Source organism: Drosophila willistoni, assembly GCF_018902025.1.
Source record: "Drosophila willistoni isolate 14030-0811.24 chromosome 2L unlocalized genomic scaffold, UCI_dwil_1.1 Seg168, whole genome shotgun sequence".
NCBI lineage: Eukaryota > Metazoa > Arthropoda > Insecta > Diptera > Drosophilidae > Drosophila > Drosophila willistoni.
The window spans coordinates 18,876,537-18,940,527 of record NW_025814047.1 but is presented as its reverse complement, the minus strand read 5'-3'; the positions used below and the strand labels follow the sequence as shown (position 1 = coordinate 18,940,527).

At 37.4% G+C, this 63,991-nt stretch overlaps 1 protein-coding gene across 2 annotated transcripts; it reads left to right on the top strand.

The window, feature by feature from the left end:
• The first annotated feature begins 12,616 nt into the window (after positions 1 to 12,616).
• Positions 12,617 to 31,586, top strand: LOC111519660 (probable dolichyl pyrophosphate Man9GlcNAc2 alpha-1,3-glucosyltransferase). 2 transcript variants are annotated; one of them, XM_023181468.2, is made up of 4 exons: positions 12,617 to 13,418; positions 30,657 to 30,854; positions 30,911 to 31,070; positions 31,129 to 31,586. In XM_023181468.2, exons 1-4 carry the CDS (start codon positions 12,640 to 12,642, stop codon positions 31,537 to 31,539), a joined length of 1,548 nt encoding a protein of 515 aa, XP_023037236.2. In that variant the 5' UTR covers positions 12,617 to 12,639; the 3' UTR covers positions 31,540 to 31,586. The 2 variants fall into 2 exon arrangements, with proteins under 2 accessions (XP_023037236.2, XP_046865519.1); XM_047009563.1 differs by having other exon boundaries at positions 31,145 to 31,202.
• The last annotated feature ends 32,405 nt before the right edge of the window (positions 31,587 to 63,991 follow it).

The following is a 63,991-nucleotide window of genomic DNA, read 5'->3' as shown; positions in this document are numbered from 1 at the left end:
ATGGGAGCTATATGATAAAGTCACCCGATCTTTATCTAATTTAGCACAGTCATTAACAAATATATTAAACTAACAAATGTTTAATTTGAAAGCAATCGCGTCAAAAGTAACGAAGTTATTCAGAAAAGTCGCTGTTTTCGACCGATTCACTATGGTCTGGATGTCGATTTTTTTGGCATAAACTACAGTTTGAATGCTAAAGAGTTGAATTTTTGCAAGCATGCTGGACATACTAAAAGAAAATTTCATTTTTTTTTTTTTTTGGAATTGCACCATGGCTTTACCGCGATTTGTCGAAAACTATAAAATTTGACCCGATTGCATACTTTCAGGCTGCATTTTTAAATATTCGGAACTGTTTTGACCAATTAATAATTATAAACATGCACAAAATAGATAGTTTAAAATTTTTTTCGTATTCCAGATGGTTATTGTTGACTTTACTGTAGATCCATTCTGATACAGATTTTATTTCTCGATTGTTGCTGCACCAAATATCGATGAGTTTTTTATGACAAAATTCGAACTTGCCTGAATATTATCAAATCAATGGAAAAGGGGGAAAAACGGGGCGAAGGCATTAGTTTGCGATCAAAGACGACATATATAGGTACAAACTTGTGTCATTACTTTTTGTCAGCAGGTGTCAGCTCGTTAGTTCTATTCCACGAAACACAGAGAACGCAAAACAATTTTCTAAAAAAATACACATTTATTGGACATTACACAACACTTGAATCCTAAGACTACACATAAAATAAATATATACATTAAAAACTACATACCTTGATGTATATTTTCCATATTTTTAATTATTTTTATGTGCAAAATTCCACAAATGGTGGCACTTTAAACTTTATGTTTTTTTTTTTCACTTTCCAAATGTCGATTACGCACAAAGCACATGTCTGACTTTGAGACCCTGGTACAAACCCAGGGATGCCATTGAAATTTTTTTTTTTTATAGATATTTTGTGCTCAGGGTATCTACTTTCATAAGCAATTACCAAAACCACCGAATCTTTTCATGAAAGTTTGGACTTTATGCCAAAAAAAACGACATCCAGACCATAGTGCGATCGTTCAAATTCGGCACAGTCATTTATAGGTGTAATAAACTCACCAATATTACATTTTACCACAATAGTTTAGAAAATAACGAAGTTATTGAGAATAGTCACTGTTCGTGAATCTGCCGTTTTTATGGGAGCTATATGATATAGTGCCCGATCAGGCTAAATCCGAAATATACAACCTGTGCAGTACATACAAGCCTACATCCAAAAATTCAGCTCTGTAGCTTTTACGGTCTAGGAGGACGGACAGACGGGCAGACATGGCTATTTGAACACGTCTCGTCGTGTATCATGGAGCAGGAGTTCAATGAGTATGAGCATGGGATGTCTTCATTCGGAAGGTATACCTGTTATGGGGGGGTGAGTTCTGGAAGCGGAAATGATATAGCGGAGTTCCGGTTATTTTATTTTTATTTATTTATTTATTTATTTATTTATTTATTCGTCAACGTCGACAAACACAGAAGTCGACGAAATAGCTTAAGCTAAAGACAGATTGAATAGGGATTCCCGGAGAGAAGGAAAATAACCCAATCTTCATTCGTTGAATTCAAAATATGAACTGATTTTATTTACAAAAGTACGGAGTTTATATAGGAAATCTTAGGCTCTAGGAAATAACAATTGTTCTTAAGGAGATCTTATTTTAGTACGACTCACACCCACGTATTCGAGGGTTGAAAAATTATTATTATTTTGGGCACGGTGTCGGCCACTTGACATCCTGCCGTTGTGATCGTTTGGGTTAGTTTACAATTACAAGTGTTTTTCCCACAACGCGTGTGGCTGATTGTAATTCTAGTCATATGCTAGGTTAGTTGTTTGTGCCAAAGTACAGTTGTATTATATTTTCTTTAGTGCATCTGATTTGGTGAAGCCGCTTCAGATGGACACGGTGTTTATTCTTAAACATTCTGCGCGGGGCCACCAAATGGGGCGAGTGGGATTTATTTGTATAGTATGTAATTAGTTTTTTATTTAAGCGACCTTTAAATTGTTAGAAAACCATGCTTTGCCTCCGCTCGCCTCTCCTTAAACTCGTTCGAACTCCGCTCGCCTCTCCGATCTGCTCCTGCGGCCACCTGGCACCATCCTTTTCGTCTCTGAAACTATGTTGTTGCTCTTCTGCTAACGTGTTGCCTCTTTGCAAATATTTCATTGCTCTTCTGCTGTCCTTTGTTGGCTAATTGCAACTGTTTCATTGCTCTGCTGCTGATCTTTGTTGCCTACTTGCAACTACATACAGCGTTTGCAACGATATTAGTGTACATACACACTGCCGAAATTACTACAGTTGCTCCACTAGCCAAACTGCCTTTAAGATCGGTTAAAAACTCTCCCGCCGCTGAAGATACTACAGTTGCTCCACTAGCCAAACTGCCTTTAAATTCAGACGCACGCATTTTTTATTTATAAAGCAATAATATTTTGCTTTAATTTTATACTCTGTCTCTTACCACTGGTGGGGGAAAACAAGAGTTATTTATTTTGCTACCTTTAGCTGATCTTATCATAAGAATTCAGACTTTAAGGAGCTGATTGAACCTCTGAGTCTCTTACCACTGGTGGGGGAAAACTACAGAGTTCTTTTTTATCGAAGGACCAAACATGATCCATCCGGCTCGAAGGACCAAAATGAATAGGGATTCCCGGAGAGAAGGAAAATAACCCAATCTTCATTCGTTGAATTCAAAATATGAACTGATTTTATTTACAAAAGTACGGAGTTTATATAGGAAATCTTAGGCTCTAGGAAATAACAATTGTTCTTAAAGAGATCTTATTTTAGTACGACGCACACCCACGTATTCGGGGGTTGAAAAATTATTATTATTTTGGGCACGGTGTCGGCCACTTGACATCCTGCCGTTGTGATCGTTTGGGTTAGTTTACAAGTACAAGTGTTTTTCCCACAACGCGTGTGACTGATTGTAATTCTAGTCATAAGCTACGTTAGTTGTTTGTGCCAAAGTACAGTTGTATTATATTTTCTTTAGTGCATCTGATTTGGTCGCTTCAGATGGACACGGTGTTTATTCTTAAACACAGATAGTGATTAATTGAAGAAATTAGCTTAACTTTATACACAACTAAACATTCCCGACTCGGTGGATGTGTTTTATTCTCATTAAGTGCCAGCTATGCCCCGATTCACAGCCAATGTGGTCAGGGATGAGTTGCAGCCAATCCAAGTCCACAATATTTTCATTGGTTTCGCTGTAGATGATTAAAAATTATAGCGCGAAGAGAAGTGACAGAACGATGGGGAGAAATTAGGTGAGAAAGGTTGTTAAAAGATTGACAAAAGGTTCGTGAAGAGAGTAGTTAGTCAGACATCTACTAAGGTGAATAGGAAAAAAGTTTCTGGTCCGACGTGAGGGAACACAAAAATATAACGTATCTAGTAAATTAGTAGAAATGACTTCGCCGTTGACTAGTTTATGGAGAAAGAGAATGCCAAAAACGAGCCTACGGTTGTTAAGTGAAGGAAGATTAATAAGACAATTGAAGGAATATGAACATTAAATGAAAGTTTTGGGTCAAACATAACGCCTAAGTCTTTGAACGATGGTACACAATCTAACAGAACAGACTTAATAGAGTAATGATCTAGGAACGGAGACAAACGACTGAAAGTCATAAAAGAACACTTAGAGGCATTAAGATGTAATTTATTAATGTGGCACCAATCACAAAACGCATCGAGATCTAATTGCAAGTACTGTTGGAAAGAAGGATCATTACAGGAATAACAAATCTTGACGTCATCCGCAAACACGAGCACGCGTGAATGAGCCAAGGCCGAAGGCAAATCATTTATAAACAGTGTAAATAACAGTGGGCCCAGATGACTGCCTTGGGGTACACCTGACGTAACTCGAACAGTTTTAGATATCGAGGAACGAAAAGACACCTTTTGGGTTCTGCCAATAAGATATGACTTTAACCAATAGTTTCGGGGAAAAACCCATGATGTTAAGTTTCGCGAAAAGCATAGAATGATCAACCGTATCGAAAGCCTTACTAAAGTCAGTATAAATAACATCAGTTTGACACTTTTTACGGAAGCCATGGTGTACAAGGGTAGTCAATTCTAAAAGGTTAGTAAGCGACGAACGACCTTTCATGAAGTCATGCTGACAAGGAGAAATAGTGGATCTGGATAGGTGTTGAAGGGAAGACGTAATAATTTTCTCAAACAGCTTTGGTATTGCCGAAAGTTTGGCAATGCCACGGTAGTTAGAAACATCCGATTTGCTACCCTTTTTAAAAAGCGGAATAATAAAAGACTCCTTCCCAATATCGGGAAAGCTACAAGTCTCACTCGATATAAAGAATAACCGAGATGAAGGCTTAGATAAGGATATCGAACACATTTTAACTAGGTATATTATCAGGACCGGGAACGAAGGAAGACGTCATAGATAACAAGCTAGAGATAATACAGTCTTCAGTAATACTAGAAAAAAAATACAATTTAAATGTGGGATTGAAAAGGGATAGGATGTGGGATCCGAAACAGTAGTAGAATAAGTCGACTGAAAGAATTTAGCAAACAGATCTGCAATATCTAAATCATTATTAGCAGTTTGGTCATTAAGTCTGAAGGTGGAAGGTAGTACATTAGAGCGTCTTTTGGAATTAACAAAGTTGTAAAATCTTTTGGGGTTCTTATAAAATTCAACCTTACAGCGAACGATATAATTATTGTAGCATTGAGTGTTTAAAAGACAAAATTGAGATTTGGCTATACAGTAATTTGCATAGTCAAATCGCGAACCAGTTTTTTTAAATCTTTTAAAATATCTCGATTTAATGTTACGGAGATTAGAGAGCCTACGTGTGAACCAGACTGGCGCGCTGGAGGTGGTAGAGACATTCACATAAGAAACGCATTTATCAATTAGAGAATTAAGAGCAGAGTAGAAAAACTTCACTGCAGAATCCATATCGCAGCACTCAAATTGAAATGACCAATCAAAAGAGAAAATAAGGCTGTTAAGAAGATTGAAATTTGTTTTACGAAAACATCTACGACGAGAATTTGAGATGTTATTAAATGAATTAGTAACGGAATTGTAAGAAATAGTAACTTCAATGGTAGGGTGATAAGGATCTTCAGGTTTCACTAGGGGCTGTGTTCGGGATACAGCACTAACAGTGGGATCAGAGACATAAACAAGATCAAGGATTCTTTTAGAAGAGTTAAGGAAAGAATTCAACTGATATAGCGGACATGCAAGTAGGCTATCAAGAAAAACATGTTGAGATGAAGGAATTAAGAAGGATAGATTATCATCAACAAGCCAAGGAATATTAGGCAAATTAAAATCACTTAAAACTATAAGGAAATCGCGATTTTTAAGACGACTAAAAATAGTTTGCAAAGCATTAGCATGGTGCATATAGATCATGATATCAGAAGCTGGAGGAATATATGAACAAGAAATATATAAGCTAAAGTTGGAACATGTAACTTCGACGCAAATAAACTCAACACCTAAAGGCAGATCAATCGGCACAACACTTAAAGACAAACTCGAGTTAACAGCAATGAGTACTCCACCGCCACGACGACCAACACGATCAAGCCTATAAGAAATACAGTTATTAGAAAGAATTTCATTATCCAAAACAGAGGAGTTAAGCCAAGTTTCAGAGAAAGCTAATATGTCAGCCGAAAAGGTTTGGCTATCACAGAACAGTTTCGAGAGCTTGGTAAGAAGTCCTCTTACATTTTGATAATGAATGCAAAGACTAGACGTTATTAGTTTTTTGAAGCAGAAGACAAATTGGGAAGGTGGACAGGCAACCGACGGGAGCGCTTATTGGGCGCAATCTCGTGTACAACTAGGCCCTCTGGCCAGAAATTAGTGTCAACCATAGCTGAGAAATACTCATTGGGTACTGTAATTTTAAAAGAGGAGATTTCGCGAGGCCTAGAAAACTTAAACTTTTGAATTAAAACCTTAGCAGGGCATATATTTCCAATGTAAGCTGCCACAGACGACTCAGAAGTGTCTGCAGCTAGCCTGGAGATAAATAATTGTTTGCGATGAGGCACTACAGTTAGGGGAGGCGCAGGAGCATTGGGATCCGCAAGTGATTAAGAGCCAGCATGATCCTGTAATTGATCAGAGTTCCCGTGAGGGATAGATTGAGGTACACCAGGGCTTGTTATGGGTACTTTAATCTGAAAAGAAGAGCATAAAGAGGGACAAGAAGATGGTGTAGGCGAAAGTAAAATGGGAGACGATGTAATAGAGAGTGCTGGGGACTGCTTACGAGGCAACTCAAGGGTACATTTCTTGGGCAACTTCTCAGAAGGTGGAACGAACTTGAATTACGACAATAAATGTACGCTAGAGCACACTCGTTAGACAGCTGTTTGGCCAGTTTGTTTAAAGAAAGAAACTTTAAACGAATATCCCTATACATACGGCTAAAATCAAGCTGCTGGCTGGCACAAGATGGGCAAGTCCAGCGCATTAAGCCAAGCTCAGGCTTAGACACAGACAAACCAGAAAATTTGATGTAGTCGCGACTATTGAGGCCAGCACATTTTAAGTGAATAAGATTGTCGCAGAGCCAACAAGATATTGCTCTATACTGATCATCAAAACGTTCAGAATGCTTGCAAGTAAGTAGACAACAAGCCATTACACCACAAATTCACTACCATTGGGCATCGGAATCATTGGCCAAAGAGGAGGAACTAGATTGGTCCAAATCCAGAGCCGCCAATTCCTCATCTATGGGCAACAATTCCTCAAATGCGCTTGATTTGCACATTTGCCCAATTGTAGTAAATACATGGTGTAACATAGAACTCCGCTAAATACCCATCAAAGTGGTCGAGTTGGTATAGCCGACCGTGTGTCTCGCCACATTCTTTCGATGTTTTGGGTATGTGCTTTTGTGTCGGGATCAACAAATTTTGATGCACGATGCAGACCAACAATCCGACATAATGGTCGTGTTTGGCTTTATGTAGGAAGCATCGCTGTGTTCTGCTTTCAACCCCACCGAAATTCAATATTTTTTTAATATTGTATTATCACACGGGCAAACAGAAATTGAACTGAGACTATCCGTATCGCCAATAGAAATTGTTAAAAATGACAGATTTTTGCATGAATTAACTACTGAAATTCTGTGGTGTATTATTGAAAGGTCAAAGTGAAAAGTCCAAGCATATTTTTCCTTTAAAAATAGAATGAAACTCGTTTTTTATCAATCACAAACGGAATTTTTTATTGTTTTAAACGACTATGTAAAATTTTTTAATGTTTTAATTCGATTTTCTAACATAATTACCAAAAAGCAAATGTTTTGGAATTTTTTTTAGGTTAATTTTGAATATTTGCTATTAATGGTTGATTTTCATCAAAATAATTTTTAATATTTTCATCAATATCGAATAAACTCAACATTTTGGGACTATAGTTGCTATTTTCCAAATTCTTTTGTGGTCACACGTGTCTCAGCGATGCAATAAGTGGGTCCAAAGTGCCTGCCAGCATGTTAAAAAGGTCTTCATTTTGTCTAACACGAGAAGTTTTTAATGTATAAGTGTATCTGAACATTTTGTAGTCCTTGTTTTTATATTTCTGTGCTTCTTAGCTCTCCAATTCCTATGTACCGTTGGAGTAAGTCTTTTTTGCGGATATAATTCAGTCAAAAGTTGGGCTCTATATTAATCAAATTTTTCACCATTCACCTTCCTACTCTGTTTACACTTTATTCTGCAATGCAACGGAGAAATTCCATATTCGTGGCAGTTCTCCTCACTCGTTGAATCGTTGAATGTCGTGAAATCCTTTTTTTTTGCAAATTGGACACCTTAACGTTGAGGAGGTGTTTGTAATTTCGTTTAAGACTTTTCCATCATTGTCAGGAAAAATTCAAATTTAGCCGTTAAAATGCCTTAAAAATTTGTCCGCTCTTGGTTTTTATTAATTTGTATTAATTAGGTAAAAAATAAAACATCAGTTTTTCCAAAGCAGGTAATTTGCAATCTAACATTGCAGAAAAGCATATATGTATATATAATCAGGTAGTATTTAAAATTTATGAAACATTCTATTGCAATAAAGAACATACTTTTCAGATAAAACAAAAATCCAAGTTCGATTGTTGAAATCGCCCAATATGCAGTTTTAAAGTTGCGACTTTGTAAAGATTATCATTTATTCCCATTTACTAAAAATGTCTCAACTTTGGGCGCCTCTAGCACCCATGAATCTCAACCAAAAATTTTTTTGGATTCTTAATCTCTGAAGTATTCCCTATCGATTGCAAATACCATTTGTGTTAAACGCGATCATGAAAATTTGATTTTTGCAACGCTATCCGGCCAGAGACCCAACTGTGCGAAGTGCCAATTAGAAACTTAAAAGACGTCTTGTTCCTAGTGAAACACATATATTCTTACTCTTTTAATTAATCTTTAATATATTGATGAGCCACAAGGACAGTGATCTAGATACTTAACCGTATCTCACCCGAATCTACCTAATTCATTCCTTTGAGTTAAATCCCAACGACGTCTAACCCCTCGGGAATCAGTGGACGCACCCAATATCTTAATTGATGCCGGAACTAGATTTCCACCTATGAAGAAAAAATAGAGGCCAATCAGATAGTGAAACATAGGACCTAGTCCCAACGCAGTCGATCAAACCGAAATGGGGACTTAACGCTCTTAACGTACAAGAGCAACGCAGAAGAGGCGGGGATCACGCTGATTTTGAGCAATTAAGAAATCAAGTAAGCTCACATAGAATAGAAACTCAACAAGTGCAAGCGTACGAAAGTGTAAGAATTGACTCCAGAGTTTTATGTGTCGTTAACGGTGCCAAGTTTAATGGTGACCACAAAGAATATGTGTCTTAGAGACAATCCATAACTGTATAAGCAATTCAGGTTTACAAGAGATACTATGGAAGAGTAACACACTTTACCACGCAGTGGCTATAAAATAGTGTGTTACGCAGAACAAACAGAGCGTATTTCACATAACACTGTGCTTAATTTCGATGCAATCATCGCTACATTTGATTGCACATACGCCTACAATACGTCTCTGCGCGTTCGCAGGCGTCAGTTTAAAATGGACCGGCAAGGTGACCTAGACTTAATGCAGTACTATGAAGAGGTTGACAAAAAACTCACTCTCGTGACGAATAAAATTGGCATGACACATGAGGATCGTGCAGCAGTCATTCCGAATAAACAAATTAGAAGCGATGATCTGCCATTCTCATTCATGGCCGGCCTGAGGAGGCACCGGTTATACCAGCACACCGTCGTCTTTAACCTCACCTCCACACAACCCATAACAATGATATCCAGATTTTAAACGCTTCGACCTCACAACCAACACATCTGCCGACGATATTGGAGTAGTGCTGTCTCAAGGGGGGAGGCCAATGATATCCAGAATATTAAACGAAAGTGAGTCACTTTACGCCATTAATGAAAAGGAATTGTTGGTAATCGTGTGGTCTATTGCAAAATTACAGAATTACCTGTATGGGACCAGAGAGTTGCACATTTTCACAGACCACCAAACGCTCACCTTTTCAATATCACAGAAGAACACAAATACGAGAATTCAAAAGTGTATGGCATTTATCGAAGAGCGTAATGCTCAAATTCATAACAAGCCAGGTGTTGACGCCACCAAGTGAAGATCGAAGAGGGGTTTATGACCTGTCACAAAAGGTTGTGTTGGTCCAGTGTATTAATATTCCCAAATAAATTCACTTCCGAATTTACGCCCGTCCATGCACATATGTATGTATGTACATCCATGCATACGTATGTACATTTTTCTCCCACACATACATATGTAAGTTACGAGTCTTAAGTACGAGTCTGGTCCATGGATTCGAGTCTGGTCCCTGGTCTGGCCAGTTACGAGTTTATCATACGTGTCTTCAAGTCGAGCTGTGGCATTACCATACTCCTTCGGATACATATTGGAGATGACACACAAGACTCTTTCTCTAACCACTAGTTTACCATGAAACTTATTACACAGAAGTTTCGACTCAATCGCTATAATTCGTTTATTAATCACTTAAATGTACTTCTGGCTCCGCTCCATTTTTGAGTGTCAGGTAGACCAGACCAAATAAGCGTTCATCTACTAAGCAAAGATGGACTCTGCCAGTCATCGTCCCCCGGGCACACCATTCGTACTAGAAGGCGACAATGCATTACCATGGAAACCTAATTTTTTGTTCTTTATGCTACCGAAGGCTTTAAATTCAATCTATTTATTCTATTCTATATATTTGGATAGGTTTTGCTTCATGTTATGTAATTTTTAGCTGATTTTGTCATTGAACACTAACTAATAGAAGAATCAATTGAGTTCTATTATACCCGATTCCCACTAAGGTCCATTCACCATCGCTTTGGGGAATTACCGTGAAGTTAGGTCCGATTCCCACTGGCGCACATCTACCAGCCATAAAGTTTTGCCGTGCCGAAATTTTACCTTCCCTTTCACCATCTAAAAGAGACGTTCCTATCACTCGTTCTATATTTTCCGAATGCAACATTTCACTTTCGAAAACAAACAACTATCTTAATTGTTTATCTATTTAATATGTAAGTGTTTAATAATGCAAAGTTTTATAAATTACTAACTATTTATATAAAGTATTGATCTTTTTTTAGTTACAAAATTTGCAGAAATTATAAATTTGTATTATTCTTGCTACACTTTGTGACAAGTTTGCTTATAGCAGCTGTAAATTCAGCTTTTAGGGGTTGAATTCAGTAGGAATCACTATTTCACATCTATCGTTAATCCCAATCATTCCCCGAGGCTGAAACTTGTGGGAATTCTTTATTTACTAACTTTTATGTACGAAACAAACTTTTATTTCATTAAGCAAATCATAATCTATTGATTTAACTAGTTTTTTGGGGGTTTCAAAAGTTCCTTGTATTAAAAATGTTTACTGGAAAAATCAGCTCCCTACATTTTGAAGCATAGCTCTACTCAATGTCAGCATCAAGAAGTGCAATATGCTTGTTTTCGATAAAATCGCTTATCATTAAAATTTGAATTTTCTCCATACAAAAATCATAAAAAAATTGCATTCGTATTTGAGCCCGAATATCTCGGCTCAGAGCCAGCATCAACCAATGCGGGGTAGCTTATTCGAATGAAGTGTGATTCAAGAGTGTCTCATACGAGATTAATCAAAATCTTGTGAACAGTTTTTAAGTGTTAAATGAAGGAGCATGGTGGCTAATCTATTATCAAGTTTAGCTGACAATGATAGTAAGAGGTAAGAGAATAATCGGAAACTATTTTTCGAACCATTAAAACGGATTGTTGATGATCAACAATGAATCGGCAAAAAATGTAAAGGGAGTGATTGGCATACTTAATGAGTCAGTGTACTTGATTGAAATTAAAACAAATTTGGTCGATGAAGTTGACGTTCGCACAACTCTTACTTAGGAAATTTGACAGAGAGATTCTACAATTATAGATTCTCAACTTAGAAAAACAAGGCAGTTACAAATGCTATCTAATGTCATGGAGTACTTGGAGCAAAGATATTTTTCGCTAAGTGCCACGAGGAAAGAAGAGAAAAACCAGCTACAAAATGTTTCAAATGCGATATTCGAAGATAACTGTCCGATTTGCAAAGTTGCCAAAAAGTGCAGCTTTGCACAAGATGATTGAAACATTCAAGCAATAAAGGATGCACTAATGAAATTATCTGTTCATTGTGCAGTAAAGGACACCATACTCTACTCCATTTTGAAGAAGAACAGGAGAGAGTTATTACTTGTGTAATGACTCAACCAGCACTATTGGCCACAGCTCTAATACAAGTTATAAAAGTAAATAGAAAATATAAAACTCTAAGAACCCCTAGTGATGGTGGTTAACATTTTAAGATTGAGGCGGTTGTGTTGACAAAGTTAATGTGTTCGAATGTCCAATGTAACAAAATGGAATCAAATAAATTGTTTCCTCGTTAGTAGATTCGATGCCTCATAACTTTCCTTGCCTATGTTGTTCCACAATGCTACATATTATATGCTAAATATTATACGACGTCGTACAGTTTATACGTTTGATTGCGACCGTTGCATTCGAGTTCTCTTGGTACAGTAAATTCTTAAAGTTGTGTGCTACGAGAGAGAGCAATTCAAAGTACAATGTAAAGGGAAAGGCAAGAAGAAAGCAAATAGTGATGTCAGATTGAATTTTCTCTGAGCCTGCGATATATCGATAGTTGAGCTATTTATCGATAGTTTATTTATTTAACATAATGGTCAACATTACAGAATAATTAAATTAATAGGTTTAAATTCAGGAGTTCTCCTAAAATTTCGCACGCCAAAACCTATTGCATTATCCTGCAAAGAGATGGTGGTTGGTCGTCATTGGGTCCTCGTTACTCGAATGAATTTTGTGGCAATGGGGCTTTATTGCTAACCGTTCAGACTAGATGGATAATGTGGTAATGGGGTTTAATACAATCCATTCTCTTTTCCGTAGGGATAGTAAAATGGTCGCTAGTTTATGAAAGCAAAAAATTCGATATACAATATACGCATATTGATGGACTCTTTAGCTCTACTATCTTTTCGTTGTAAAATTTTCAAAAGTTATACCATGTCAAGTTGGCGATGTTACACCAAAGCTGAACTTTTGGCTATTATGTGCGTTGGAATGGCGATACGTTCAATAATTTCGTTGCATCCATTTTCTGGTTTTGGTGTGCCACCAATGTTTGGCGATTATGAAGCGCAACGTCATTGGCAGGAGGTTACAATACATTTGAATATTAACCAATGGTACAGAAATGGCACCCACAATGACCTACTCTATTGGGGCCTTGATTACCCTCCTTTAACTGCCTACCATAGTTATTTAATGGGAAAAGTAGCTCAATCGCTGGATCCACGTTTTATTGCGCTACACACAAGCCGAGGTTTTGAGTCTAAAGAACACAAAAGCTTCATGCGTTTAACTGTTCTCGCAGCAGACTTTCTAATCTACTTGCCAGCAATTTTATCTATGTGTATCTGTATTGACAGCTCTTACACAAGTAAACTTTCTCAAATCATATTTACATTGACGATGATATATCCAGGGCAAATTCTCATTGATAATGGCCATTTTCAGTATAATAATATATCACTTGGCATGGCTGCTTTAGCAATTGCTGCTGCTTTGCGAGAGAAGTATTCTTTGACGGCTTTTTTCTTTACACTAGCTTTAAACTACAAACAAATGGAACTTTATCACAGCCTACCTTTCTTTGTGTTTATTTTGGGCTCCTGTCTGGCACAACGCAGGTAACTAACATCATTAGATTCCTAAAGTTTATAACAAGCAGCATTTGATTTAATGTTTACTCAAATATTTTCAAAATTTTAAAATATTTTATTACAATGCCAAAAGGGAAAACTCAAAATTTCTTTGATCTATCATCATAATTCCAGCAGAATCAGAAACACCTTTTCACTTGTTGCCAATGATGTTCTGACATTAGGTACAAATGTACATACATATGTATGTATGTATGTACATACATATCTATGTATGTATGAAATATGTTTGTACATACAGTCAAGGAATAAAGTCAACATACACCTCCAATTTTGCCATAATTCGGCATTTTGGTCTAAACAATTAAAACTACTTACCTACAAGCCATAATTTAGAGGACCGAAAGTTAACTCCATGCGAAAAAAAAATTTAAAAAAAAATGTAAACGATTAAAGTTATTGGCAAAAAACAGAAAAAGTGATGGGAAAAAAGTCTACATACACCGAAATCCCTCCTCTTAATAACGTAAAAAAACAATGAGTTTTTGTATTTTTTAAGACTCTTTCAACAAATTGCTTCTTTGTAGGTCTTCCTTATTGCTCAGAGTTTTATAAACAGGAAACTTAATGTCCGTTTCGGAGTATGCCTAAAAAAGTCCTTCAAAAAACAAAACTAGTAAGCAGAAAAGGACGAATCACATCGCAAAGTGTCCCTTAATGAATAGAGAGCTATGTTGCCTTCACATAAATTTCGCAAAGTTACACTTCGCAGGGCTACAGCTTTAGTTACGATCAGCTGACGTGTCTTTTGGGATGCAACATTACATTTTTAATTTTTTAAAGCAAAAACCCGAATGATGCCAAAATTGGAGGTGTAGTTTGACTTTATTCCTTGACTGTATATGTATGCATGTATGCGTAGGAAGCATTTGCAACAATGGCATTACCGACGGCTGCTATTTATGTACAGTGAATGTCACTGAAAATCGTACACCTATTGTGAATTTACAATTTGCTTCATAACTTTTAAAGTAAGCTACATTTTTGTACAAAATATGCTTTAAAAGACAGGTGAAGTAAAAGACTTCAAGAAAAAAAGGTTGTCACTGAAAATCGTACAGTCGCCATTTTTGTTAAAAGTAAATTAAATTTACTTTTAAAATTTAATTATAAAATTTTAAAATTATAAAATTTTAGATCCTTTTTGTCAAAAATGTTGCTATATCTAAAAATTGGTATTTAAATATGCCAAAAATGACCACTACCACTGAACCACTTCAATACATTGTGATATCAATAAAAATAAATTCTTCGTTTTTTGGGCTATCATATAGGCCTTAACCATAAAAGCTGCACAACTTTGCTCCACAGTTGGTCGGAAAGTCATTGTCAGTATTTTTATACCCTTGCCCTTATAAACTTGGTCAGATGGTTGTAACGCACGGAAGGATACGTTTCCGACCCCATAAAGTATATATATTCTTCATCAGCATGAGAAGCCGAGTTAATATAGCCATGTCCGTCTGTCCATCCGTCTGTGTGTATGCGTTTTACTCAGCCATCTTAAGAGCTATTGGGATGAAGCTTGGGATTTGTGCTACCTATAACCCAGGAAAAAAAGTATGAAAATTCTAAGGATCGGACCACTATATCATATAGCTCTAGAAAAAACATTTTCATAAAAATTAGAGTATCCCAATGAAATTTACTACTGTGATAGTATTGGATATAAAAACTCAGATCCCAGGAAAAGAAAGTATGAAAATTCTAAGGATCGGACCACTATATCATATAGCTCTAGAAAAAACATTTTCATCAAAATTGGAGTATCCCCATGAAATTCACTACTATGATAGTATTGGATATAAAAACTCAGATCCCAAAATTCGAATCTGATCGGATAAATAGAATACAAGTTACGGTCAATATATGTAAATCGGCTCAAGCGCTGCCTACTACGTCATCATCAAATCAACAGAGCACATGCATACACACACAAACACAACGCTACATGAACTGTATGTGTATTCGTGCAGTGCTTTGCTTAGGGAATGATGGAAGAAGAAGACGAAAAATTGTAGTAAAAAAAGAAATAATGTTTTGTTTGCAGCGAAACAAATTTCAAAATGTAAAAAGTACGCCCAAGTCATTAATATTATTTAAACGTTCTAAAGGACTATTGTTTAGAAAATAAGTGTCCAATTGAGAAGACATCCGGAAGAAAGTTATTACCTTACATTTGGTAGTGCTAAGATTTAATAGATTAAACTGGCACAAGAATTGAAAGTTTTTAAGATCAGCTTGTAGCCGACTAAATGAATCTGTATCTTTATAAGAAAGACAAAGCTTGACATCGGCAGCATACATAAGCACACGCCAATGAACAATGACTGATGGAAGATCGTTAATGAATAATGTGAAAGGCAGAGGGCCATGATGACCACCACATGTCACAAGAATGGAATTGGAAAAGAAGACTTAAAAAGTACCCTCTATTTTCTATTTGCTAAATATACTTGAACCCAAGAAAGGAAAAGAGGTGGAAACCTAATGTCTTTCAGTTTAGAATAGATATTAGGAAAAGCCGAAAAGTTAAAACAAAAAAAGAATCAATAGAGTCCGCTGTTCGATTTTCAGTGACATCATGTTTTCGTACATTTCGGGGTATTGACACATTTTGAGAAAAAATTTTTTTTTTTACTTCACCTCTGTTTTAAAGCATATTTTGTGCCAAGTTGCTGTTTACTTTAAAAGTTATGAAGCAAATTGTAAATAAATTGAAATAATGTTTTGTTTGTAAAATTGGTGTACGATTTTCAGTAAGAATCACTGTACATACATATATTTATATATTTCGGAAATCGAAAACAACAACAAAAATTTGTAATTTGTTTCTCAAAATAGTCTCCTTGATAACACTAGTTTAAGCCTAAAGATACATCATGAATATGAGAGACATATATATGTACATTGGAAGTCGAAACTCACCAAGTGCCGGCCATTTTATTTTTCCCCTTTGTCTATAAAAAGTCTGAAAAGTCTGGGCCGTTCGTGTAATGTTTAATGGGCGCAGAACTCACCTAAAGTTTTTGGTGTGATGCTCTCATATAAGCATACATAGCACCATACAAATATCATAGGAGTGAGCGAAATGGCATGCTATAAAATGAAAAAAAAATTCTTTGTTTTTGATGAAGTATAGTCAGACAAGGAGTATTTTTGAAAGTCCACCAAATTAGAATAATGTCTATTATTTTTTAGTTGTTTTCTTTGATTGAAGATTTCTAAACATTCTAATTTTTTCATAGAAGTAGAGATATGAAAAATCAAAGCAGAGCTATTAAATCTTCGGCAAGGTACCAAAATGATTGCTCATTTTTTCAACAGTATAGCCGAGGTTCCCGCGTCAGTATTTGTATATTTTTAACAATTTTTTACGAAGTTCAGATTATGGAAAGGAGCTTTAATAGCGTTTGTACACTGAAGCCATGATTTAATGTACATTTTGACTAAGAAAACACAAACAATTTTCTTCCTTTTTTACATATGGTGGCGGTACGCTAGGATTATCGGACTGCATCCAGACTTTTTTTCCAATAGATGTGCTGTTTCTGACTAATTGCCCGTTCTTGCAGACGTGGTGTCATAGGACAAGCCATTGACTTGATCATCACAATGTACTGACATTTAGCATGCCATTTCGCTCACTCCTATGACATTTGTATTGTGCTACGTATGCTCATATGGTAGCATCTCACTGAAAACTTTAGGTGAGTTCTGCGCCCATTTAAACACTATGCGATTGGCCCCAAATTTTTTGAGAATTGGAAGGCTATATTTTAATAAAAAATTTAGACGTATCCAAATCGTATCGAAGTATTTTAGATTATGTAATTTTTAAACCATCCGGTCGCTGGAAAATCGCCGGGTATTACGCGACATGTCAATTGTCGCCGGGGGCAACCTAGCGTCACATCCATTAAAATTGCGGCGACATTTAACATTGCATGTCCTAGCTTTCAAAACCAGAACGACAACCTAGCGACAGTTGTTGCTTCAGTCGCTAAGAAAAATGTCCAAATGTCTTTCCGAACGCAGGGACAATCAAGCATAGTGTCGCCGCTTTGTCGCTTTGTCCCTCTAGTCCCGGCGACTTGAAGGACAATTCTCGCTCAATGGTCTTGTGCACGGAACGATTGTCCTAGAGTCAGAGGGACAATTCAATTTACATAAAAAATATGCAATAATTCAAGTGGAAGTTTAATCAATTTTATTCATTTTATTTATTTTTTAAGTTAATTTGGCAGCTGCTGCTTCAATTTTCTGTTTTTGGTTGTGGTTCTCTACAAGAGAGCTACAGTTGTCTTCAGCCACTTGAGAGGTCTGCAAGTATAAACACGAATTCAAATTTTGTGCTTTTCATTTAACAGCTGTATACTTACTGTACGTGGAGGGGCGGAAGGATCTAAAACTATGATTGTTATTTACTGAACAATCTCACACACGAAAAGGTTCGATTAAAGTTAAACTGGATGTTAATAACCAGGGGAAAAAAAGTGCGGGTATTCGGGGGAAAATCTCGTACTCGTACAGTATGACCGGATTCCGTTTTGGGAAAAAACCCTACCCCTCACTCTCTGCTGTTCACCCGGTGGCGTGAACATACCGGCCCCCTGGCAACAAGTTGCAATTGCCTCGCTGGACATGTCTAAGGATGGGGGATGGCAGCGTTATGGATCTCTACGACACTGGTGGAGATGGAGGGGGAACTTTGGATGCAGATGGAGAAGGCAGCACGATGGCTGATGACCTCTGGTTGGAAGTCCGAATGAAAGGCGGGTGCCTTTCGGGTATTTGCTTTTTGGATTGGATGTACGTGACTGAGCTGTCGATTTGAAAGAGCGTGAGGTGTTGCTTGCCACATCGATGGCATCCTGCTGTGCTCCTGCAGGAACCATTGGATTTCTCATGAGCACAACAGCGACTGCTTGGAACTGTCGCAGTGGATCGTCATATCAATCAAAGAGCGGATTTGAAACTGCTTGCCACGATGATGAATGGTTACCCTCGCCGTACCCAGAAGGCCAGTGTCGCGAGTGGAGGCAAAGTAAATTCCCACGTTTACATGAGGGCTGCTGAAAGAACCGGAGGACGCAGAATTCGGAATTATACAAGCATCAGGTGCTGAGCTCTCTTGCACTTGAGCGAAAAAGGCCTGAGCTCTTGAGGTAGGTTTTCGGCTTACGGATGGAAAGGTCTGGCCGCTAGAGCTTGGTTGAAGGACGTCTGTGGCCTCTAGTACACGGTGGCGATCAGTTAGGAATCGATTCAGGTCGCCCCAGGATGAGACGGCGGTCTTATTTGGAACGGACTGTTCCCACAACAGAAGGGTGGATTTGGGCATTTTGCTCATACAGATTGCTATGAGAAGGATATCCCAATTGTCTGTACGAGCTCCGGAAAGCTCAAGACCGGTTAAGCAACCTTGAATTGACGTCTGCAGTTTCTTCAATGCTTTGCCAGACTCTTGGTCAAGGGTGAGCTTTAATTGTAGCTATGTGCTTCGGACTATCTTCGTTCTTTTGAGCCGTTAAAGTCTTATGGCATCGTGAAAACTCTGCTTTGACTTTTGCCCAAAGTGACTTAAGCTGGTCTAAGTGTATTTTAATGGAGACGAGTGACACATCGTCGGCTAAAGCCTGGGCCTCGCGAGCCTCTAACGCCGTTAATGCCTCGCACACGGCAACAAATTCGGAAAAAGTCATCGTAGAGTGTTCTCTGAGCTATTACGAATTGAATGGGAAGAAATAACTTCGTGGAATTAGAATTCTCAAGAGAGGAGATCGAAACGAAGCTGTAAGTGGACTGTATAATTTAGGGAGAGAGGAGTGAGAAGGAAAAGTATCTCCTCTTTTTAATGAACACAATGAATAAGCATAGATAGCATAAATGAAATCAGAAGGATTTATAAATTTCCTCGCAGTTGTGTGAATAATTGTAAGGATATATAATCACTTGGATATTAAAATTTATACAATGTGGAAATATGTTGAAATTTTTAAGAGTATTTAAAAAACATGGGAAAAATTGAGATCAGTAGGATTGGGAGTGACGATAACTTTTCAATGAAGAAAAAAAACTCGGAATTAATTTTCATTAAACGGACTAGGTCAATTTGATGGATCTGTGAGGCAAAAATCAAAATGCACCGAGACAAGACAAAATATTAATTCCCTATATATACAATTATATTTATTTTTCTTGAGAAAATATTTGCGAATTAAATACTGACCGATTGAAATATTGGCACAATACGAAAATTACGATGGAAAACATGGTTGTCGTGACTAAGTCATGACTTGGCTCAAGTGTCAGCACTGATGAGACTTGAGTGTCAGCACTGATGAATTAAATTAATTTTAAATTGCTTAAGGGGTTACGCCACCCCTGAAAAAAATAAAAAAAATTTTTTTGTATTTTTTGGCTCTAAAAATCCTCTATAGTTTTAAGAATCTTTTACACTTTACATCATATCGGTATTCGAATTAGTTCCGAAGTTACAGCGTTTAGAAGTGAGCGCGGCCGAGTCGGCCCCGACGCAGTACATTTTTTTCTTTTGCGTTTTTCTCGAAACTACTTTTTTTGAACCGGGGTGTCAAATATCTCCGAATCTACTGGACCGATTTGGCTTAAATTTTTACCACATATTCTTTACAGTGTTGGGTATCCGCCCACGTAGGATTTTTTTGGGGTCCATTTAAGGTCCTGTTTGGAAGTTATGAATTTTTTTAGCCAAAAATTACCCCCAAAAAAGGGCGTTTTTTGTTCAAACAGCTGCCATTTGGCCAAAAAAATTTGGAAAAAAAATCCTACGTGGGCGGATAGCCATAGCCTTCCTGAATAACAAGATTTTTTTTTTTGATTTTTCGGGTGATGTTTAGCCGAGAAATTCCCCACCTGCAAAGATTTTGAAATCATGGTGGCACTTGCCGTCCCATATGGATGGAAAGGAGGAGGACATATTTACAGTCAGCAAGTTTAAGTAAACTGCTTAAGGGGGGTTTCTACCTTGTTGGGCCGAAAAGGCGCGGAAAAGGAATTTTCCAATGGCAATCCCCATTAATCTAGACACTTTTCCGCAGCGCTGGTAGTACAGGGTGCGTACGGTATTTGAGGACATGTACATATGTTACTATATCTTTCAGAAATCACTTTTTTTACAATAAATTTTTCTTAAATAAGACATGGAAGACTACAACTTAACTCAACAAATGAAGAGACATGCAGTTATTGTCGCATTATGTGCAAATCACACCGATTTAGAAATATCGAATTTTCTGAAGTGCGCCCGTTCGTTCGTTTATAAGGTGCGCTGTGAGTTGGAAGCATCAGGGGGCAACGCAGAGCCTGCTTCAAAACGCAAAAAGCACGAGGAACGTTCTCACACCATCCGATCGGCAGAATTTGTTCAAAAAGTGCAAGCGATTATTGATGAGGACCCTTCAAAGTCAATAAGGGCCCTGGCAAAGGATCTTAATGTTTCTGACGGTCTTCTGCTGCTTATATCGAGGTCCTGGAGACAGTTGTGAAACCCTGGATTGAAAGTGTCTGTGGGGATAGTCCATACATCTTTCAGTAAGACTCTGCTCCATCACACAATGCAATGGCAACACAAGATTGGATGGCTGAGAATTTCCATGACCACATAACCCCGAACTTATGGCCGCCTAGCTCCCCAGACCTTAATCCCGTGGATTATTACGTATGGGGCCTAGTTGAGCGTGAAACCAATAAACATCCTCATAACACTATTTCTTCTCTGAAGACTGCAATTAATACCGTTATGGTCAATATGAATAAGGATCATTTAATTCGGGCTTGTAATCGTTTTAGGTCCCGGTTCGAGAAGGTTATAGCAGCCAATGGAAATTTTATTGAATAAATTTATAGATATATAACCAATAAATATTGTGTAAAAATTTCGTGAAGATTCATTAAATTTTGTTCGAAATATAGGCTTTTTATTTTTACTATCACTTTGTCCTCAAATACCGTACGCACCCAGTAGAATTGGGAAAAAAGGATGAAAAATGAAAAAGTTATGAGCTTTATTGGAAAATTTTGATTTTTTCCCTTTTTTCGTTACTAATTAATTTTTTACATTAACAATTTTTAATATTTTACGCCAATTCTATTACCAGCGCTGAACAATATCCTAAAGAACATGTGTACAAAATTTCATAGTGATTGGTTAATATTTGCGCCCTGTAGGACTTCCATGAGCTCCAAAAATGTAGTTTTGAGAAAAACGCGTTTGAAAATTTGCGCTACGGCACAGAGCGCTTGACACCGCTCCACTTAACAGCGGACAACTTTCGTAATTTGACAGGTTTGAACTTAAAATTTTTACACAGTATTCTTAAAACATATATCTATCCGAAAACGCAAAAAAAAAATCCGAAAATGCAAAAAAAAAAATCGAATTTTTTTATAACACAAGGTAGAAACCCCCCTTAAATTTATATTATTTCTATTAGTACCCTTTAAAAATATTAAATTGTGATTAGTTTATATTTAGAGCACTTATTTATTGACGAAGGGAGTGAAAAAGAACTGTCTTCCTTTTTTTCTTTTCTTTTTATGCACCAAAAACCAAAACAAATGACGAAAATAATCCCACTATTTCATCAAATTTTGCGAAAAAACCTTCGTTTACTTAAACTTTTTTTGGTGACTGTATGTATGTATGAACGTATGAGTGTGCTTACCGCGGCAAAAATTATTACATATGTACATACATATGTATGGATGTACAAATTATTTGGCATAAATAATTTATGCCGATAGACTAATGATCAGCCCGTGGAGTGTGCTTTACACTTTAAGTAAAGGTATGTGGTACTTTGTAAATTCGCGAATTTTTAAACACTTTTACTTGCAGGTTAAAAACAGATGTTTTTACATGTATGTATATCCAAATAAAAGTACAAATAGTTGGCGGGTACCAATTTTTTCTGGTCGGTGAGCTGGTAAATAATTAAAAACGCGCGGGAACTTCGTTTAAAACTATGATTTTTATTTACTGAACAATCTCACACACGAAAAGGATCGATTAAAGGTAAACTGGATGTTAATAGCCAGTGGAAAAAAATTGCGGATATTCGGTGGAAAATCTCGTACTCGATTAACCTTGGCGATTTACAGGAGAACCCTTCGTCACTCTCCTCAGTATGATCGCATTCCGTTTTGGGAAAAAACCCTACCCCTCACTCTCTGCTGTTCACACGGTGCCGTGAACACTCACATAGCATTTTTGACTTTCCGGCGTATTGCGTTTCTGGAAGTCTATTATTTCTAAAGCAGTTCCTTAGTTGGTTTATTTATTAGAGAAGAAAAAATTAAATTATTATAAAATAAAAAAAAAAAATGTATTCTTTTGGCACGGATTGGGGTTGAACTTGCATTTAATGGCGAATTACTTTGTGTATCTTTTGCTTTCACTTTCTGTTCTCATATTGTCTGGACGTTGATGTGTACAATGCGAAGTACGTTCAAGTGGCCCATACGACACCAGGACATAGCCTGTTTCGCGCGAGCCCAAGCAGAGCCCTGTCCACCTTTCGCCCGACCAACCGTGGTGCGCAGCCGCATATCGGACGGCACGATCGCGTGGACAAATACAAATGAAACGGACAAACAATTAAAAATATGATTAACTACGGCTAATTACGAGCTAAATGTGCTAAAATAGAGGTTTTCACAAGAGAAGGAGAGGCTTCTGATCTGATTACGGGATACAGAAGATTGTAATCAGAACATAGGACTCGAAAAGGTTCATGCAAAGAATAGTTAGAACTACAGTGTTTTAAGGATAGAGGAATAAAATTTCTAGTAGGTCTACGGGGTACAGATAGGTTTAACTGGTTCAATAGCTCAGGAGAGTCTATTTCACCTATTAAAAGTTTATGAATAAAGATAGCACCAAGCATTACTCTACGATTAATTAAAGAAGCAATATTGATTAAAAGAAGCCTACTGGAGTATGATGGCAAATTGACATTGCGATCCCAATTTAGACCGCGAAGAGCGAAAAGCAGAAATTGCTTTTGAACAGATTCAATTTTACTTTCGTGCGTCTCATATTGAGGTGACCATATGCAAGATCCGTACTCTAAGATAGGACGGATTAATAAAGTACACAGAATTTTGGTTGTGTACGGATCGTCAAACTCTTTTTGACCATCGTTTCACAAACCCAAGAACATACATAGCTTTACTAACTGTAGCAGAAATATGAGGATTATAAGTTAATTTATGGTCCATAAGAACACCTAAGTCATTGATAATATATAACCGTTCTAAGTACAAACATTTTTTTATTTAAACAAAAAATTGCCTCGAGCCGGCTAAACATACCACGTAAAAAAAGATGAATAAGAACACCTAAGGTCCATAAGAACACTTAAGTAATTGATAATATATAACCGTTCTAAGTACAAACATTTTTTCATTTAAACAAAAAATTGCCCTCGAGCCGGCTAAACATACCACGTAAAAGATTTAAAAAAACTGGTTCCCGACTTGACTATGCAAATTATTGTGTAGCGAAATCTCAATTTTGTCTCTTAATTACTCAATGCTACAATAATTATATCGTGCGCTGTAGGGAATCTATAAGTACCCCAAAAGATTTTAAAACTTTGTTAATTCTAAACGACGCTCTAATTTACTACGTTCCACCTTCAGACTTAATGACCAGAGAGCTATTAATGATTCAGATATTGCAGATCTGTTTGCTAAATTCTTTCAGTTGACTTATTCTTCTACACATCCCACATCCTATCCCTTCTCAATCCCACATTTAAATTGTATGTGTTTTCCTAGTATTACTGAAGACTGTATTATCTCTAGCTTGTCATCTATGACGTCTTCCTTCGTTCCCGGTCCTGATAATATACCTAGTTGCATCCTTAAAATGTGTTCGATTTCCCTATCTAAGCCTTTATCTCGGTTATTCTTTATATCGAGTAAGACTTGTAGCTTTCCTGATGTTTGGAAGAAGTCCGTGGAATTCCAAACTTTCCGCAATACATAAGCTGTTTGAGAAAATTATTACGTCTTCCCTTCAACACCTATCCAGATCCATTATTTCTCCTTGTCAGCATGGCTTCATAAAATGTCGTCCGTCGCTTACCAACCTTTTAGATTTGACTACTAGTTGTTCTTGGCTTTGGTTCATTACCGCGTGCTCATGTCTGCGGATGACGTCAAGATTTGTTATTCCTATAATGATAGTTCTTTCCAACTGTACTTGCAATCAGATCTCGATGCGTTTTGTGATTGGTGCCACGTTAATAAATTACACCTTAATGCCTCAAAGTGCTCTTTTATGACATTCAGTCGTTTGTCTCCGTTCCTAGCTCATTACTCTATTAAGTCTGTTCTGTTAGATTGTGTACCATCATTCAAAGACTTAGGCGTTATCTTTGACCCAAAACTTTCATTTAATTTTCATATATGTATATTCAGTTGTCAATAGAGCATGCAGTCTTCTTGGCTTCATAAAACGTTGGGTAAAAGAATTTGATTACCCCTACGTAACAAAGGTTTTATATACTTCGTTAGTTCAACTCTCAATATGATGTTCACCAGCGTAGTATTGAATCGGTTCAGAAGCAATTCCTTAAGTTCGCGTTACGCGGTCTTAATTGGGACCCGAGTCTTTGCCTACCTTCTTATTCTGACAGACTTCTTCTTATTAATCTTCACTTTACAACCGTAGGCTTGTATTTAGCATTCTCTTTCTCTATAAACTAGTCAACGGTGAAGTCATTTCATCTAATTTACTAGATACGCTACGTTTTTGTGTTCCCTCACGTCGGACCAGAAACTTTTTTCCTATTCACCTTAGTAGATGTCTGACTAACTACTCTCTTCACGAACCTTTTCGTGTTCTTTGCCAATCTTTTAACAACCTTTCTCATCTAATTTCTCCTTATCTTTCTGTCACTTCTCTTCGCGCTATACTTTTTAATCATCTACAACGAAACCACCGATCAGGACTTGGATTGCTTGCAACTCATCCCTGACCACATTGGCTGTGAATCGGGGCATAGCTGGCACCTTGTGCAAATAAAACACCTACACCGGGTCGGGGATGTTTAGTTGTGTATAAGGCTAAGCTTACTTTCTTCAATTAATGTTTATCTGTTTTTTATCTTAAGCTTATTTGTCGACTGCTGTTGTTAGTTGAGGTAAGTAAATAAATAAATAATTTGATGCTATTATTGTTTAAGTTGATGCGAATAATGGAAACCGTGGGCGCTCTCTATCAGACTTCAGCGTTACGCTCTAAGTATGTTGCGATCCATCAATAATTGATGGATTTATTTAGCAGTCCCAATTATGAAATGCAAGGGTCAGTAGGCCATTAGATTCAGTATTCAGAAAATTTTGTGAATAATTAACTGGAAACTCACATTTCCTTTATTTTGTATTTAAACATTTCCAGTTTGCAGTTAAGCATGAGTTTATCATTGTCTGCAGCGAAGCCCAATATCATTTTAAGTGGGATGACAAAATTGAATTTCCCTTTATTATTAATAGTTAATAATGGAAAGGTGTTGTTTGCTGTTGACTGGATTATAAAAAAGAGCATACATTTTTAAAATGCGATTTTTGAGTTGATAGCCAGTTGATTTGATATAGCCATGTCCGCAAAATGTTTTCTTCTAGACCTATATGATATAGTGGTCCGATCCTAAATATTTTCATACTTTTTCTTACCCGGGTAATAAAAAACCCCAAAAAAAGATTTCATCCCGATAGCTCTTAAGACGGCTGAGTAAAACGCATACGCACAGACGGACGGACAGATGAACATGGCTATATCAACTCAGCTTGTCAGGTCGTAAACGCCTCCTTCTGTGCGTTACGAACATCTGACCAATTTTACAATACCCTCTGCAAGGGTGTAAAAAGTAAATAAAAATGTATCACAAAATATATAATGAATGAATGCACAGCAACTAGAATCACTGTCTGTTCAGCTCTCTAAAGTGGGAGAAATATGTGCATGCGAAACCAGATTGAGCAATGGAAAAACAGTTTTAATTGTGGCAATTTATATTTCACCGAATCAATCAATAAATAGCATCACGGAATTCATTCATGAAAATTTAATAAAGTATACATCAGAAGTATCATATTAAGACACAAACCTAGAGATACTTAGAAAAGATTACGATAAAGTTCCAATGATTTTAAGTGGCGATTTTAACGTAAATTTTGCATTGGACACAGCGGTTCCTTTAATTGACTTTCTCAATACAACATTCAGTTTAAAAATGTGTAACAATCGCACTGAATCAACAACACGATCAAAAACAACAATTGACGCGGTATTTCAAAGATATGTTGACAACATCGAAACCAAAGCATTTGTATCATATTTTAGCTATCAAAAGCCACTCGTATCATTTGTTGAAATTGAAAACATTGAGGATGAATAATAATAAAATGAAGAAAATAAAACATGACCTTTATAGCAATATTATAATGAACCCATAATTATCCCGCTCCTAATGCTGCTTTCGTCTCATTCTCTCTCAGTTTGTGTTACGGAAGGTTTTACTTCTATCGTGTCTAACCGTTAGACGCACTTTTTTTTTATGAAACTGATTTGGTGTAGCCAGTAGATATTAGGCCTAAATATATAAGAGAATATAGTACAATATATACAACTTACGGCCAACGTAGCCGTTATGGACGGCCTAATAAAACACATTCATACATATATTTTGTAATTTTTAAGCCGATTTCAATCAAATTGGGTCGAAATAAATAAGATTAATTAAATCTGCAGAATTCGATTACGATGGTCAAAAAATTGCGGGAGGCTATCGGTTATTTTTAAATTATAGAGTAGGTGTATCAAAATTTTTTAAATAATTATAATCTGCGGGCATATTAAGCAAGTCGACATACCAAATTTAATAACTTTAACTATATTAGTATTCGAGAAAATAAGTTTTATTTTCAGTGAGAATGAGACATGCTGAAAACATTCAATTTACTCGGGTATCACAGAACATACATTGTATTTCGTGTATTTATTTCGTGTGGAGTTTCGAAGTTTTGCTCTTTTTTGTTTTCTTTAAGTTCTACTCCTTGTTTTGTATGCTTTAGGTTTTCCAATATTGCGTTTTCATCAAGTTCTACTCCTTGCTTTGTGCTCAATGTCGTTTTTCTGCAGAGCAAAATAACAACAACAACCGTTTTGACATTCAAATACATTCGAAGCCTGTCCTCTCATTTTCGCATGTTCTCACTCGTACTCATTGCTTCAACATCAAAAAAAAAGCTTCTGCTCTCTGACGTGACGGTCGTGTTTTTGCATAGCTCCTGAGTTTTTATTAATATTTATTGTTTTCTCTCAATTTTTAATTGTGCTTAGATTGTTTACGCTTTAGCTGGTGTTGTTTGCTTGACACCCTTGTGTTTTATTTCCATAATTCGCCAAATTAAGTAGTTTAAACAGTTTTTTCCGTTTCGTGATTAGTGCTTGGTGCATTTAAATATGTTTTTTCTTTTTATTTTTCTCTCTCGTCATTGCTTCTGCAGTTGCTCCCCTCATCGCCCCCATCATACCATCAGTGCTAGTGGTTTTGTTGTTCTCTCTGCTTTGTGCTTGTGCTCAGCTTCTCTCCCGCGTAATCACTTTTGTAAGGCCGCCTCTCAAAGCTCGGCTTATAACTGTTCTTGCACCCTCTCTTGTGCTGTGCACTCTAGCTGTCTCTTTGGTTTAATTGTAATTATTGATTTTTTATCGATAAATATCTTTGTGCTGTGTATTTAAATTTTTTTATATATTCTTATATATACAAATTTATTTATTTTTTTTTTGCTTTGTGTTTCTTTTGGCTTTTTAATGGCTTGTTGTCTAAGGGCAGATCAATCGGCACAACACTTGAACACAGATTCGAGTTAACAGCAATGAGTACTCCACCGCCACGACGACCAACACGATCAAGCCTATAAGAAATAAAGTTATTAGAAAGAATTTCATTATCCAAAACAGAGGAGTTAAGCCAAGTTTCAGAGAAAGCTAATATGTCAGCCGAAAAGGTTTGGCTATCACAGAACAGGTTCGAGAGCTTGGTAAGAAGTCCTCTTACATTTTGATAATGAATGCAAAGACTAGACGTTATTAGTTTTTTGAAGCAGAAGATAAATTAGGAAGGTGGACAGGCAACGGACGGGAGCGCCTATTGGGCGCAAACTCGTGTACAACTAGGCCTTCTGGCCAGAAATTAGTGTCAACCATAGACGACTCAGAAGTATCTGGAGCAAGCCTAGAGATAAATAATTGTTTGCGATGAGGCATTACAGTTAGTGGAGGCGGAGAAGCATTGGGATCCGCAAGTGATTGAGAGCCAGCATGATCCTGTGATTGATCAGAGTTCCCGTGAGGGATAGATTGAGGTACACCAGGGCTTGTAATGGGTAAAAAGAAGAACATAAAGAGGGACAAGAAGATGGTGTAGGCGAAAGTAAAATGGGAGACGATGTAATGGAGAGTGCTGGCGACTGCTTACGAGGCAACTCAAGGGTACATTTCTTGGGAAACTTCTCAGAAGGTGGAACAAACTTGAATTGCGACAATAAATGTACGCTAGAGTCACACTCGTTAGACTGCTGTTTGGCCAGTTTGTTTAAAGAAAGAAACTTTAAACGAAGATCCCTATACATAGGGCTAAAATCAAGCTGCTGGCTGGCACAAGATGGGCAAGTCCAGCACATTAAGCCAAGCTCAGGCTTAGACACAGACAAACCAGAAAATTTGTCGTAGAAGTGAATAAGACTATCGCAAAGCCAACAAGATATTGCTCTATACTGATCATCAAAACGATCAGAATGCTTGGTGTAGAGTTTATTTGCGTCGAAGTTACATGTTCCAACTTTAGCTTATATATTTCTTGTTCATATATTCCTCCAGCTTCTGATATCATGACCTATATGGACCATGCTGTTGCTTTGCAAACTATTTTTAATCGTCCTCAAGATCGTGATTTCCTTATAGTTTTGGGTGATTTTAACTTGCCTAATATTTCTTGGCTTGTTGATGATAATCTATCCTTCTTAATTCCTTCATTTCAAAATGTTTTTCTTGATAGACTACTTGAATGTCCGCTATATCAGTTAAATTCTTTACTTAACCCTTCTAAAAAAATCCTTGATGTTGTTTTTGTCTCTGATCCCACTGTTAGTGCTGTATCCCGAACACAGCCTGAAGATCCTTATCACCCTACCATTGAAGACGCTCTAATTTACTACGTTCCACCTTCAGATTTAATGACCAGACAGCTATTAATGATTCAGATATTGCGGTTCTATTCTACTACTGCTTCACATCCCACATCCTATCCCTTCTCAATCCCACATTTAAATTGTATGTTTTTTCCTAGTACTTTCAGCGTTTTGGGGTAGTCAAACGCAGAATTTTATACGTCGGAGATTTATAAAGATAAAGGATAAAACTAATTTGTAGTTGATGTTAATAACATTATGTTTATGTTAAGAAATATTGTCAGTATAGAGAAACGTGTGAATAAACGTAGAAATGGTAGAAAGAGAGTGCTTATTATACATTTAAAAACAAACATAGGCAAAAAGCAGTTATGTTTGGCGAAAACCAGTCAGCTTTTCTGACAGCACCATTGGAATCGGAAAACAGAAGCATGATTCAATTATTAAATGAAGTGCAGATACCGGCACCAACAACAAAAAGGCAAAAATTTGGTGAAGCTACCTATTTTTAATCCTAAAACCACTAGCGCCGCCTCCGCTGCATCACTCGAAGGAAGTTGTCACCTAAGTTAATTGTTATCTGGAACAACATCGCAATCGTTGTCGCAAATCTGCTTCCTGGAACGACTTGGTCACGATTTGAAGAACTGTTCCTACAGAGATCGGTTAAATATTGAGTCTTGTGTATTGTTAAAAAAAAGAAATTTGAAATAAATAGAATAATAAAATCGTCAATATCTTTCACTATTTAGCTTATACCGTGAGAAATTACTACAACTTATTGGTAAAAACAAGAAATTTTAAACAAATACAATCATAACAGCGTCCATCTTTTTTAATACTTAGCTTATAAGGTAAGAAATTTCTAAAACTTCCTTAGCTAAAATAAATTATGTATATGTATGTGTTTAAAAAAAAAAAAATTTTTAATAGAACAGTTTTAAATTTTATTTTCAGCTTTTTATCGTTTGCAATTAAATTTATACTAATTGCAACAATTGTTCTATCGACATTTGGACTTCTTTGGCACCCTTGGCTACGATCATTAAAAGACTTCATGGAAGTTATCAGTCGCCTTTTTCCAGTTAATCGGGGAGTATTTGAAGACAAAGTTGCCAGCTTTTGGTGTTCAATGAACATTATTTTTAAATTAAAGTATGGTGCATTTACGGATTTCAACAACGCTTGATCAACTTAACCATCTTTTATAGAAAATATTTTTCAAATCATCATATGGCGTTAATTTGTTTGGGTACTACACTTTTTGCTTCGCTACCTACAAATTTGGCAGTTCTTCACCGAAGAAGCCAGCTTGGATTCTTACTATCTCTATTTAATACTGCTGCTAGTTTCTTCTTATTCTCATATCAAGTATGTATTTCTAAACTCTTTTTTTTTATATTTTTATACTTTCTTTTAATTTGTTTAGGTACATGAAAAAACAGTTTTGCTGATTACATTGCCAGCACTATGTTTATTAAAATGGTGGCCAAATGAAATGTTTTTGTTTCTCGAGGTGTCGGCTTTTAGCATGCTACCACTTTTAGCTAAAGACAAATTATTAGCACCGTCATTAGCGACTATTATTATTTTCCATTTAACATTTAAATGCATTCGCTTTCAGCATAATAGCAGTTATATATATTCGTATTATTTAAAACGCGTTTTAAATATTTCTGAAATTGTTTTAAGTTTTGTTGCATGTAGTTATGTATTTTTTAGTCCTCCGCTTAAATATCCAGACTTTTGGGCTTCAATTATTTCGTTCATAAGCTCCGTTTATTTTTTTTTGTTTTTAATATGGGGAAATATAAAGCACCACAATAGGTATAATAAATAAACACTGATATATAAATAAAAGTTTGCAAATTAATGTGTAACAATTAAGTTCAATGTGTGTTTTATTTCCGATCATTCTTCGTTGCTAATTGGTTTGCCCTTACGCAAATTACTTGATCCCAAATTGACTGCATTGCAAGCATTTTATTTTCGGCATGAAGATATTGATTTCCTTATAGTTTTGGGCGACTTTAACTTACCTAATATCTCTCAACTGGTTAATGACAATATCTCTTATTTAGTTCCTTCGTTACTACACACTTTCCTTGAAACCCTAATCATTTGAACAACATCCCTAACTTATAATAGAATCCTTGACCTTGTTTTTGTCACAGATCGTACTACTATGTCTGCATCAAAAACGAAGCCTTTATCATCCCATCTTAGCAGATATCCTTTTTTACAATACCTGTTCTAATTCTTTTAATAAATCTTACTTCAGGGACTGTGACTGCATAATAACTGTGTTGTTTTTTAATCTATTGTAGTAAAAATATTTTATATACAAAATATTTTATATATATTATATACATATTAATGACTCTGCCAAATTTAATGAAGATCTGGTAGTTATGTATATCATATAGCTTGCATAGGAACGATCGGTCGAAAAAAGTGACATTTATGAATAGCTTCGTTACTTTTGTTGCGATTGCTTTAAAGTTATACATTTGGCAGTTTAATATATTTTTGAAAAGGACTATGACAAAGATTATCAAAATCGGGTTACTATATAATATGTTAATGACTGTTCTGAATTTAATCAAAATCGAATATCTTTATTTTATAGCTGTCATACAAACAGACAATGAAATGACATGCTGCCAAGTCCTTTCGCGTAAGACTTTCACGTTACACTACTGTAGGTAGGAGAATGGTAACAAAAAAAAAGTGCAAAGGTAAACAATTTCGGCTCGTCCGAAGTTAGCCACGGTCCTATGGTTTTTGTTTAATTACTGTGATATAGAGTGTGTGGTTGATTTTTTATAGTCGGTCGTGTTTTTTTTGCGCTCTCGCTTAATTTTTGTCTTTCATTCTTTCGTGAAGCTAATTTATAATATTCAATTTAAATTCATTGCCTTACTAATTCTTAATAAATCTTTATACTCATCGCGAAGTTTGCGTTAAATTTACAAACATTTATATAAATTTATTATCAAAACTTTAACAAACGCAAATATAATTTTGTTGTTGCGCTGCTTAGTTTTTGATTTCGTTCTATTTTTTGCTCCCACCCGCGCTCTGAATTTACAGTTCATAGTTTGTTTTTGTTTGTGTGGTGTTGGTGCTCTCTATTCTTTTGTTTCTCTTTTGATCGAGCTCGCGGCCGTTAACTTCGCGCTGTTGACAAGTTTTTGTTGTTGTGTGTTTTATTACAGATAAGTACAAATATTCTCCCTTTTTGTTTTCTCTTTCTAATTTGAATATTGCAGTTAGCTTTTGCCTTGCTTTCTATACGTCTCTCTTAACATATACATTTTTCCCATTTTATTTACATATTGATTTATAATTTGTTTTTGTATAAATCAATTATTTAATAATGTCTGTCTGTTGCAAATATAATTGCAATAATCCCAGCAAGACCAGTGAAGACTTTCTTTACTGTTGGCTGTGTGACAATGTAATGCACTTTAAATGTGCTGGTTACACAGTCAAGGTGCGGGATAGTATTGCACAGGGTGGCGGCCTTAAATGGGGCTGTGATTCGTGTCGTGGCTTGGAGCTCGAGATGCGAAGTTTTATGAAACGGACTGGGGATGCATCTAAAACCCTGTCAGCTGGCGTTCATAAGCTCCAAGAGGAGCTTTTGGCGATGGAGGTTCAATTCAGAAGTTCCAAACTTTTGATTGAATCTCCGACGCGAAAGAGGGCCAGGTTTCAGGGCGCGTCCCTCAGTCCGTCGGCACATTCGTCTCTACCAGTTCCGGCTTTCGACATTGACCCTATGTCACCAAATGCACAGCAGCTGATACCGTTTAGGAGTCCGGCATTGGCAGGTGTGGAGTCTCTTCCCATTTCCCCTGGAGAAAGTATCCCACCTACTAACACGATATCGGTTGTAGTTTCCGAACCGTCCGGGCAAACATCCGTTTCCAGGAATATTGCCAATAAAGTAGTTACAAGAGGAGCTAATAAAGTGCTGGCTGCTTCAGCTGCTGCTGCGTCTGCTGTAGCCGCTACTGCTGTGCCTAGTACTCCTAGTTCCCTTGTTGTAGTTCCACCCAAAAAGCAAATTTTTATTTCGAGGCTTGATCCCAATACTACTTCTGAAGAAGTCATAGCCTACATCCAGGGCAAAGTTCAAGCAATAAACATTGCTGTGGAAAAGTTCCGTTTTTCATATACTCGGGACATTTCGTCCTTTAAAATAGGTGTCTCCCCAGATCTTTTTGGCCAAATATGTCATAAAGATTTATGGCCGGAACACCTTGTTGTAAAAGAGTATACAATAAAAAAGAAGAATCGGCCTCCGATTAGCTTGCTACCTGTCTCTGTGAATAACGTTCCTTCCGGCTCGTCTGCACCTGTTGGCGAGTCAAAAAACTAATTTCGTCCCTAACTCTGGCCTATCAGAACGTACGGGGACTAAACTGTCTAAACTCTATGTAGATAGTCTAGCTTTTGACTTTCATATTCTTGCCTTTACTGAGACTTGGCTGAAGCCTGATATTGCCGATGCTTCAATTTTCCCCTCATAATATTTAATTTATAGACATGATCGGACTATCCGTAATGGTGGTGGCGTTTTGATCGCTGTTGACTCAGCGTTCTCGTCTGAAATTGTCCAGTCCTCCAATCAGGAGATTGAATTTGTTTGTGTTAAAATTTCGTTTAATTCTTTTTCTGCCTTTATTATTTGTTCGTATATTCCACCACAGTCCGACTTGGCAGTATACACTCACCATTTGGAAGCTATTCAACTTATTTCCTCATATCTCTCTGACAAAGACTTGCTCGTTGTTCTGGGAGATTTTAATTTACCTGAGATTGCCTGGACCCTTTCATTTGACTCTTTATTACTGTTGCCCTCCTTGTCACATTGTTTCATAGATGGTCTGCTTGAGTTGTCCCTAACTCAAATAAATCCTGTCCGGAATAGTCGTAACAGATCACTAGATCTGGTATTTGTGTTGGATTCTTCCAACTGCGATGTTTCCAGGACTCATCCCTTAGTCATCCCCGAAGACAACTTTCATCCAACTCTGGATATAACCATTGACCTTCGATGCCTCCAACCCGATGTTTTCGCAAGACAAACTTTACTAAACTTAAAAAACTCTTGTTAACTAATGATTGGACATATCTGTATACTTGCACGGAAATGGACTCTGCCATTTCTGTCTTCTATAAAACTCTTGAGTCGTTCTTTGATGTTGAAGAACGTAAAATCGAGATGTTATAAAAGATTTAAAAAATCCGATAAAGCATCGGATTTTTTTTTCTATATGTAGTTGCTCGCTCAAATTTTATGGTGCTGAATTCACAGTGCTATAAGGATTATCTTTAGCGATGTAAACTTAGGTTTTCTCGCGATCCTAACCAATTTTATAAATTTGTAAATGTTAAACGTAAGACATCGGTGCACCCGTCTTACTTGTCTTTCGAAAACAATAAAGCTGACAATGATCAGGCAATTGCCGACATGTTTGCTGATTTTTTCAAAACAACTTATTCCTCTTCGATTTATCAAGCAAATCCTCCTTATCCTCATCACTTGCAATCGTCTAATTGCATTTTAGACCCTGTGTTTGATGAAAGTTCGGTTCTTAGCGTGCTCAGTTCCGTCAAACCAACATATGCACCTGGCCCTGATGGAATACCAGGCTGCGTATTAAGGTTTTGCGCGGAGGCCCTATGTAAGCCAATACTTAAGTTGTTTACACTGTCCGTCACATCTTCCGCCTTCCCGCATATCTGGAAGGAATCATATATTATTCCTCTTCATAAAAAGGGGAAGAAGTCCGAAGCCTCCAATTATAGGGGTATTTCTAAATTGTCTACCATACCCAAAGCATTTGAGAAAATAATAACATCTCAATTGCAGCATTTTTGTAGCTCAATCATTTCGTCATCCCAACATGGGTTTAAAAAACGTAGATCGACAACTACTAACCTATTAGAATTTACATCTCACTCAATCAAAGGGTTCAAGACTGCCGTGCAAACTGACGTCATTTATACTGACTTCAGCAAGGCCTTTGACTCTGTTAATCATACTCTGCTTTTATATAAATTAAACGCACTTGGCATCCCCAGCCTTTTGCTAGATTGGATTCTTCAATATCTTTCTAAGCGTACACAAAAGGTCCTCTTTAAGTCTTCATTTTCTAAGACCATCCAAGTGACCTCTGGAGTACCTCAGGGTAGTCGTTTGGGTCCATTGCTATTCACTCTTTTTATAAATGATCTTCCATTGGTAGTGTCACATTCTCGGGTGCTTATGTACGCGGATGATGTCAAGCTTTACCTCAGTTTTAAAGACATATCGTCTTCTTGCCTACTTCAATCGGATCTTAATGATCTTCAGAGTTGGTGTGAAACAAACCTATTAAACCTCAACGGCTCTAAATGTAAAGTTATGTCTTTTTATAGATGCACTCCATACTTAGAAACTTATTATCTTAACGACAGTGCCTTAGAGCAGTTAGATATTATCAATGATTTAGGTGTTCTTATGGACCATAAATTAACTTTTAATCCTCATATTTCTGCTACAGTTAGTAAAGCTATGAATGTTCTTGGGTTTGTGAAATGATGGTCAAAAGAGTTTGACGATCCGTACACAACCAAAATTCTGTATACTTCTTTAATCCGTCCTATCTTAGAGTACGGATCTTGCATATGGTCACCTCAATATGAGACGCACCAAAGTAAAATTGAATCTGTTCAAAGGCAATTTCTGCTTTTCGCTTTTCGCGGTCTAAATTGGGATCGCAATGTCAATTTGCAATTTTTGCAAATTTTCTGTTCAAAGGCAATTTCTGCTTTTCGCTTTTCGCGGTCTAAATTGGGATCGCAATGTCAATTTGCCATCATACTCCAGTAGGCTTCTTTTAATCAATCTTCTTTCTTTAATTAATCGTAGAGTAATGCTTGGTGCTATCTTTATTCATAAACTTTTAATAGGTGAAATAGACTCTCCTGAGCTACTGAACCAGTTAAACCTATCTGTACCCCGTAGACCTACTAGAAATTTTATTCCTCTATCCTTAATACACTGTAGTTCTAACTATTCTTTGCATGAACCTTTTCGAGTCCTATGTTCTGACTACAATCTTCTGTATCCCGTAATCAGATTAGAAGCCTCTCTTTCCCTTGTGAAAACTTCTATTTTAGCACATTTAGCTCGTAATTAGCCGTAGTTAATCATATTTTTAATTGTTTGTCCGTTTTATTTGTATTTGTCCACGCGATCGTGCCGTCCGATATGCGGCTGCGCACCACGGTTGGTCGGGCGAGAGGTGGACAGCGCTCTGCTTGGGCTCGCGCGAAACAGGCTATGTCCTGGTGTCGTATGGGCCACTTGAACGTACTTCGCATTGTACGCGTCAACGTCCAGACAATACCCTTGCAAAGGGTATTATAAAATTGGTCAGATGTTTGTAACGCACAGTAGACGTTTTCGACCCCATAAAGTATATATATTCTTGATCAGCATGAGAAGCTGAGTCGATATAGCCATGTCCGTCCGTCCGTCCGTCTGTCTGTGCAAATCAACTTCACACCGCCATATTAGGAGCTATCGGGACGAAACTTGATATTTATAGCCCGGAGCAGATAAAGTATGAAAATTGTTAGGATCGGACCACTATATCATATAGCTCTAGAGGAAACAATTTCATAAAAATTTGAGTATCCCCATGAAATTTACTAATATGATAGTTTTAGAGATCCCGAAATTTCAATCAGATCAGATAAATATAACACAAGTTACAGTGAATGTAAGTCGGTTCTACTACGTCGTTGCTTGAAATCCACAGAGCAGTTGAACACACGCATACACACACAGACGCAACGTTACATAAACTGTATGTGTATGCGTGTCAATCGCAGCATGAGGAGGAAGAAGAAATGGAAATGATATTTGGAAGGTTTTGTCTGTGCATTAATGAATTGATGATTGATGACAGAAAAAGTTTTTGGAACATGTAAAAATAATATGGCCATGGACTGCAAGGGTATAGATATAAACTTCGGCACAGCCGAAGTTAGCTTCTTTGATATTTTACTCTGCTTTTAACTCTCTGATGGATACATCAGTTTATTATGAATATGTTTCGAGTGTATCTTTAAGCCTGCTTTACTCGCAGGTAATTTAATCTGCGAAATATAAAATTGAGATGTGTAAAAAATGTTTATTTATATATTTTTTTATTTATAATGTGATTGGGCAGTGATTCATAACGTGAGAGCACCTTGATTGAAAATAAATGAATGATAGCTACACAATAACATGAATGAGTGTAAATGTAAGTACTTGTCAAATCTCTAATAATACGTAACTCTGTTTAATGAAAGCCAATGTATTAAGTGTCAAAGCATCGATATGTACTAAGCCATTCGAATCATTCGAATTATTAAAATTGTCTTATTTTGATTGGAACGTTTTGAGCAATAAAATTAATTAATAATTTATCAAATATATATAGGGAAAAATAATGGTGAAATTAAGGCTATTACAATTTGAATATTCAATACACCAAAAATTTTAGTTTGTGGTTTTGGATTTGACAATTTGGGAACTCTAATTATCAAGGATTTCCTAATTGCCACAAACTGAGAGATTATAATACTGGGTATTAAATAAAAAAAATATATACATATGTATCATCATATAATCGATGGATCTAGCTTTCAATATTACTTCACTAGTTGAAAAAAATTCTTTTCTTTAGGGGGTTTAAACCCGATAAAACAACAGTATTTTAGTCGGAGTAGGTCACCACTAAACCGCCGACCAGATTAGTTCATTCATATAGTAATCACAAAAATATATAATACAAATATATATATGTTTCAATATTTCGTTTAAATTTTGTGCGACTGAATTTTACGTCAGCACACTCATTTAATTGAAGTCGATTTTCATAGTCATTCAATTCATTCAAATCAACTCAAATTGATTTTTCTTAACAATTGTTGTTGTGAACTTTTAATCCAGCTCGTATCTCTTGCCTTCCATCTTCAGGCTTAGTGATCTGACATCAAAAAAAAATTTTGAAATTGCAGATCTATTTGATAAGTTCTTTTAGTCTCCTTATTTGATAATGTTCTCTTTCTGCACGCCATTCCATTTCTATATATTTCTTTCTATTTTAGACCGAAGACTGTATTATTTCTAACATCTATAAATAATATTATCATACGTAATAATAAACTTATGATAATATTCCTACATGTAGGTATCTTTAAAAGGTGTTGGATTTTCTACTATTTTATATTTCTAGCGGTATGTTTACTCTTGTGCACCAAAGTGCATATCTTTCTCCAAAATTGATGTGCACAATATTGTCTACCAAAGTAATTTTAGATACTTCTGGATCAGAACGCACTTTACCAACTTAAATACCTTGGATGTAAATACATACATACATGCATCATATATATTTACTCTGTATTAACATTAACCTTTTAAATTACTATTATAATAAACATTAAATTAATCTAAATATTACATATATAAACATAAATTAAACTAAAGAAATAGAAAATATTAAATTTAATAAGATAGTAGGTTACAGATAAAAAGAAAACGGGATAGGTTAGAACAAACATGATTACAATTAATTACGAGCGAGGAAGGACAAGAGCGCAGTTGTTATACCCGCAAGCGATGTTTCGGAAGCGATAACGTGGCAAAGTCTGTTGTAGTCACTACATAGTGTACGAAAAGGTTCATGCAGAGCAAAGTTAGTTGTGCAAGTAGGAAATAAAAGCCGTGTGTAATTGCGGGTCCTTCTAGATGGAACAGAAATATTAATTTGGCTTAACAGCTCCGAAGAGTCAATCTCACCGGTCAAAAGTTTGTAAAGAAAAGTTACACCAAGCATAATTCTACGGTTGGTTAAAAAAGGTAGGTTAATTAATTGAAGTCGATTAAAATAACATGGAAGTTGTACAGTTGGATCCCAGCACAAATTACAAAAGGCAAAAAGTAAAAACGGTTTTTGTACATATTCGAATTTGTTTTGATAAAACTCATATTGAGGAGACCACACACAAGATCCATACTCCAATATGGGGCGGAGTAAAGAATTATAAACTATTTTGGTAGTATATGGATCTTTGAACTCCTTCGACCAACGCTTTATAAAGCCAAGAACACTCTTAGCCCTACTAACATTAGTCGATATATGCTGATTAAAACTAAGTTTGTGGTCTATTAAGATCCCCAAATCTTTTACAACCAAAGTTGTATTATTTAAAAAGTAACTTGTTAATTGCGGAGAACCTCTATAAAAAGACACAATTTTTCACTTAGAACAGTTTAGCGATAACAAGTTAGCCCTACACCACCCCTAAAAAGCATTCAGGTCAGCTTGCAGGGTATGGCATGAAAGAGAGTCTATGATGCGATTAGCGATTTTTACATCATCGGCATACATTAGAACTCTGGAATTTAAAAGAACTGTGTGGAGATCATTAATAAATATCAATGAAGCTATTTTTGGCTATGCCAAATTTTATATACCCTTGAAGTCCTTGGCAATAATATTTTTATACCATACACCCCTAGGGTGAAATGGTATATTAAAGTCGCCAATTGCGTTGCGTCTGTGTGTGTATGCGTGTGCTCTGTTGATTTGATGATGACGTAGTAGGCAGCAAGCAGCGCTGCCGGCAACGGTTGAACCGATTTATATTGCCTAAAACTTGTGTTCTATTTATCCGATCAGATTCAAATTTTGGAATCTGAGGTTTTATATCCAATACTATCATAGTAGTAAATTTCATGGGGATACTCAAATTTTTATGAAAATGTTTCTTCTACAGCTACATATATGATATAGTGGTTCGATCCTGACAATTTTCATACTTTTCTTACATGGGTTATAAGTAGCTGAAATATCAAGTTTCATCCCGATAGCTCTTACGATGGCGGCGTGAAGTTGATATGGCTACTTCTACTCTATTGGGTAAGATAAAGTATGAAAATCATTCGGATCGGACCACTATATCATGTAGTGATATATGAAAAATAGATGAGCTTATAATACATACTAATTTTATTGTTTGAAATTTGAATGAAGTAAGTAAGTGGTCTCGCCGACTTCCTTGTACGAGGTAAAAATTATTTTAAAGTTAAATTCTTTTTATATTCTTCAAACCATTTGCTATCTCGCTCACTCTTACCATCCAACGAGCCTTCTAAAACTATATGAAAATCTATTTTTTCGATGGTCCGATCCTAACAAATTTTACACTTTATCTTACCCGGGAAAAAAAGCCCCCAACAAAAATTCCATAGCGATAGCTCCTAAGATGGCTGAGTAAAACGCATACGCACCGACGGACGGACGGACATACAGACATGGCTATATCAACTCAGCTTCTCATGCTGATCAAGAATATATATACTTTATGTGGTCGGACACGTCTCCTTCTGTACCCTCTGCAAGGGTATAAAAATGGTGAATAGTTGAATAGATGGCTGTGGGACTCTCGATTTAACACAAATGATCTTAGAAAGAGAGGACCTAAAAAGAACCCTCTGCCTCCTATTGCTTAGATATTGTGAAATCCAAGCAAGCAGAGCATCCGGAAAGCCAACTAAATTCAGCTTATGTAATAGTAAAACATGGTTTACCGAATCGAAAGCCTTACTGAAATGACATGATATGACATCAGTTTGCCCTTGTCTTTTTTAAAACCTTGACAAAGGATTTAGACTGTAAAAAGTTAGTTGTGGCAGATCTATTCTTGACAAACCCATGCTCGTATGGCGAAAAAATAGATTTTCATAAATGCTGTATTTGAGACGTCATAATTTTCTTAAACAGTATAGGTATCGCTAATAATTTAGAAATTCCTCTGTAATTAGTGACGTCGAATTTATTGTCACATTTGTGAAGAGGTAAAATAAACGAATCCTTCCATATAGTTGGAAACTCCGTCAGTGTAACGGACACCTCAAAAAGCTTAAGTAACAGCAAGGACACAAGCGGGAATACCGTCTGGGCTCGGTGAGAATACCGGTGTTTAAGATTAAACATCGTGTTCATCTGAAATGGCTTCACCAAATCAGATGCACCAAGAAATATACAAAACGAAACAAAAACATAACACAAAAATAAGTCATAAAGATTTATATGACAATTATTGCTTAAAACCAAATAAAACATGCATCCACACTCTGTGGAAAACACTTAAGATTGTAACAGCGGCGCGGTATCAAGTGGCCAACGCTGAGCATCAAATATAAACAATTTTCAACCCCCGAAAACATGGGTCATTAGAATAAGTATTTTTAAGAACAATTGGCGCCTAAAGTCTAAGAATTCATTTATATACACAACAATTCTTTAAATAAAATCAGTTCATATTTTGAATTCATCGAATGAAGATTGGGTTATTTTCCTTCTCCCGGAATCCCTATTCATGTTGGTCCTTCGATAAAAAGAAACTCCGTAGTTTTCCCCCACCAGTGGTAAAGAGACTCAGAGAATGAATCAGCTCCTTAAAGTCTGAATTCAAGATAAGATACGATAAAGGTAGCAAAATAAAAACTCTTGTTTTCCCCCACCAGTGGTAAGAGACAGAGTATAATATCAAAGCAAAATATTGCTTAATAAATAAAAAGTGCGTGCGACCGAGTATATAAGAGCAGTTTGGCTAGTCGAGCAACTGCAATAATTTCGGCGGCGGTAAAAAAAAACGAACGATATAAAGTTGGTGTGTGGCAAATTCGAAGCCCAGATATCCAAAGTAAAAGAAAAAAAAAACCAATATAAAAATATAAAGTTGGTGTGTGGCGTATTTGAAGCCCTAATATCAAAAAAAAAGTTAACTAGTGTATATATACACTATATGTAGTTGACAACTACCAACAGCAGCAGAGCAACAAGATAGTTGCAAAGGAGAGGCCGCTGGAGAACATACATTGCCAATAGAAAGAAGTCTGGTGCGATGACTGGCACCGATACCGCCTGAGCCCATAGGCACTGGACAACAGCAGCTGAGCGACGAAACAATAAAAAATAAAACGGCGAACTCTACCCATTGGCGGATAAGCAGCAGCGAACAGGATCATCAGATAAGAGATAAATTAAAATAGTTATAAGTATATACATCAACCTACATAATATAATTATATCGATATCCTATAAGACAAAAATGCTTTCTAATAAGGCTGACAAATTGTTAGGGAAGCAGTTAGAGTTGCATACAAGGTTGAAGCAGTTAGAAGCCTTAGAAACTAGAAACCTAACTAGCAAGGTGATCGAGGAAGTAAAAAAGATAAGGAATCGGTGGATACCGAACCATAACAAATTGCTACAGCAGGGGATCCATCATCAGTATTTCAGAGATAAAATACATGAAGGAGTGTTAAAGATAGTTGCCAAAACTATAGCCACAGGAGAGTCAGAAAAACCAGGCACTAGTAAGTCGGTGTGCGTTGAAGCAGAGGCAAACATGTCAGAGATAGTTGATGATAGCATAGGAGAGTCGCGCGGGAATGCGACCTCCAGTAATGAAAACGCTAAGGTTAACCAGGAGATATTTATGAATAGATTCCGACAGCTTCAGGAATATTTGGAGGTAGTAGAGTTGAAGTCAACAGGCAATGGGACATAGATAATATATATTAATAAAATAAATTATTTATGGGAGAAGGTACGGGCATGCCAAGTGACAACAAGGGATGCAAAATTTAAGAATACTATGCAGGATCTAGAATTCGATGTCCAAAATTCATTGTCAATGCTAGAAATGAAAATAAGCAATAAGGAAAATGGTAAGATTGAGAATGTTATCGTGAGAGGCGAACTACCGGTGTTGCCAAAGATTCAGCTACCCACATTCTCTGGAGAGCCAAGAGAATGGGACCTGTTTGTAGAGTTATTTGCAGAATTAATTGAGAATAGAGAGGATTTAAGTCTTACTCTTAAATTCAATTATTTAAAATCCGCATTGAAGGGCGAAGCGAGGAGCATGGTAGCTCATTTACTGTCAGGTTCAGCTGAAAATTATGAAAATAATCGGAGGGTATTATCCGAACAATTAAGTCGGATCGTTGATTTACCGATGATCAACAATGAATCCGCGAAAAATGTTAGGGATATGATTGACATAATTAATGAGTCAGTGCACATGATAAAAATAAAAGCAAATTTGTCCGATGAAAATGATGTCATATGCGCACAACTCTTACTAAGGAAATTTGACAGAGAGGCTCTACAGTTGTATGAGAGCCAAATTAGAAAAACAAGGGAAATTCAAAAGCTATCTGATGTCATGGAATACTTGGAGCAAAGATATTGCTCGTTAAGTGCCATGAGCAAAGAAGAGAAAAAACCGCTACAAACTGTTTTAAATTATGCGAAATTCGAAGCTAAATGTCCGATTTGCAAAATTGCAAAATTGCCGGGCATAAAGCGTATAAGTGCTATAAGTTTAAAGGATTGACACCTACGGAAAGGTATGAAACAGCCAAAAAAGTATACCTGTGCACAAGATGCTTGAACCATTCAAGCAATAAAGTGTGCACTAATGAAATGGTCTGTTCATTGTGCAGTAAGGGACACCATACCTTACTCCATTCTCAAGAAAAACAGGAGAGTATTAATACTTGTGTAACGGCACAACCAACACTGTTGGCCACAGCTGTAATACAAGTAAAAAATGTAAATGGGGGATATAAGACTCTAAGAGCCCTTATTGATTGTGGTTCACAGAGCACCATTTTGTCCGAAGAGGCCGCTCAAATATTAAAATTACGTAAAATTAAACAAAATACAGAAATAAGTGGCGTGTCCTCAATAAAAGCCAAAAAATCAAAATATAAGGTAAAAATAGATGTAAAGACGCGAAATCCCTGGAAAAGACATCTTAAGGTAGAGGCAATTGTGTTGCCAAAGTTAATGGAAGCTCTTCCATTAAAAATAGCAAACGTGGATATGTCAAAATGGCAAACTTACGTGCTAGCTGATCCTACCTTTAATAAACCGGGTAAGGTTGATTTAATAATGGGGGTAAGCGTATATACCCAAATCTTAAAAGGAGGAATTACAAAGATTGATGGCCTGCTAGGTCAAAATACTCAATTTGGTTGGATCGTCTCGGGATGCACCGAATCAAATCAGAATAAATCTGTAGTGGCAACAACAATAGATGTCACAGGTTTTAAGCAAAATTGGGAGAACAAGAAAGGTAAATATCAAAATAAAAAAATTACAATGCCAAACAAACTCAACAACAAACTCAGTAGGACCTCACATTGGAGGTAAAGTAAAAACTGGGGAAGAAAAATTATACATCCCAGAGCCAGTACAAAATAAGAATTTTCAGATGGCAATGGTTGAATTAAATAATGATAATTTAAAAAATAATGTCAAAATAGAGTCAGTTAAAAAATTGTCCGAGTCTGTATTAGAAAAAGAACAGTTATTGCAAAATAAAGGGGCAACATTAAAACAGAATAACCGCTCAAAGTTCAGCTATCAGCGAAACGTCAAAACAGTGGAGCAAAAGCCACATTGGCTTAAACCGAAAGGTAGAAGTAGTAGGTCTTTCAAGTTTACACCATATAAAAAGGCTAGAAGTCAACACAGTAATAAACATCAGGAGTGGGTAGATATCCCGAAACAGAAATTGTTAAGCATTGGGCGGTATTAGTAATTTGCCAAATATAATATAATACAGTAGAAGCCAATTTAGTAAACCATACTGCAGAATAGGAAAGAATAGGAAGTCAGTTCAACATGTAGCTTTTATGCTTCTCTAACAAGAATAATCTTACTAATGATAATATTAATAATAATAATTTGTCTAAGACAACTTATTGAAAATAAAAGAATCCAAATTTTCGCATTTGGCGGCCCTTTGCAGAATGTTTAAGATTAAACATCGTGTTTATCTGAAATGGCTTCACCAAATCAGATGCACCAAGAAATATACAAAACGAAACAAAACCATAATACAAAAATAAGTCATAAAGATTTATATGACAATTATTGCTTAAAACCAAACAAAACATGCATCCACACTCTGTGGAAAACACTTAAGATTGTAACAGCGGCGCGGTATCAAGTGGCCAACGCTGAGCATCAAATATAAACAATTTTCAACCCCCGTATTAGCAATCGAATTCAGCTGGGCAACCGAAAGCTCAAGTAGACCATCAATAAAATCGTGAATATATATTTATTCCCAAGTGTGTATTTAACTTCAGAGGCGTGATTGCCTTTCCTCGGTGCACTTCTCCGAACATTAGCTCTTCGTAGATGCCAGATATCAAGCTCTTCAGATGAGTCCACTTTTTTTATGCTATACGATTATACAGTAACCCGGTATCTCTGGTGTGAGCCTGCTTCCGCCATAGACGTAGCTGTTGAACTGCATTCTCTAAGATTAACAATATGTGTATGCCTTGGTCCAAAAACGCTGTGATAGCCTTCTTTCTAGTCTACCCACACCATTGCTGTTAGTAATAAAACCTTGTCTCTCTGCTTTATAGCAGTTTATGTTTCTCTTTTCATTTAATGCATTTTTTGTTTTCCTATTTACCTCAGTAGAGGTAAATACTTTGTGTTCTCATAATCTGTATCCGCTTCGCTTTCTACACTTTACGTATTGCTGGCAACCACCTTGAATCAGGGCTTCGCTGGCTAAAAATCTAACTTGAATATAACGGCGTAACACAATACAGCCAATAAATGCTTTATTAAACTGTATGATATGTCTTTAATCAACTGGAGAGTTATTTTACAGATGTGATATTATATAGTTTATGATTGTACTGTCGATTTATACAGACTAGCAGTTTTGATGAAGATTTTCGCCTGGAATATGCTGCAATAGTCTTGAAGCTTAAACGGGAGTTGGATAGGTGAATCCGAGCAGACAGCCGCTTCCACTCTAATATCTATTTTTGATTTGCCTGTGTATATGTTGACAGCGGAATGGCGCATTCGTTGGCCTGCCTCCCAGTCATTAGGACCCAAAAAGAAATATTCTTCGCTTCCTTCGTCCTTGTGCATTGGTGTAAGTGGGGTGAACCACCCAAACAATCTAGCAGCCCTCCACGTCTAAAAGGTAAGCAGAGCTTTTCTCCAGGTTTCACATTTTCTTGAGCATCACCATCACACGGAAATCGTAAGTGCACCGCTTTACCAAGTTTTAGGCGCCGTTTTCTTGCAGCATCCAGCGGTACCGAGGGTGGCACCCATGGCCCTTTAGCTTTGTTTGTTTGCTTTGTTTCCTTTCTGTTTTTCCTTTGACTTAGGTCACCGGGGCGGTATCTCTCCCAGCCGGTGCCTGGAGGAAATACCTGGATACCTGGGGACTCGCGTGTGTACGTAGACTAAAGCATTCAAGACGCCGAGTATTAATCCCTACAGCGTTCGGCGCCGCAGCAGAGTGAAAGTCAAAGCATAAAGGAGTGTTGTAATGAATGATAATCCTAACGACCTTGGTGGAAGCCTGTTTCAGTCAATGGGCGAAACGAGCCAGTGAACAATCGAAAATCGAATCTTTAGACATCCCAAAAGTAGGGCTAGAGCAGAAAGTTGCACACCTCCCAGCCACGGCACGAATCGCGTGGACAAATACACAATAGAAAACACATACAAACAAATAATACTATAGCTGTCTATGAACTAAATAGGAAGGGATAGAAGTTTTAAGTATAGTAATAGAAGACCCTGAGCAGATTACAGGGAATAGAAGGTTGTAATCAGAGCAGAGGACCCCAAAAGGTTCTTGCATGGCATAGTAAGAAGAACAACGATAAAAAGTCATTACCTTACATTTGTCAGTGTCAAGATTTAATAGATTAAACTGGCACCAGGATTGAAAGTTTTTAAGATCAGTGTTTAAGATGAAACCTCGTGTTCATCTGAAGCGGCTTCACCAAATCAGATGCACTAAAGAAAATATAATACAACTGTACTTTTTTCAACTAACCTAGCATATGACTAGAATTACAATCAGCCACACGCGTTGTGGGAAAAACACTTGTAATTGTAAACTAACCCAAACGATCACAACGGCAGGATGTCAAGTGGCCGACGCCGTGCCGAAAATAATAATAATTTTTCAACCCACGACTACGTGGGTGTGAGTCGTACTAGAATAAGATCTCCTAAGAACAATTATTACCTCCTAGAGCCTAAGATTCCCTAAAATCAGTTCATACTTTGAATTCAACGAATGAAGATTGGGTTATTTTCCTTCTCCCGGAATCCCTGTTCATTTTGGTCCTTCGAGCCGGATGGATCATTTTAGTCCTTCGAGAAAAACTTTGCAGTTTTTCCCCACCAGTGGTAAGGGACTCAGAGATTGAATCAGCTTATTAAAGTCTGAATTCTTATGCAAGTGTAAATTCTAAGATCAGCTATAGGTAGCAAAATAAAATAACTCTTGTTTTCCCCCACCAGTGGTAAGAGACAGAGTATAATATAAAAAGCAAAATATTGCTTAATAAAAAAAAGTGCGTACCGAGTTAAATAAAGGCAGTTTGGCTAGTCGAGCAACTGCAATAATTTCGGTGGCGGTAAAAAAAAATTGTTACTTACGGAGTTGGTGTGTGGCGTATTCGAATGAAATTAAAAACATAATAATTCTTGTGTATATATGCAATATATATCATTGCAAATCGGCAACTAGAACCAGCAGCAGAGCAACAGGACGGTTGCAAAGAAAAGGACTCTGGAGGCGAGACGAAATATAAAGAAACGGCGAGCCACCAGCAAACTATCGCTACCCATGACATACAAGCAGCGGCAGACAAGCAGCAGCAGACAAGCAGCGGCAGACAACTCTACTTGACGGACAACAGTGGCGAACGGTGTCAACGACAGGATCATCAGATAAGATATAAATTAAAATAGTTATAAGTACTTTTATTATTATTATATTTATTTATTTATTTATTTATTTACGTCAACTAACACAGCAGTCGACGAAAAAGCTTAAGCTAAAGACAGATAGTAATTAAATAAAGAAGGTAGCTTAGCTTTATACACAACTAAACATCCCCGGCCCGGTGGAGGTGTTTTATTTGCACAAGGTGCCAGCTATGCCCCGATTCACAGCCAATGTGGCCAGGGATGAGTTGCAGCCAATCCAAGTCCAGAATATTTTCATTGGTTTCGCTGTAGATGATTAAAAAGTATAGCGCGAAGAGAAGTGACAGAAAGATGAGGAGAGATAAGGTGAGAAAGGTTGTTAAAAGATTGGCAAAGAACACGAAGAGGTTCGTGAAGAGAGTAGTTAGTCAGACATCTACTAAGGTGAATAGGAAAAAAGTTTCTGGTCCGACGTGAGGGAACACAAAAATACAGCGTATCTAGTAAATTGGTAGAAATGACTTCGCCGTTGACTAGTTTATGGAGAAAGAGAATGCCAAAAACAAGCCTACGGTTATAAAGTGAAGGAAGATTAATAAGAAGAAGTCTATCAGAATAAGAAGGTAGGCGAAGACCCGGGTCCCAATTTAGACCGCGTAGCGCAAACTTTAGGAATTGCTTCTGTACCGATTCAATACTACGCTGGTGAACATCATATTGCGGGTTCCACACTGGCGAGCAATATTCTAGAGTAGGGCGAACTAACGAAGTGTATAAAACCTTTGTTACATAGGGATCATCAAATTCTTTGGCCCAACGTTTAATGAAGCCGAGAAGGCAGCTTGCTCTGTTGACAATTGAAGAAATATGAACATTAAATGAAAGTTTAGGGTCAAACATAACGCCTAAGTCTTTGAATGATGGAACACAATCTAACAGAACAGACTTAATAGAGTAATGAGCTAGGAGCGGAGACAAACGACTGAAAGTCATAAAAGAACACTTAGAGGCATTAAGGTGTAATTTATTAACGTGGCACCAATCACAGAACGCATCGAGATCTGAATGCAAGTACTGTTGGAAAGAAGGATCATTATAGGAATAACAAATCTTGACGTCATCCGCAAACATGAGCACGCGTGAATGCGCCAAGGCCAAAGGCAAATCATTTATAAACAATGTAAATAATAGTGGGCCCAGATGACTGCCTTGGGGTACACCTGACGTAACTCGAACAGTTTTAGATATCGAGGAACGAAAAGACACCTTTTGGGTTCTGCCAATAAGATACGACTTTAACCAACCCAATAATTTTGGTGAAAAACCCATGATGTTAAGTTTCGCGAGAAGCAAAGAATGATCAACCGTATCAAAAGCCTTACTGAAGTCAGTATAAATAACATCAGTTTGACACTTTTTACGGAAGCCATGGTGTACAAGGGTAGTCAATTCTAAAAGGTTGGTAAGCGACGAACGACCTTTCATGAAACCATGCTGACAAGGAGAAATAGTGGATCTGGATAGATGTTGAAGAGAAGACGTAATAATTTTCTCAAACAGTTTAGGTATTGCCGAAAGTTTGGCAATGCCACGGTAGTTGGAAACATCCGATTTGCTACCCTTTTTAAAAAACGGAATAATAAATGACTCCTTCCAAATATCAGGAAATCTACAAGTCTCACTCGATATAAAGAATAACCGAGCTAAAGGCTTAGATAGGGAAATAGAACACATTTTAAGGATGCAACTAGGTATATCATCAGGCCCGGGAACGAAGGAAGACTTCATAGATGACAAGCTAGAGAGAATACAGTCTTCAGTAATACTGGGAAAAAACATACAATTTAAATGTGGGATTGAAAAGGGATAGGGTGTGGGATCCGAAACAGTAGTAGAATATGTCGACTGAAAAAATTTAGCAAACAGATCTGCAATATCTAAATCATTATTAGCAGACTGGTCGTTAAGTCTGAAGGTGGAAGGTAGGACATTAGAGCGTCTTTTGGAATTGACAAAGTTGTAAAATCTTTTGGGGTTATTATAAAATTCAGCCTTACAGCGAACGAGATAATTGTTGTAGCATTGAGTATTTAAGAGACAAAATTGAGATTTGGCTATACAATAATTTGCATAGTCAAGTCGCGAACCAGTTTTTTTAAATCTTTTAAAATATCTCGATTTAATGTTACGAAGATTAGAGAGCCTACGTGTGAACCAGACTGGCGAGCTGGAGACGGTAGAGACATTCACATAAGGAACGAATTTATCAATTAGAGAATTAAGAGCAGAATAGAAAAACTTCACTGCACAATCTATATCGCAGCACTCAAATAGAAACGACCAATCAAAAGAGAAAATAAGGCTGTTAAGAAGATTGAAATTTGTTTTACGAAAACATCTACGACGAGAATTTGAGATGTTTTTAAATAAATTAGTAACGGAATTGTAAGAAATAGTAACTTCAATGGTAGGATGATAAGGATCTTCAGGTTTCACTAGTGGCTGTGTTTGCGATACAGCACTAACAGTGGGATCAGAGACAAAAACAAGATCAAGGATTCTTTTAGAACAGTTAAGGAAAGAATTCAACTGATATAGTGGACATTCAAGTAGGCTATCAAGAAAAACATGTTGAGATGAAGGAATTAAGAAAGATAGATTATCATCAACAAGCCAAGAAATATTAGGCAAGTTAAAATCACCTAAAACTATAAGAACATCCCGATCTTTAAGACGACCAAAAATAGTTCGTAAAGCATCAGCATGGTGCACGTAGATCATGGTATCAGAAGCTGGAGGAATATAAGAACAAGAGATATATAGGCTAAAGTTAGAACATGTAACTTCGACGCAAATAAACTCAACACCTAAGGGGAGATCAATCGGCACCACACTTGAAGACAGATTCGAGTTTACAGCAATGAGTACTCCACCGCCACGACGACCAACACGATCAAGCCTATAAGAAATAAAATTATTAGAAAGAATTTCATTATCTAGAACAGAGGAGTTAAGCCAAGTTTCAGAGAAAGCTAATATGTCAGCTGAAAAGGTTTGGCTATCACAGAAAAGGTTCGACAGCTTGGTAAGAAGTCCTCTTACATTTTGATAATGAATGCAAAGACTAGACGTTATTAGTTTTTTGAAGCAGAAGATAAAGTAGGAAGGTGGACAGGCAACGGACGAGAGCGCTTATTGGGCGCAAACTCGTGTACAACTAGGCCCTCTGGCCAAAAATTAGGGTCAACCATAGCTGAGAAGTACTCATTTGGTACTGTAATTTTAAAAGAGGAGATTTCGCGAGGCCTAGAAAACTTAAACTTTTGAATTAAAACCTTAGCAGGGCAAATATTACCAATGTAAGCTGCCACAGACGACTCAGAAGTATCTGGAGCAAGCCTAGAAATAAATAATTGTTTGCGATGAGGCACTACAGTTAGTGGAGGAGGAGGAGCCTTGGGATCCGCAAGTGATTGAGAGCCGGCATGATCCTGTGATTGATCAGAGTTCCCGTGAGGGATAGATTGAGGTACACCAGGGCTTGTAATGGGTACTTCAATCTGAAAAGAAGAGCATAAAGAGGGACAAGAAGATGGTGTAGGCGAAAGTAAAATCGGAGAGGAAGTAATAGAGAGAGCTGGCGACTGCTTACGAGGCAACTCAAGGGTACATATCTTGTGCAATTTCTCAGAAGGTGGAACAAATTTGAATTGCGACAATAATTGAACGCTAGAGTCACACTCGTTTGACAGCTGTTTGGCCAGTTTGTTTAAAGAAAGAAACCTTAAACGAAGATCCCTATACATACGGCTAAAATCAAGCTGCTGGCTGGCACAAGATGGGCAAGTCCATCGCATTAAGCCAAGCTCAGGCTTAGACACAGACAAACCAGAAAATTTGTCGTAGTCGCGGCCATTGAGGCCAGCACATTTTAAGTGAATAAGATTATCGCAGAGCCAACAAGATATTGCTCTATACTGATCATCAAAACGATCAGAATGTTTGCAATTAGGTAGACAACAAGCCATTGAAAAGCCGAAAGAAAGGCAAAAAAATTATATATATATAAGAATATATAGAAAAATTAAATTCACAGCACAAAGATAATTATTGATAAATAATCAATAATTACAAATAAAACAAAGAGACAGCTAGAGTGCACAGCACAACAGAGAGTGCAAGAACAGTTATAAGCCGAGCTTTGAGAGGCGGCCTTACAAAAGTGATTACGCGGGAGAGAAGCTAAGCACAAGCACAAAGCAGAGAGAACAACAAAGCCACTAGCACTGATGGTATGATGGGGGCGATGAGGGGAGCAACTGCAGAAGCAATGACGAAAGAGAAAAAAAAAAGAAAAAAAAATATGTAATTGCACCAAACACTAATCACGAAAAAGAAAAAACTGTTTAAACTGATTAATTTGGCGAATTATGGAAATAAAACACAAGGGAGTCAAGCGAACAACACCAGCGGAAGTGTAAACAAATTAAGCACAATTAAAAATTGAGAAAAAACAATAAATATTAATAAAAACTCAGGAGCTATGCAAAAACACGACCGTCACGTCAGAGAGCAGAAAGCTGTATATATCGGTGTCCTAATATATGCATAAGACAAAAATGTTCCCCACCAAAACTGAAAAATTGTCAGCAAAGCAACACGAGTTGCATAAAAGGTTAAAAAAGCTAGAAGAGTAAGATGCTAGTAAGTTTACTAGAAAGATTCTTAATGAAGTAAATGAGATACAGAAGCTATGGAGGCAACACCCCAAAGTGTAAAACTGGATTTGCTTTGCTGATTGAGCCCAGCTCGTGTGTCAACTAGCGTGTAGTGTTGGCATTGGTTAGCCGACGAACGTACAAAAAACAGGACCACAGGGCTATGCAGCAGATTTAATCATACCGGCAAAAGTGCTTCGGCTGGAACTAGACAATGCCCTAAGCGATTCCCAGGGCCTCAAAGAGAAAATTTTACAAGTTCTACAAATTGTAAAGATTAGGTTTTGACCGTGGACACTCATTGGGAGTCCGGCATGCGCCGTTTGTGGTCCGTAAGTCTGGCTGATTTGCAGAGTACCCAGCGATGCTTTATGTCTGATAGGATATGCTTGTGTCTGGCGAAATCTAAGAGTTGGTATATTGCTGTTGGTATATTGCTATTGCTATAGTGCGGTTCAGACCTACCGTCTGCGCCACCAGTCTGTCGTCTCGCGTGCTGCACATAATTGTCTCGGCTATACAGGTGGTAAAAGTTTTCCACAGTTCTTTCGCCGTATTGCCGGCTGCAAGATCCAATATTCTCGAAAGCGATGCTAAGGAAGTCAGAATGTTCTGCGCATTCGCTAACACCGATGTCGCAATGGCTGTGAATCCAATGGGTGCACACTTTTTTACAGATGATTAAAGCATCTACGGAACTACAGCTCGGCACGACAGTTTTGGAACGAATCATTGTCTAAGGATAGCGACATAGATAATTTTGTGGAAAAAATATAAAAATTTAATTACACAAATATTTATTTAATAGATAGCTTGGAGTTGGTGTTCCTCGGAGGAAAAAATTGATAAGTACAAAAAACAATCAAGTAAGCATAGAACTTAAATTTAAGGTTCAACTGTTTGTTTATTCCATTCACCCATAGGGTGAAATGGTATATTAAAGTCGACAAAATGTATGTAACAGGCAGAAAAAAGCTTTTCCGACTCTATTCTTGATCCGTCAGTCTATACGTCTGTCCGTCCGTATGAATGCCTTGATCTCAGGGACTATAAAAGATAAAGCCACCAACTTTAGTATGTAGGCTCGTGCAGTAGGTGAAAGTGATTGAGTTTATTTCAAATTTTTGCCACGCACCTTTCGGCCTCTTCAGGTTAAAAAAAAAAAACTATTCTAGCTAAAGGCTCCATATTTGATATGTACATTTGCTTACGCATTGCAGACAACCACCTTGGTTGTAAATCGGGATTAGCTGGTGAAGAATCTAACTTGAACATAGCGGTTTAACACTAGTAGTGGCAATAAATGCCTTATAAAATAGTATGATGAGTATTTAATCAACTGGACAGTTATTTTACAGCTGTGATATGATAGAGTCTACGGTTTTAATTACTGTCGATTTATACAGACTAACAGTTTTGATAAAGTAAGGAAAATCTTACAAAGGTTTATGTAGTTTGTTTTCATCAACGTTAGGTTAGCGGTTTACATGAGTAGCAAAATCAGAATTTATGCCATAAGCCAGTAGTTTGCCGTTCCCTTTAGCTGCCTCATGCAACGAGCCTAAAAGGCTAGAACCCATGCACCTACTTCTCGCAGTCACCAGGGCTTGGCAAGCACAAAGGAAATGCACGGGAGTTTTTGGAGTCTGGCATTTTCTCAACGTGGAGCATTTTGATTGTTTGCTTTGTTTCCTTTCTGTTTTTCCTTTGACTTAGGTCACCGGGGCGGTATATCTCCCAGCCGGTGCCTTGAGTAAATACCTGGATTCCTGGGGACTCGCGTGGGTACGTAGACTAAAGGATTCAGGACGTCGAGTATTAATCCCTACAGCATTCGGTGCCGCAGCAGGTTGAAAGTCAAAGAATAAAGGAGTGTTGTAATAAATGATAATCCTAACTGGACCTTGATGGAAGCCTGTTTCAGTCAATGGGCGAAACGAGCCAGTGAAGAATCGAAAATCGAATCTTTAGACATCCCAAAAGTAGGGCTAGAGCAGAAAGTTGCACACCTCCCAGCCACGGCACGAATCGCGTGGACAAATACACAATAGAAAACACATACAAACAAATAATACTATAGCTGTCTATGAACTAAATAGGAAAGGATAGAAGTTTTAAGTATAGTAATAATGGATAATCTGAGCAGATTACAGGGAATCGAAGGTTGTAATCAGAGCAGAGGACACCAAAAAAAGATCTCCTAAGAACAATTATTACCTAATACAGCCTAAGATTCCCGTACTTCTGTAAATAATTCCTTCTCCCGGAATCCCTGTTCAATCAGCTTGTAGCCGACTATGTGAGTCTGTTTCTTTATAAGTAAGACAAAGCTTGATATCGTCAACAAACATAAAAACGAATGAATAATGTCTGTTGAAAGATCGTTAATGATTAATGTGAAAAGCAGAGGGCCAAGATGACTACCTTGAGGTACACCAGATGTCACAAGAATATAATTGAAAAAAGAAGACTTAAAAAGTACCTTCTGTTTTCTATTTGTTAAATATCGAACACAACCCAATGTCGTTCAGTTTAGAAAGTAATAGAAGTAAAAAAAAAATTTTTTAAAAATCCTACGTGGGCGGATAGCCATAGCCCTCCTGAATAACAAGATTTTTGTTTTCATTTTTCCGGTGATGCCTAGCCGAGAAATTTGACACCCCACCTGCAAGGGTTTTGAAATCATGGAGGCACTTGGCGGCCCATTTCTCCGCCATTTTGTTATTAAAAACCTGTTTTTTCTCAAAATATTCTTGAAAGTACCCTCAATCTGGCCGCACAGCAAAAATTCTTTTTTTTAACTGTTTTTTGAACCTCAGGGGTGGCGTAACCGCTTAACACATACAAACTCAATCTCCTGGATGCTGATGTGGCAGGAATGGTGTTAGTTGTTGTTGTAGGCAGGCGAATCGGTGGCCGATTTTTTTTTATAGTATATTCCTTAGCTATTTCAGATGATAGAGCAGCATCAACAGCTATCAGAACGCCACCGATTACGCGAGAAATCCAGTCACTTTTGAATATAGAAAAGTTTGTGGAAAAAACAGGTTTTAGCCACGTCTCCGTAAAAGCTACAATCTTATGTTCAAAAAAAGACTATCTACATAGAGTTCTGGTAACTTAGGTTAAGGGACGAAACTAGTTTTTTGTTGTTGTAGGCAGGCGAATTGGTTGCCGATGTGTCTTCTTTATATATATACGGTATATTCCTTGAATATAATGTGCTTCGACCAAAAGTCTTCTCGACATATAATGTCGAAGATATTGGCAGAAACACTAATTTTAAAGGACGAAATTTACCGATAATAAGAAAATTTAAACTTTTCCACCGCAATATTCGAGACGTTAACTTTCTTCCGAATATAGGCTATTACATCCTTAGATGTGACAACAGGGTCTAGCCTAGAAACAAATATATGATTCTTTGGTGGTATGCCAACAAGAGGCCGCGGTCCCGAAGCGTCAGCCGCAGCAGCGACGTTGGACAAGTCACCCACTGCAGCAGTCAACTTGTTCATGGGGTCCTCGATAATTTTTTGAGCTATCGGCAATTTCCATTGCAATTGCCCGGACACATCGGACACTACAATTGGCATCGTTTTTGAGAGATCATTCCCAGGTGATACCGGTAATTCCTTTCTAGTCGCATTCAACACCGGGCTCTTAATCGATATCTATTGCTGTACATTGGGAGTGGACGGTGCATGAGACCGGTCGGGGAAGATAAGAGACGTTGGCGGATCTACAGATAAAGAAACACCCCAAGGACTGGTTCTTTTACGTTTTGGAGACTCATTCATAAGCGATAAGCTTCTAAACTGAGTCTCATAAGCGATAAGCGATAAGCTTCTAAACTGAGTCTCCACAGCAGTAAACTCCGCCTGGAGTTTGTTAAAACCTGCCGACAAAGTGTCAAAACTATCTCTAATCCGCCTTAGAAATGAGCTCATCTCATTCTCGACCTCCCGGCAAGCATCACATCCATATTTTAAGCCACCACCTTTAGCATTAGACTTCTTGATTCTGCCTGTGTAACCTGCACACTTAACGTGAACCGCATTGTCACACAACCAATAAAGAAAATAACGTATATATATATGGGAGTCAACCGCATTAGTAGCAACTAAGCAATTATTTTTAGAGCAGACAACGATTTTATAAAAAATTTAGTTTAATTTTAATGAAGTAAGTAAGTCGTCTCGCCGACTAAGGTATACCATACACCAGTAAAGCAAATATTTCATCTTTATTAAACAAATGCATTTTTACATGCTTTTTACAAGCATATCTTAGTATCTCGCTCACTCAATCATACGAGCACCCTAGCGCCAGCCAACGGCCAACTCCGGCCTTATGGAAAAACGTTTATATGCATAACTCGACTGTTTTTTGTCCGATTTTGATCAAATTTTTATTTGCTAGATATTAGTATCAAATTTAAGTGTGCCAAATTTGATTGCATAAGGTAAAAAAATACGGGAGATATATAATGTGTGCATTTACTAAGCGAATATACATACCAAATATGGTGTCTCTAGCTGGAATAGTTTTTGAGATAAACGCTTTTTTTAAATTGCGTGGGCGGAAAGGGGCGTGGCAAAAATTTGAAATAAACTTGATCACTCTACATACTACACGATTCTACATACCAAATTTGGTGGCTCTAGCTCTTACAGTCTCCGAGATCTAGGTGTTCATACGGACAGACGGACGGACGGACAGACGGACATGGCTAGATCGACTCGGTTGTTGATCCTGATCAAGAATATATATACTTTGTGGGGTCGGAGATGGTTCCTTCTGCCTGGTATACATTTTGGCGACTTTAATATACCATTTCACCCTATGGGTGTATGGTATAAAAAGGCATAAATACAATTTTAAAGGTAACAACTATGTGTATATGAATATACTGACCAGTTCTAACACAAGGGTATATGCACATTCACCAACAATTTTTACAACGGTAAAATTTAAGACAAAAGAAAAAGACAAAGAAAAAACAACTCCGCTAATGCTAGTTTTGTTGTAAGATTAAATTTATGATGGAATTGTTCGATTTTATTCTGCAAGTGCACAAAAACTATAGTTATAAAAAATAACGCGCGTTATAAAAAATTATTTAATCCCAAAAAAAAAAAAATTAATTTGATAAGCGCAAAAAAAATAAAAGTTTGTTTTGCAACGAGTGAAAGTTGTAATACATATTTTGTTGCTTAAGAAAAAATGTCTGGAAACGTTGTAAAATAAATGTAATTAAGCACATTTTTTTAATGCTCTTAAGGACTTTTTGTTCAAGAATAACGATTAAACGAATAACTTCGTTATTTTTTGTCCGACTTAAATAAAATGTTTTGATAGATAATACTGTAAATGGAACTGCCTTAGGCAGGTTAAGCACACTCGAAGTAAACGAAAGGTAGACTACAGCAACGGCAACATTATCATCGGAAGCAGCCAGTCAGTCCGTAACAGTAAATGGAGGAGGGTAAAATGGAGGCAAAGCCTCGAAGGCTTAAACTGGATTTGCTTTGCTGATTGAGCCCAGCTCGTGTGTCAGTTAGCGTGAAGTGTTGGCATTGGTTAGCCGACGAACGTACAAAAAACAGGACCACAGGGCTATGCAGCAGATTTAATCATACTGCCAAAGTGCTTCGGCTAGAACCCTAAGTGATGCCCAGGAACTCAAAGAAAAAATTTTTCAAGTTCTACAAGTTGTAAAGGTTAGGTTTTGACTGTGGACATTCATTCGGTGTCCGGCATGAGTCGTTTGTGGTCCGTAGCGATGCTTTATGTCTGATAGGATATGCTTGTGTCTGGCGAAATCTAAGAGATGGTATATTGCTGTTGGTATATTGCTATTGATATATAACATCTGGAACATTATATTTCGTGCAGTTGATGGAGTTTGGTAAGTTTAACCTAAACCTTTTTGCATGATGCAGTGTCTGGTAGCTATGCCAGTGAGCATCCTGGAATCAGTGCGGTTCAGACCTACCATCTGCGCCGCCAGTCTGCCAGAATGTTCTGCCCATTTGCTACCATCGATGTCGCAATGACTGTGAATGCAGTAGATGCACACATTTTTAAAGATGATTAAAGCATCTACGGAACTACAGCTCGGCACGACAGTTTTGGAACGAATATTGGCCGACTGGATGGCTTTAGTGGCTGCCTGGCTGTCTACGGAAAAATTCATGGGATCATTGTCTAAGTATAGCTACATAGATAATTTTGATATTTTCTCCTAAGCGAAGACCTCCATTTGGAATATACTGCAGTACTTAGGTAGCTTGTATGGGATTTAAATAGGTGGGTCTGGGCAGTAGAGTTGCAAATCCATCGATGGGGACTATTGATAGCTTGGAGTTGGTGTTCCTCGGAGGAAAAAATTGATAAGTACAAAACACAATCAAGTAAGCATAGAACTAAAATTTAAGATTCATGTGTGTGTTTATTCCATTTAGCCATAGGGTGAAAATATATGTAACAGGAAACAGTGGAAAGCTTTTTCAACTTGTTTCCGTAGGGGGTTGAATTTCCTAAGTAGGCAGCTAAATGAATTTTTCCGTAAAATGTCTTCCTTCAAAGAAATTGGGTAATGCAGCAATCTCAATTCAATGTTCTGTTTTATTCACTTGTAAGTTTGACACTAAACCTAGCTTAATTAAGAGCAAACCAAGCCCCGCTTGGGGCGAAGTGTGGGGAGTTGTTTTGTGGGGAGAGCGATAACCCTTGTGTTGCCCGTTTGGGCATAAACATGCTCCCCCCCTTGCAGGAGTGCAAGACCCAGGCAGTCTAATGGCACGCTCCGGACAGGGTCTAGCCAAAGACTGTGCGCATCGCAATCGGCCGCCCGCCAACCCCTGGTAGACTCCCTTCTAACATGACCTCCGTCATCACGTCCGCGCCCAGGACCAAAGACACCGACGACGGTCGGTAGAAAGTATCATCCGGCAGGACGATGCCCTCGAACTTTTTGGAGATTTGCGGGTCCACCGGAGAGCCTGGAGTGCGGCAGCACAAGCCATCGACCACCTTCAGGATCGCTTCCAATCGCCATCCTTCACTGATCGGGGACCGGATCACTGCTGCCACCGCTTTCTCCGCCCCAATATTGACAGCAGTCAATTTAAAAGCTGTGGCCAGTGACGTCGCCATCGACGATACCGCCGAACAAGGGTCCACGACGGCCTTCGCGTCGAAGGTTTTCCCTCCCGTCTCGAGACGTACCATCGCCGTTGGCATGAGATGTGGATTGCGGTGCTGCAGCAGTTTGGATCAGCTTAGGATCGAAGGCTGGCGTTGGTGCGACCCTTCGTCTGGAGGACTCGGGGGTGACTCGGCGTACGACGGAGCATGGAGTGCGTCGACGTGGATCCTCGTGCAAGTGGAGTAGCGTGTGGTGGTATTCGGCACCTATCACCGCTCAAGCAGCTTCCTCCGGAGTGTTGGTGGGCCAGGCAGATGGCGCATTACTTGTTTGCAAGCACTGCCCTCATCCTCTTCTCTACGTTCAGCCGCAGGACGCGACGGCATCGATCAGAGGATGGATTCCGCGACAGACTCGGCAACGGAAGGACTCAGTTCCTCGCGAACATCTGCGCTCCTCCTTCGATGCCTGTACTGAACGTGGTCTCGGAGCCATGGAAACTGAATATAGAGTGACCGATATCAGGAAGCTGCCGGGACAAATAATGAAGAAAGCGGATTATTGTGGGACTATAGAATACACATATTGCTACTGGCAGCTCGGCCCTTCTTATTTGGGAGGAAGGACCAAGTGCTGGACACTACTGTAGCTTTACGTAATGAGTTTGAATTCTTTCTTTTGGAGGAAGAAAGATCAGCTTTGCGACTGGACGCTTCACAACACCGAGAGCGGTACGCAGTTCGACGATGCGGACGTTGCCGTCACTGCAAGGGTATGTTTGGTGGATTCGCTCGAGATGCCATTCCTTAAATGGAAGATTGTCGTCTTTGAGTACCACCAGATCGCCCACTTCAAGATTTTTAGAAGGGAATCGCCACACGGATTTTTTGGCATAAAGTCCAATTTTGAAGATAAAGAGTTGAAACTTGGTACAGGTGATACTAATATCATACATAGTAAACCTTTAAAATTGGAAACGGATCCGACCACGCCCACTCAGACCGCCCATATAAGTAATCTTGCTAATGAGCTATTTTTCAATTTTAATTATGTGCTTTTCTTACTATACTACAAAATTTATTTTAAAAAACATATTAATAAAAAAAAACATAAACAAAAAATACAATATCCAATACATAACAATATTATTTAAATATATTCATTATTAGAATTCTTAAGCATTTAAATATATGGACTATAATTTGAGTCTGACTCCTCATCGCTAGCATCATATTTTGAACCGTCACTATAATTAAATGAGGAATTTTCTAAAAGGAGTTAACACTTTAGCTTTGTTGTGTTGAGATATTTTGTTCAAAAATATGCTTGACAGCTCGATCATACACTCTTTTAAGGGGGTATAGGTAATTCGCGCAAAAATCGGACATTTTTTAAGAATATTCATTGGCGATCTCAGTTTAATTTGTTTTGCCCGTGTGATAATACAACATTAAAACAATATGTGTGAAAATTTTCATCCAAAAATATTGAAAATTGACAATGACAAAAAAAACAAAAGAAACTCGACAGCGCTACCTGAACAATTTTGTGAAGAAGTACTGTGTAAAATTTCAAAACGAATTGTTATAGTAGATTTTGCAGGATCGTGTTCACCCACTTTGAAAATGACAATTTTTCAGGGGAGCGTTTTAAAGTTTTGGACACCCAAAAATCTAATATAAAACGGTCGGCCGACCTGCGTTCAACTGCCCATAACTTCAGAAGTTTTACTCGGATCGATCTAAAATTTTAACACATTATTCTTAAGATGTTGTGCATGAAGAAGAAAAAGAATAAGAAAAAAATTTAAAAAAAAAAAATGTTTAATGCTATACCCTCCCTTAACACATTTGTGGTGTGTCTTTTTAATCAAAAAGACAATTTCGGACAATTTTTTCGAATAAAGTCGTGAATAGTAGCAGCTTTTTTATTTATCGAATCTTTTTGTTGATCGTCTATATTTTTGCTGCCGATATGATCATATTGATCAACAATCCAATCATAAATTGATTCTTTTTTGTTTGTGTTGTTGCGCCATACATCAAGCAACTGTGCATTGCTGAATTCAAAAGTGGCTGCAATATGTGTTATGTGCAAAGAGGGATGCAAGAAGACGCAAATAAGATTATTACCCCGAACAAGTATGTACTTTTATTCATGACTTCACATATTTACTTTTTGGCCGGGAGTGGCCGAATATTAGTTCTACTCCATAATTCACGTGGACTCGGGTCTAATTTTTAAGAAAAACATATACTACAACATAAGGCACATGTACAACATTGAACACATACTACACAATTCTAAACTGAAATTTATATTAAGCATACCTGGCTCTGTATTTTCCATAGGTAATTATTTTATTAATGTTTACTTTCACTAAAATAGGTCACCTCAAACTTGAGCAAATTTATAAAGCTTGCAAATGTAAACAAAGATCTGAGCTCATGCTTGTCTTTGGGACCCTGGTTCTCATACAGGGCTGCAACAACTAATCTAAAGTTCATCAATATATTGTGCTTAGAGTGTCTAGTTTCTAAATAAATAACAAAAAGCAGCATATCGTTCCATGATTTTTTAGACTTTATGCCAAAAAATCGGGCTTTCCGTCCACATTGCAGTGGTAAGAAACTCAGAGAATAAGAGACTTAAAGTCTGAATTCTTATGATAAGATCAGCTAAAGGTAGCAAAATAAAAAACTCTTGTTTTCCCCCACCAGTGGTAAGAGACAGAGTATAATATAAAAGCAAATTAATGCTTAATAAATAAAAAATGCGTGCGTCTGGATTTAAAGGCAGTTTGGCTAGTGGAGCAACTGTAGTATCTTCAGCGGCGGGAGAGTTTTAACCGATCTTAAAGGCAGTTTGGCTAGTGGAGCAACTGTAGTAATTTCGGCAGTCGGAGTGTTTTGGTGTTTGGCGTTTTCGAAGCCGTAATATCGAAAGTATAACAGAAATATTGAGTGTGTATGTACACTAATATCGTTGCAAACGCTGTATGTAGTTGTAAGTAGGCAACAAAGATCAGCAGCAGAGCAATGAAACAGTTGCAATTAGGCAACAAAGCACGTTAGCAGCAGAGCAACAACATAGTTGCAGAGACGAAAAGGATGGTGCCAGGTGGCCGCAGGAGCAGATCGGAGAGGCGAGCGGAGGCAAAGCATGGTTTTCTAACAATTTAAAGGTCGCTTAAGTCAAAAACTAACTACATACTATAAAAATAAATTCCAAAAACGCCCCATTTGGCGGCCCCTCGCAGAATGTTTAAGAATAAACATCGTGTTCATCTGAAGCGGCTTCACCAAATCAGATGCACTAAAGAAAATATAATACAACTGTACTTTGGCACAAACAACTAACCTAGCATATGACTAGAATTACAATCAGCCACACGCGTTGTGGGAAAAACACTTGTAATTGTAAACTAACCCAAACGATCACAACGGCAGGGTGTCAAGTGGCCGACGCCGTGCCCAAAATAATAATAATTTTTCAACCCCCGAATGCGTGGGTGTGAGTCGTACTAGAATAAGATCTCCTTAAGAACAATTTTTACCTCCTAGAGCCTAAGAT

Bases quoted from the DNA above. Each gene is read 5' to 3' on its own strand.
- LOC111519660 (XM_023181468.2), top strand. From the start codon at position 12,640: ATGAAAGCAAAAAATTCGATATACAATATACGCATATTGATGGACTCT. The intron at 13,419-30,656 runs GTAACTAACATC...TTTTATTTTCAG, and splicing joins TCCTGTCTGGCACAACGCAG to CTTTTTATCGTTTGCAATTA. The intron at 31,071-31,128 runs GTATGTATTTCT...TAATTTGTTTAG, and splicing joins TCTTCTTATTCTCATATCAA to GTACATGAAAAAACAGTTTT.